The sequence below is a fragment of the Vitis vinifera genome, chromosome 9 (genome assembly GCF_030704535.1).
Source record: "Vitis vinifera cultivar Pinot Noir 40024 chromosome 9, ASM3070453v1".
NCBI lineage: Eukaryota > Viridiplantae > Streptophyta > Magnoliopsida > Vitales > Vitaceae > Vitis > Vitis vinifera.
In genome coordinates this window covers 21,610,579-21,682,667 of record NC_081813.1, presented here as the reverse complement: position 1 = coordinate 21,682,667, position 72,089 = coordinate 21,610,579, and the positions used below count along the sequence as shown (strand labels likewise).

At 31.9% G+C, this 72,089-nt stretch overlaps 6 protein-coding genes and 1 pseudogene across 6 annotated transcripts; 3 read left to right on the top strand and 4 right to left on the bottom strand.

The window, feature by feature from the left end:
• Positions 1–491: 491 nt before the first annotated feature.
• Positions 492–7,305, bottom strand: LOC100267011 (receptor-like protein EIX2). The gene is made up of 3 exons (XM_059739600.1): positions 6,123–7,305; positions 4,451–4,621; positions 492–1,555 (listed from the first exon to the last, which is right to left on the bottom strand). Exons 1-3 carry the CDS (start codon positions 7,147–7,149, stop codon positions 492–494), a joined length of 2,262 nt encoding a protein of 753 aa, XP_059595583.1. The 5' UTR covers positions 7,150–7,305.
• Positions 11,877–13,820, bottom strand: LOC100250265 (60S ribosomal protein L7-3-like; annotated as a pseudogene).
• On the top strand, positions 15,026–16,734 carry LOC132254295 (uncharacterized). Its single transcript, XM_059739599.1, has 3 exons — positions 15,026–15,168; positions 15,801–16,510; positions 16,637–16,734. Exons 2-3 carry the CDS (start codon positions 15,802–15,804, stop codon positions 16,732–16,734), a joined length of 807 nt encoding a protein of 268 aa, XP_059595582.1. The 5' UTR covers positions 15,026–15,168; position 15,801.
• Positions 16,735–17,028: 294 nt separating this feature from the next.
• Positions 17,029–18,473, top strand: LOC104880428 (uncharacterized). The gene is made up of 3 exons (XM_010657009.3): positions 17,029–17,625; positions 17,731–18,058; positions 18,148–18,473. The coding sequence occupies exons 1-3, from the start codon at positions 17,158–17,160 to the stop codon at positions 18,306–18,308; spliced, it is 957 nt and encodes a 318-aa protein (XP_010655311.1). The 5' UTR covers positions 17,029–17,157; the 3' UTR covers positions 18,309–18,473.
• Positions 18,474–40,588: 22,115 nt separating this feature from the next.
• Positions 40,589–43,178, top strand: LOC104880446 (uncharacterized). Its single transcript, XM_059739598.1, has 4 exons — positions 40,589–40,979; positions 41,076–41,567; positions 42,352–42,399; positions 43,024–43,178. The coding sequence occupies exons 1-4, from the start codon at positions 40,589–40,591 to the stop codon at positions 43,176–43,178; spliced, it is 1,086 nt and encodes a 361-aa protein (XP_059595581.1).
• Positions 43,179–44,875: 1,697 nt separating this feature from the next.
• LOC132254333 (large ribosomal subunit protein uL30x) lies at positions 44,876–46,814 on the bottom strand. Its single transcript, XM_059739755.1, has 5 exons — positions 46,719–46,814; positions 46,570–46,627; positions 45,598–45,677; positions 45,398–45,500; positions 44,876–45,315 (listed from the first exon to the last, which is right to left on the bottom strand). Exons 1-5 carry the CDS (start codon positions 46,811–46,813, stop codon positions 45,100–45,102), a joined length of 552 nt encoding a protein of 183 aa, XP_059595738.1. The 5' UTR covers position 46,814; the 3' UTR covers positions 44,876–45,099.
• Positions 46,815–50,445: 3,631 nt separating this feature from the next.
• Positions 50,446–52,803, bottom strand: LOC132254294 (probable leucine-rich repeat receptor-like protein kinase At1g35710). Its single transcript, XM_059739597.1, has one exon. The coding sequence runs from the start codon at positions 52,801–52,803 to the stop codon at positions 50,446–50,448; it is 2,358 nt and encodes a 785-aa protein (XP_059595580.1).
• Positions 52,804–72,089: the final 19,286 nt, after the last annotated feature.

The window sequence follows — 72,089 nt, the reverse complement described above, 5'->3', positions numbered from 1 at the left end:
TAAATAAAGGCCATTGTGTGAATTTTACCTATTCTTGGTTAATTAATTTGTTTTTATTTATATATTTGTGTTGTGTTGGTGGCACAGGGGTATCTAGAAATCATCTACGATCTATATTGCTTTAGAACTTGAATAGGGTATAATAGATGTATTTGCTTTCAGTGAAACTTCAGAAACAACTGTTTTTTCACTTCTCTTTGGTTATGTTCATACAGAATTTCACAATATTTGGTTGTACAAGGAGTTTAATGATTGATAAGGAGCTGGGAAATATGATAAGCAAGACTTCTGAATGTAAAATGAATAAGAGGTGTCAAGTTCTTTTCTAAGCCTTCTGCCAATGCCAAAACACTGCAGATTATAAACAAAGGATATGTTCTGAAGTTAAAATAAATTAAAAGCTAAGTCTTTTTTTCTATTGCAACTGTGATGAAATTCACTTCCAAAGCTTACAATGATACATAAAACATAGAAAGATCTACAAACAAAAGTTATCGCCTTCTAGGATGATTTTTGGCATAGGTTGCTCTTCCTCTCAACAACCATCTGACAATCTCATCCACAAAATTAAAATAGGCCTCACACCAAGATTTCCTTGTTGCCAAAACAAAAAATGGAACTAGGATGCCCATGGCAAATCCCAAGCCAACGCTCAAGTAAAACCATTGATCAATATAGCCACCATCATTTTTGTCACTAACAACACTTTGCCTTTTATTTGGATCTTCATTCTGGCATTTTGTGGCCAATGGAGCTCCACATAGATCAGGGTTTCCCACAAAGGCCAGCTCGGTGAAGGTTGTCATTTGCCCTATAAAGGGGATCTTACCATAGAAATTGTTATTTGATAGATTCAAATAACTCAAGAATGATAATGAGGCCATGCTTGAAGGAATGGTGCTGGAAAGCTTATTGCTTGACAAATCAAGAGATGACAATTGTCGCAACATTGAAATGTTTTCAGGAATTTGGCCAGTGATGTGATTCCTCGACAAGTTCAAAACCACCAAACCAAACAATTTTGTTATTTCTTGGGGAAACTCTCCACTTAAATTATTGTCGGATAGGTCAATGCCTACAACAAGAGAAAGAGTCTTGGTATATTCAAGACTTTGGCCTTTGGTAATCACAACCAATCGTTCTTCATACAAGGAGGAGTTGACATTCACATTTATCTGATATATATTCAATTGCTCTTGAGCCATGGCTTTAAGCTCAACCAAAGTGATTGGAATTTCACCTATCAGATTGTTTTGTGCAAGGTCTAAGACATGCAGGGAGCTTAAATTTGAAAGTTGGGAGGGAAGTCTTCCACAAAACTTATTCGACCTCAAGTTGAGTATTACCAGATTTACGAAAGCAGCTCCAATCCATGCAGGAACCTCACCCAACAATTTGTTGTAACTAAGATCAAGAACTTCCAAGCCTGTTAAATTTTGGAAAGATGAGGGGAGCTCTCCTGAAAGCTCATTGTGGTTCAAGTGCAGTGATTCGAGCGATTGTAATTGGCCCAACGACTTTGGTATTATCCCAGACAAATTGTTGTTTCCAAGGTCTAAAACAAAAAGGCCAGAGCAATTATTTATGGTAGAAGGAATGCTTCCAGTCAAATTATTCCTTGAAAAATCAATGACTTGAAGAGAGGTAATGTGTCCTATGGAATCAGGGATGTTCCCTGTTATTTGATTACCCGAAAGAGAAAGGAACTGCAAGTTGGGTAGGAATTCACCTATGTTTGATGGGATGGCCCCTGTTATTTGATTACTTGAAAGAGAAAGATAAGACAAGTTTGGCATGGATTTTCCTATGTTTAGAGGGATGAATCCTGTTATTTGATTATCTGAAAGCAAAAGGTAATACAAGCCTAACATGGATTCACCTCTACTCGGTGGAAAAAAGCCTGAAAATTTATTATGGGAGAGATATAGAAAAGAGACCCCTATGATTGAAAAAGGAATAGGTCCTTCAAAGAGGTTGGAACTGAAATCAATCTCTAATTGACCAGAAAAATTTAATGAATTTGGTAGCTGACCTTGTAAGTGATTGTCAGAAAGATTTAACCATTGCAGATTTAAAGAAATATTCCAAAACCAGTTTGGAATGGGACTTGAAATGCTGCAATTTGAGAAACCAAGATTCAGGAGCTTCTTTTGAGACTGAAGCCAAGCCGGAAATGAAGGACCCAAGCGGCATGATCCCATATCAAGATCATTCACCTGGAAAGGGGGAACCTAATTGGGACTAACATTCAAATGGAAAGAATTGGAGTCCATGCATAGATACCACAACTTACTCAGCTTCCAAAAATGTTGTTCAGAGAGACTTCCACTCAAATGATTGGAAGAAACATCCAACTCTTGCAGTTGAGAGAGTTGTCTAATACTATCTGGGAGACTTCCACTCAAATGATTGGAAGAAACATCCAAGTCTTGCAATTGAGAGAGTTGTCCAATACTATCTGGGAGACTTCCACTCAAATGATTGGAAGACACATACAAACATTGCAGTTGAGAAAGTTGTCCAATACTATATGGGAGACTTCCACTCATATGATTGGAAGAAACACCCAAGCCTTGCAGTTGAGAAAGTTGTCCAATACTATCTGGGAGACTTCCATTCAACTCATTCCGTGAAAGATACAAATACTCCAGGTGTTGCAATGTCCATAAAGAAGTAGGGATGGGACCTTCAAATTTGTTACTGGATAAATAGAGCGCCCTGAGATTTTTAAGCTCACCCAACCAGTTCGGCAATTTTCCCATCAATTGATTGTAGTACAAGGATAATTCCGTCAAATTAGGCAAAGGACTTTTAGAACTACAGGTTTCAAGTCCTTCAATAATCTCAGGTAAACTTCCATTCAAGAGATTAAAACTCAAATCCAGATATTTTAAGTTGCAAAAGTTTCCAATGGAGCTTGGAATTGAACCTGCAATGACCAAGAATAAAAATATGTATTAATTAAAATTATGTAACAAACAAATAATAAAAATAGTAAATAACAAAACAAATTAATTCATGAACAATTAGTTTAAAGAAAAAGTAAGAAAAAATATTAGATATTTTTTAGGTACTTTTTTTTATCTTTTCTGATAACCATGAAATAAAGTAATTGATTTCACTGTTATAAGACTAGTAGGATTAATCATCGACATTAATTGTTTCTTTAAGGTTGTGTTTGGATAAGCTTCATATGTTTTATTTGTAAACATAGCAATTCATAGAAACTCTAATATAAATAGTAAACTTTACCATAAAAAAAATAATAATAATGATATTCAAAAATTGTTTTAGAAAACATACATATTAGAAATTTTTTACTACCTTAAATTTTTTTAAAATTTCAATAACAATATTTAAGAACATGAAATGCCATATCATATTCACTTAATGTTCAATTTTATGGTTTCAATTACTAGTCTCAACCATGAAATGTCATATCTCAGTATATAAATTACAATAATTTGATATAATAGATGAATTAGTGAGAGAAAATAGAAATTGAAAATATGTAGGAGATGATTGAAGGGTATTTGATGATAAATATTCTTAACAAACATACATTGTCAAAATAGGAATTTAATTCTTTTTGGAGATACAAAGAAAGTAAATTTTTAAATTTTAATACAATGTGATTTTTTTAATTTATTAGTTACAAGCTTTTCAAATATAAGTGAATAGTAAATTATAATTATTTAAATTTTATAGGAACAGGAAGTACTTTAAATAAACATAAAAATTTAGAATAAAATTGTAATAGAATAGTTTAAAAGAAGGTATACCATGAGAGTAAAAAATGGAAAACATTTAATAACTAAAATTAGTAAAATATTAAAACATAAGTGACAAAGCACATCATATATCAATTCAACCATCATATAAATATTCAATATAGTACGTGCTCAAATTATTATCATTAGGAGTAAAATAGATTGAAGAAATGAGAGTTATGTCAAAATGAAATGAAAACATTCAAAAAATAATTAATATAACAAATGTATAATTATTGACAATATTAAATAATAAATCATTCATCAACTAATTTAAAGTAAAAAAGGAAGTTAAGAATTCAAAATAATAATAATAATATTCCTATAAGATACAATTTTTTTTTAATAATTATGTAGACAAACACTTTTTTTAATTACTTACCTTTACACAAAAAATTGTTAAATAACATTGATACTTCATAAGCATAAATTGTTAAACTACGTATTTTTTCTTAGAAAAATAAATAAATTTCCTTATAAGAAATTTAAAATTCAAAATAATATTTATTTTCATAAGAAGAATTTTGTTTCCAACAAGTGAATCAAATATACTGATTATTGGATATCTGTATATTGATACATATTCAACACTTATATACACAATTTTGAACTATGTTTAACTATGCATTAACATATCAACAAAGAAATATCAATTTTTCTAATAACACAAAGAAGCTTACCCTGTAATTCATTCTCAGCCAAATTTAGAACTTCTAAATTAGGCAAAGGACTTTTAGAACTACAGGTTTCAAGTCCTTTGATAATCTCAGGTAAACTTCCATTCAAGAGATTAACACTCAAATCCAAATATTTTAAGTTGCAAAAGTTTCCAATGGAGCTGGGAATTGAACCTGCAATGACCAATAATAAAAATATGTATTAATTAAAATTATGTAACAAACAAATAATAAAAATAGTAAATAAAAAAACAAATTAGTTTAAAGAAAAAATAAGAAAAAATATTAGATTTTTTTTTAGGTACTTTTTTTTATCTTTTCTGATAACCATGAAATAAAGTAATTGATTTCACTGTTATAAGACTAGTAGGATTAATCATTGACATTAATTGTTTCTTTAAGGTTGTGCTTGGATAAGCTTCATATGTTTTATTTCTAGACATAGAAATTCATAGAAACTCTAATATAAATAGTAAACTACCATAAATAAAAAAAAATAATGATATTCAAAAATTGTTTTAAAAAACATACATATTAGAAATTTTTTACTACCTTAAATTTTTTAAAATTTCAATAACAATATTTAAGAACATGAAATGCCATATCATATTCACTTAATGTTCAATTTTATGGTTTCAATTACTAGTCTCAACCATGAAATGTCATATCTCAGTATATAAATTACAATAATTTGATGTAATAGATGAATTAGTGAGAGAAAATAGAAATTGAAAATATGTAGGAAATGATTGAAGGGTGTTTGATGATAAAGATTCTTAACAAACATAAATTGTCAAAATAGGAATTTAATTCTTTTTGGAGATACAAAGAAAGTAAATTTTTAAATTTTAATACAATGTGATTTTTTTAATTTATTAGTTACAAGCTTTTCAAATATAAGTGAATTGTAAATTATAATTATTTAAATTTTATAGGAACAGGAAGTACTTTAAATAAACATAACAATTTAGAATAAAATTGTAATGGAATAGTTTAAAAGAAGGCATACCATGAGAGTAAAAAATGGAAAACATTTAATAACTAAATTTAGTAAAATATTAAAACATAAGTGACAAAGCACATCATATATCAATTCAACCATCATATAAATATTCAATTTAGTACATGCTCAAATTATTATCCTCAGGAGCAAAACAAATTGAAAAAATGAGAGTTATGTCAAAATGAAATGAAAACATTCAAAAAATAATTAATATAACAAATGTATAATTATTGGCAATAATAAATAATAAATCATTCATCAACTAATTTAAAGTAAAAAATGAAGTTAAGGATTAAAAAAAAAAACCATACTCCTATAAGACACAATTTTTTTTAATAGTCATGTAGACAAACACTTTTTATAATTACTTGCCTTTACACAAAAAATTGTCAAATAACATTGATACTTCATAAGCATAAATTGTTAAACTATATACTTTTTCTTAGATAAAAAAGAAACTAAATTTCCTTCTAAGAATTTAAAATTCAAAATAATTTTTTTTTAATTAGATGAATTTTGTTTCCAACAAGTGAACCAAATATACTGATTATTTGATATTTGTATATTGACACATATTCAACACTTATATACACAATTGTGAAATATACTTAACTATACATTAACATATCAACAAAGAAATATCAATTTTTCTAATAACACAAAGAAGCTTACCATGTAATTCATTCTGAGCCAAATTTAGAACTTCTATCTTTTTCCAACTCTTCCTCAATAGTTGAGAGATACTACCCCTAAGATTGACATTTAAAGATAGATCTAAGTATTGCAAATTGGGTAGCTCACCAAGACCAAGTGGAATTCTCCCATGCAGTTGATTGTCACTTATATCAATGGATACAAGGTTGCTGACATTTAAAAGCCATTCAGGAAACTTGGAATTGAAGTAGTTGGAGTTGATAGCTATAACAGCAAGTGAAGTAAGATTAACAAAGGTTGGAGATGGAAATGAGCTAGAGAGGCTACAACCACCTAGATGCAACTCAGTTAAACTTGGAAGCTTGTTTGCCACCTCAACCCATCGACTTCCTACCAATGAAAGGTTAACATAATTCATACCAAGATACTTCAAGGAAACAAGGTCAGTCATCCATTCAATATTTTCAACAAATAAATTATTAAAATATTCAGAATGAATATCATAAAGATACTCAAAATCAATATCGTCAAGATACTCAGAAGAAAGATAGAGATATTGCAAGCTAGAAAGATTCCTTAAATTTGAAGGAATTGATCCACTAAACCCAGCACTCGATAAGTTTAGATATATTAAATTCTCCAGAGACCCAAAGAATTGAGGAATTGGCATGGCTTTGAATGAGTTGAAACTCAAATCTAGATATTTCAAAGACTTGAGTTTTATCAATGAAGGACTAATTTCTCCACTCAAGTTCATAGAGCTCCAGTTCTCATATACATTCTCACGAGGATAAGGGTTATGAAGATCAATTGAAATGACAAATCCTGTGCTATTTTCGCAACTAATTCCTTTCCAGTAGCAATAATTGCTTCCTTTCCATGATGAAAGCCGATTGTTGGGATCTTTGAGACCACTTTTGAAGTCAATAAGAGCCTTTTGTTCATATTGAACATTGTTGTCGACATGGGTATGACCATTACATGCAAGTTCTGTTATGAAATAGAGAATAGCTAAAATGAAACCAAGAATTGAAATTTTCTCCATGTAAATATGTAATTCTCTAGTAAGGAGCACCTGTAAAAATTGAATTCCAATATGTAGTCAGCATTTTCTTGAATTGAATTAAAATTTTATTTCCAACATAAAAATGAAAACATTGGCAAAATCTAAAAGACAATTGCACAACATGAAGAACTTATTTTAAACAACACATTTAACAAACGGCACTAGTCTAAAAAGATCTACTAATAACATATGTAAATATATATTAAGAAAAACAATTATAATCATCTCAAATATCAACCTACTTTGACTAGCGAGAACCGAAATCACTTAGAGTTAGAAGGATTAGATAGAAAAGCATATTAAAAATAAGTTATCAATATTAGTTCCTTACCTGAAACTTCTTTCTTTGCTTCCCTTGCATTTTCAATTCAACAAAATATATAGAAGGTGGTTTAAAGCAATGACAATGATAGCCTCACTTCTTTTTGTTTTTAGTATTATTTGAGTTGTATCATATTAAATTCTAATTGAGTGGAAAATGACTTGAGTCTTTGCCTCACCACAAAAACCAAGTGCTGAAGACCTTGACTTGGACAAAAAGGAAAAAAAATTAAAATAAAATAAAAAAAGGTGTGGATAGAAAGACCATGACTTGGCACTAAATCAAGGTCAATAAGATTAAGATAAACATGAAAATTCATTTATGAATTAAAAAAAATTATGCTAATTCTAAACGCTAAAAAATCTTAATCGGAGGAAACAAAAAATGTAAATCAAGGTATTAGGAATAAGTTAAGAGCTGAGATCATTTAGCATACAAAAATAGTATTAAATCCATAAGGTTGTTTGGTGGTGTAATTTAGAAATTTATAGCATTATTTGGCCTTTTTGTTTGAAAACAATTTTTAAAACCAAAGTTAAATAGAGAACAATTTCCAAAAAACAAATAAAAATTTTGTTCACTTGTTTTTAAAAGCAAAAGAAAAACATAAAGAAATCAAAATAATTTAAAAAATCATAAAAACAAATAAAGTAAACACGATCTCTTTCTTTTTTCATTTTCTCTTCACCAACCATACCAAAAATCATCAAATATGATCTTTTTCTTAATAACACATTCTTTTTTTTATTTTCTTTAACTTATCTAAAAAAATTTATCAAGCAAATAGATTCCAAATCAAGTAATATTAAAATATAGGATTTATTCGTTTTCAAAAATAATTTGAAACTCAAAATCTATCCAATTAATACTAAACAGTCATCAAACTCAAAGCTAATCCAATTGATATTTTAAAAAATTCATGAAAGAAAAATTATTATGAATAATAATAATAACAATAATAAAGTCCATAAAAAATGTTATCCACACAAGATAAATAATAATAATAATAATAAGTTATATAAAAAAAAAATCTTATCTTTTTCACGACCCATCAATTTTGTATGAATTGTAGATCACATTGTTTGATCATGACCGATGATAAAGGAAATTTATTCTCTATGCAGTGTTGACCACGTTATCAAGTCAAAAAGCTAAACCGTCTTCAAGTAAAACATCCTCTAAAATTTTAAAAATAATAATAAAATAAAAGACCTTGACTACGTCCTTTTTCTTATTCAGATCATTCTACATCTTAAAAATAAGGAAATAATCAACGGCCAAAAAATGAATTGATTATTACGTGTTCAAGTAAAACATCCTCTAAATTGATTATTACGTGTTCAAGGAAATAACTTCATTTGCCTAGATTTAATCATGGACAATGAATAACCATTTAAAGCAAATAATAACAGCCCATTTTTTTCTCGATCATGATCCACAATAAAGAATATTTATTTTTCATGAAGTGTAGACCACGTGGTAAAGTTTGTCAAGTTAAATAGATAATAAATAACTATTTAAAATCAAATTAAGATAGTTTGTATCTTTTTCATGACACATCAATTTTGTATGAAGTGTAAACCACGTTGTTTGATCATAACCGATGATAAAAGAACTTTATTCTATATGCAAGTATTAGTCACGTTATCAAGTCAAAAAGTTAATACGTGTTCAAGTAAAACATCCTCTAAATTTATCTTTATTTTTTAAAAGTTTGCATCTTTTTCATGACCCATCAATTTTGTTTGAATTGTAGACCATGTTGTTTGATCATGACCGATGATAAATGAACTTTATTTTCTATCTAGTATTGACCACAATAGATAATAAATAACTATTTAAAATCAAATTAAGATAGTCTATATTTTTTTCATGACACATCAATTTTGTATGAAGTATAAACCACGTTGTTTGATCATGACCAATGATAAATGAACTTTATTTTCTATCTAGTGTTGACCACAATAGATAATAAATAACTATTTAAAATCAAATTAAGATAGTTTGTATTTTTTTCATGACACATCAATTTTGTATGAAGTGTAAACCATGTTGTTTGATCATAACCGATGATAAAAAGAACTTTATTTTATATGCAGTATTAACCACATTATCAAGTCAAAAAGTTAATCCATGATTAAGTAAAACATCCTCTAAAATTAAAAAAAAATCTTATCTTTTTCACGACCCATCAATTTTATATGAATTGTAGATCACGTTGTTTGATCATGACCGATGATAAAGGAAGTTTATTTTCTATGCAATGTTGATCACGTTATCAAGTCAAAAAGTTAAACTGTGTTCAAGTAAAACATCCTCTAAAATTTTAAAAATAATAATAAAATAAAATAAAAGACCTTGACTACGTCCTTTTTCTTATTCAGATCATTCTACATCTTAATAATAAGAAAATAATCAACTGGTCAAGAAATGAATTGATTATTACCTTTACCAAAATGTCTTACCCTACATTATAACTTTTTTAAAAATAATATTAAAAGAAAATTGTCAAATAACACCATAACAAAAGGAACATCGATTTTAGTTCACACGACTATTTTTGTTTAAATAGAATTAAAATAAAAATAGTGAAATATATTAATAATAAAGGAAAATTAATTCCATATAGAAGAAGATATAGCATCCTTTGGTTAATCATTATATCAAGACAATTTTGCACCTAATCTACTATTATTCTTTTCTTTTTCATCTATGGTCTAAACATGTCTAACACTCGTTTAAAATCTCAATCGATATTGATGAAAAAACATCATTCAATTTCTAAGCTCATATTCCAAATAAAAATTAAATTTTTTAATTGGTATATTCATATACATACTTGAAAATAAGACTCAATTTAAAGAATTAAGGCTAAATTTAAAAAAAAATAAAAATAATAAAACATCTAAAATCTTTAAAGATTTGAGGCAAAAAAACTGTTCACCCGATAACTGTCATCTTCTCTTTGTCCTATACAATATCATTACTTAGCCAATTTAGGCACTAAAGTTGTTCTTTTTTTCATTTTTAAAGAGATACACACATATATCCCGGACGGTGGTAGAAACAAGTATTAAGTTAGAGAAAAATCATTTCATATTTGAATTCTCAACAAAATTTAATTTCTAAAGATAATTATAAAAATCGTTTTCAAAATTTATTTTTTATAACCTATTTTTGAAAATATTGTCAAACCACCATTTAATGTTCATGTTTGCCATGGCTCGTATTCAATGATGGGGATTCTTTGTGTTTCTTTGTGTTGTTGGTGCATTGGAAGAAAAAGGAGGTTCCATATGTTCCCTTTTTGGGTTAGGAATATGTAATAAGAATGTCTCCATGGCGAGCTTTTCTTGTCTGTCTCGTCCATACTCATTCTAAGATTACTCATTTTTCTTTACTATTAGATTTTATTTTATTTTATTTTTTCGTGATTAGTATTGGAAATATATTTTATGCTTTCTATTTTTAAAAATAGACAATTAATACATTTTCTTTTTTCTCTTTCTAAAACTAGAAAATAGTTAATATATTTTTATTTTAAAAAATTAAAATTTTTATATATGTGTGATAGTCAAACAAGTTTAGACCAAAAATCTTTACATACAACATGCATTTGAAACTTGAACATGATTTAAACATAACATCAGAAAAAAAATTTAAAGACTATTGTATTGTTTGTTTTTTAACATAATGTCGAGACTTTATATGATTTTCTTTTAACTTTTTTTTCACTTATTATGCATTTTTAAAAATTTTTTGACTAAATAAATAAAAAAGTTAAAATATTTGGCTTTTTAATACATACTAAAAATAACTATTAAAACAAACCAAATAGGATCTCAGCATGGCCTCACCCTATTAATACTTACCACTTTACAAAAATAAAATAATAAAAAAAATCAACTTAATACTATTATATTGTATTAAGAGTGAAATTGAGTTCTACTTAAAGTTACGTAGAAAAAACAAAAACCATCTAAATTGAAACAAACCTTTAATCGTGTCAATCTAATACTAAACATTGTGTTTTTAGACATCCAAACATATCATATGAAGATGAATTCAAGTGTTCACATAGAGGTTTTCCAACAAATTTGCTCCAAAAACCATAATAAAGAGGTTGATTTGACACATACAATGAATAACCTTACTAGAAAAAAAAGGTTTACAAACTCAATTGAAGCACCATATATTGTAAGGTAAATTTATAATTTATCCTACACACAAACATGCAAATACATATATATATATATATAGATATACATTTGATTGTTAAAGGTAGATTTCATTCTAAGAGGGTCATATGGAAAATGTTGTTAAGTGGCATACATAAATTTAACTAGCATATATAAATTTGACCTTGCAACACAAAAATTTGAATGTAAGCAACTATAATAGAAAATCACTCGTTGATCAATTCCATGGATGCTGATAAAATTCCAAGAGGTAATAAAGTTATCTACTATCAAAGTCTAAAAACAAATATCAAATTAAATTTCTCAACACTTTGTTCATATTTATGACCCGAAAAAGAATTCTCCAACTTTATCATTGCTAATAAGAAGCAAAAGATATCAAACTTCCAATAAGAAAAGGCCAAAAGTACCGCAAGCTGTCTAGTTCATTCTTCTAATGAGCTCATTGATGTAATTTTCACAGTTTCCAGCATCTCCTCCTTCAACGTAGTGATTCCTCTTCTTCTCCAAACCACCCAATGGTGCCTTCAGTTTAAATGGCCATAGGAAGTTGTTGGCCTCCTTAAAATGAGGTCCAACAGTCATGATCTCATGAATAAGATCTTCCATGCAAATAATACCAAACTTCCCCAAAGCCTATCATCACAAAAGCAGGTTAGCAACAAGATAAAGCAAACAATCGCTCATAGAAAACCAAGATACAGAATGACATAAAAACCTGTTCCACAATGGAGTTGTCGGTCAAGGCAGTTCTCTGCTTGTTCAACTTTCCATACCCCCTCTTGTAAATCAATTCTCGCACACTCTTCAAATTGGGGTACCTAAAATATTTGCAATATAAATACATTAGAAATGAATAATATACAAGTTTAGACTTTTTATAGGATTTTAAGAAAAACAAAAGAGTGAGATACTTACCCATAAGTCACATAAGGCTCAACCCTGTGCAACATGTTCATTGTTGCTTTGTTCACTTTAAGAAACACCCCATTGAATATCTGTATTCAAAGAAGTGAATGAGAAGATCTTATGTCATCAAAGAACACTCCATTTTTCTAATGGGATAGCTTGCTTAGATTAGTAAGCTCATGATAAGAGACATTATATCCTCCTTGATGATGCATAACTAATCCATTTGACATAAAACTAACAATGTTCAATCACAAAGGAAGCAGTTTGTTAGATGAACTAATCATCCACCATCAAAATAGCATCAAGAATACAAGTTTGGGATATTTGATCCTCGATACATTTAATTCAGCTTCTTGAGTACTATAGTTAGGCATTGATTTTCAACGTTTCAATCTAGATTATTTGCTCACTAGACAATTTATTTTGGTTAATGAAAATTGTAGTTTGTCTTTGCCATTTGAGTGTCAAGCGTGTTTTATGGACATGATATGAATGCTAATGGGCCACAGTTCCATAACCTATCTCAGAAGCAATATGGTACAGTATCACGCATTGTACCTGGGCATAGCTAGCTGGTAAATACTGCCACTACTGTCAGAGTCTACTATCAAAAGCGTAGAAAAAATACGGATAATACCAATTTCTATCTGCCCAAAGTTTTGATCACAGCAGCAGTGCTAAGGTATATGCATCAGATTCTGAGGTGAAACAAATATACATACATACATACATATATATATATGATCTGATACAGTAAGAAAACAATTCTGATTAACAATGCAAGAACTAGCAATACTACTCCTAAAAAGGGCACCCTGGTGTTCAACCCCAATTCCCTACCCCACTATATCCTTTGAAGAGGAATATCTATATAAGATATGAGAAGAAACTTAACGCTGTCAAGCACAAAGCATGGTATTAGATTTATAACAGCCATATATTTCTCATTTCCAGATGCAATGGTTTGACATCTAACCTGTCTCAAACACAAGAGCTGCAAAATCTTTCTCGTCTTCGGGTGCATAGCATTGATACTGAAAGTTCCAGAGTGGACAGGAATGAGAACCAGAATATTAATATGAAAGTAAAGGTATCAATGGAAATAACTATAGTCCAAGTGCATACCCACGGATACGAATAATAAATAGAAGTTTAACCTCTGGATCAACGTAAAATCCACCCTTCAGCTTAGCCTCATGCTTCAATTGAGTCGGCTCCATTTGCTGCATGAAAAATGTGTCATCTATTAGTTAAAACTACCCACATCTTCATGAGTAAAACAGAAAAACAAATACATGAGACAAAACTACGAGTACCTGCTCCTCATACTCCTTTGCATACTGCTTAGCTCTACTGTAAATCAGTTTCCAATTCTCAGCATTCTTCTTCTTTTTCGCCTCAACCTCTTGCTTCTTGCCAATATCCATTCCTCGCTCCTCTTCTGTTTCTTCAGCACAGACTCTGGTATCACTGGTCCTCCCTTGGCTTCCTCTTCACCCATCTCTGTACCAAGCCAAAAACCAATCAAATGACAAATTCTATATTCATCACAAACCTTTTATAATTAATAAGCACTACAAAGACAACAAAAGCTCAAAAGAGATATGAATACATCAAAAAGAGAAGGACCAATGTTTTAAATGGCTAAAGATGATCTTGAGGCATTTTGTCTAAACAAGGTGAGACTTAAGCCTCATGGAAAATGAGGTGTAAGCCTCAACTTAAACAAATAAATAATAAAAATTATCAAAAAAAAAATTAAAATATATACTCATAAAGTCACAAGAAAGTTAAATAATACAAAACACAAATTTCATAATGATTTGTTTATAGGTAAACAAATTTTATAATGATAAAACTAATTATTTTTCATTTGTAATAGTTCTAATTTAATTCTTTTTTTCTCATTAAATTTAGCTTTGTCTCATGATTTTATCAAAAATAATTTTCACCATTGCTATTACTAGCACTAATAGGACCCTCCAAGGACCATTATTATATTCAATTGCTATATTATCCTCCCCATTAGTGTTAATATCCACTCATCTTTCTTCTTCTTTATCCACCAATTGTAGTGGTATCTTTTTGATCAATCAATAATTGGATTAGATTATATATGAGATCAGCCATTAAAAACATCAATTCCCTTATTCTTCTCAATCACTCTTTTTCCTTTCAATTTAAAAGATTGGTTAATTTCACCAGTGTTTTTAAAGGCGTTGGTGGGGCGCGCCTTGAGGCGAGGCGCAGCAAAAACGCGTCGAGGCGTTAAAAATAAAGCGAAACACCTGAAAGGCGTACACTTTTCTGGTGAGGCGTGATTGAGGCGCACTTTGATCGTGCCTTTCACCCTTTTCCGGTGAGGCGTACGCTTCGTCGGATCTGATGTGGCAATGAACAGAGATTTAAAAAAAAACCCTAAGTAATCCCTAAAACCCCAGTCCCGACTGAAAACAAACCCAAAACAAAACCCTACCTCTTCCAGTCAAGCGGCGACGGAGTGCTCACCCTCGGCGGCGACCAATCGCAGCGATCTTCTCCGGCGGCAATCCCTCTCATCTCCAGGTATGTTGCGAACTCCCTCTTCCATGGTTTCTCCCTCTTCGTTTCTCTCTCTGCAATCCACACGGGCGTCGGCTCTTCATCCAAATTTTTTTTTTTTTTTATTAAATCAGATGTGCTGTATATCTATTTAAGTTTTAAACCCTTTTTTCTCTCTCTCACAGCATTTAAATTCTCTCACTCACAGCCCACACTTCCGATCCACGATTTTCTCTCTCTCCCAATAGGTTTTTCATCTTTTTTTTTTTTTTTTTTTTTTAAATTATCAAATCAGATGTGCCTTTTGTTAATAAGATTTTATTTTGAAGTTTTTTATATGTTTGCTTATAGTATCAATAAACAAATATAATTAAAATTATATAAAAGATAATTATTTGTGAATTTTGAATTTTTTATTTCTGATTTAATTTTAATTCTCACCTCAATTTTCTTTATTTCATTATTAAATTCCAATTAAAATTTATGTGTATAATTTTTAAACTCCTTTAAAAAAAATTGGTTTTTTTTTTTAATTTAAACCAATTAAATTTTATATTTCATTTTTAAATTTCTTTCAATTGTGCTTTGTTATTATTTTTTAGTCAATTATATTGTTATATGGAAATTTGAATATTATTATTGGTGATTTTTTTTAGAATGAGTTCCTCCGATTCGAAAAATTCAAGAAAGGATTTTGTGTGGAAGTATGTGATTGAAGTTTCTGGAGAGCAATATTTAAGATGTAAATTTTGCAATCAAAGATGTATGGGAGGGGTGAATAGACTAAAGCATCACTTAGCCGGAACTCATCATGGTATGAAACCATGCAACAAAGTTAGTGAAGATGCTAGATTGGAATGTAAAGAGGCATTGGCTAATTTTAAGGATAAAAAAACGAAGAGAAATGAATTGCTCCAAGAAATTGGTATGGGTCCAACTTCAATGCATGAAAGTGCCTTATCTAAAACAATAGGGACATTAGGGAGTGGGAGTGGGAGTGTAAGTGGGAGTGGGGAACCTATTCCTAGGGGACCCATGGATAAATTTACCACTTCACAACCTAGACAAAGTACGTTGAATTCAAAGTGGAAGCAAGAAGAAAGGAAGGAAGTGTGTAGAAAAATTGGTAGGTTTATGTATTCAAAAGGTCTCCCATTCAACACTGTGAATGATCCTTATTGGTTTCCTATGATAGATGTTGTTGCAAACTTTGGGCCCGGGTTTAAGCCTTCATCTATGCACGAATTGAGGACATGGATTCTTAAAGAAGAGGTGAATGACCTAAGTATCATTATGGAAGATCACAAAAAAGCTTGGAAACAATATGGATGTTCAATTATGTCAGATGGTTGGACAAATGGAAAAAGTATGTGTCTTATTAATTTTTTGGTGAATAGTCCTGCTGGCACTTGGTTTATGAAATCAATTGATGCTTCTGATACAATAAAAAATGGGGAATTGATGTTCAAATATCTTGATGAGGTGGTTGAAGAAATTGGAGAGGAGAATGTTGTGCAAGTCATCACTGATAATGCCTTTAATTATGTGAATGCTGGAATGAGGCTTATGGAAAAAAGGAGTAGATTGTAGTGGACTCCTTGTGCTGCTCATTGCATTGATTTGATGTTGGAGGATATTGGAAAGCTAAATGTTCATGCTACTACACTTTCTCGAGCTAGGCAAGTTGTGAAGTTTATATATGGGCATACTTGAGTTCTTAGCTTGATGAGAACATTTACAAAAAATCATGAACTTATTCGTCCAGCAATTACACGGTTTGCTACTGCATTTCTTACTCTCCAAAGTCTTTATAAGCAAAAGCAAGCTCTTATAGCAATGTTCTCCTCAGAAAAATAGTGTTCAAGCACATGGGCTAAAAAGGTAGAAGGTGTAAAAACTCGAAGTATAGTGTTGTTTGATCCAAATTTTTGGCCTCATGTTGCTTTTTGCATAAAGACCACTGTTCCATTAGTTAGTGTCTTGAGAGAGGTTGATTCAGAGGAAAGACCGGCCATGGGTTATATTTATGAGTTGATGGATTCAGCTAAGGAGAAGATTGCATTTAATTGTCGGGGCATGGAGAGAAAATATGGCCCAATTTGGAGAAAAATTGATGCAAGATGGACTCCGCAACTTCATCGACCTTTACATGCAGCAGGCTATTATCTTAATCCTCAATTGCGGTATGGAGATAAGTTCTCTAATGTTGATGAGGTGAGGAAGGGATTATTTGAATGCATGGATAGGATGTTGGATTATCAAGAACGTTTAAAAGCTGACATTCAGTTGGACTCATATGACCAAGCAATGGATGAATTTGGGAGTCGTATTGCAATTGATTCTCGAACATTAAGAAGTCCTACAAGTTGGTGGATGCGTTTTGGGGGTTCAACACCGGAGTTGCAAAAGTTTGCTATTCGAGTCCTTAGCCTTACTTGTAGTGCTTCGGGATGTGAAAGAAATTGGAGCACATTTGAATCGGTAATACTTCTATTTTTATAAATTTTTATACATATATTTTTATTTCAATGTTAGAGAACTTTATTTCATTTTAACACATAAAATTGTTTCTTTTATTATTTGTAGATCCATACAAAAAAAAGAAATAGACTTGAACATCAAAGGTTGAATGCTCTAGTATATGTAAGGTACAACACTAGATTGAGAGAGCGAAGTCTACAAAGGAAACAAAATGTTGATCCAATCTTGGTAGAGGAGATTGATTCCGATGATGAATGGATTGCGGAGAAAGAAGATCCCCTCCTCCCCCTTGATCTTTGTTGGCTTCAAGATAATGAATTATTCAATGTTGATGCCATTAGAGTTGTGTCATCCAACTCCCAAGAGACGCAAGCATCATCGGATCATATGGTTTCTTCACATTCCTACAAAAGGAAACATAATGAAGTACCAAGTAAGTACTCAAAAATTGAAATCATAAATTTGATTAAATTTAATAAAAAAAACTTTTAATATTTACACATAATTAATACTTTATGTTAGGTACAAGTGGAGGCAAAGGCAAGGAAAAGGAATTGAATTTGACACCAATTGATGAAGATGAAGATTTAGATGAAATGGGGATACATGATAGTGGACATTTTCCTACTATTGATACATTGGATGAGGATGATGATGACCTTGGAGAGGAGGATTTAAGTTGAAACAATTTACTCTAGTTGTTATTTCATGACTTAGTTATGGATTTTTTGTAAAAGTTTAGAACTACTATTATGGTTGACTCTATTTTCTATTTCATGACTTAGTTTTGGCTTTTTGTTAAAGTTTGAAACTATTAGTATAGTTGAATCTATAATCTATTTTATGAATTTGTTATGGTTTTTTGTGAAAGTAGGGAACTAGTATGTTTTTTTTTATGATTCTAATGAATTATTTTCATGTTTTTATTTATCCTATTTTATTTTATATATTTTAAAATATTAATTAATTATATAATGTAAGGCTCAAAAAGCTTACGCCTCAACGCCTCGAGGCTTATGCCTCGCCTTACGCTTTCGCCTTTAAAAACTTTGAATTTCACTCACCTCCCTTAAGATTTTAGCTAAATACAGTTAGTCCCCACTAGTTGGAAAATTTGTCAAATACCTCCCTTATTTTGAATTAGAGGGGAGGTGAGTTAAAACAACAAATGAAAAAGGGAAGGGAGGCATTTGATGAAATTTCAAGCCAACGAGGACTAGGTGTATATAGCCAAAACCTCAAGAGAGGTCAATGAAATTAACCCTTTAAAAGATTAATTAGAAATCATCTAAGCCCTTATTTTGTAAAAGGCTTAACCAAGTAGGGACCCAATACAAAACTCATAAAATCTCTATCAAAAGTTCACAAAAGCATAGATTATAGACCCATTAAAACTCATTGAAAATTGAGACTTAAGCCTCGTATAAAATATATAACAAAAGCTCATAAAAGCTGAAGATCCTTTGGATATTGGAGGCTTAGATAGGGTGAGGCCTAAGCCTCAATTACCCTATTTAAGGCTATATCCCCAAGGCTAATTTGTAGAGCCTTGATTTGAGGCTAGCCTCAAGGTGTAAGCCTCAACAGCCTTTTAAAACATTGAGTAGAACACAAATTGGCCGCTGCAAATATGTACAAAAATTTTGAAAATTAATAATAAACTAGATTTATTTGAGATCAAAGAAAGTTAAAAACCAAACTATTCTAATTCGATTATCTCTCTTTTTCAGTTCATTTTTTTTCAATACCAGAACATACTGAAATATAATATTTAGGGCTCCTTTTTCTTTCCCCCACTTTCTCAACAACCAAAGGAACTATACCAATTAAAGATTATCAGAAGTAATTTAGTCTGAAACCCTAGATTTCCCTATAACCAGCATTTACATAGAAAAAGAAAACGGGAATCCTTAAAAAGCCATTTTCGGCTTAACTTGATATAAACATCTGGTTTAACTTAGGAGAGCTCACATTTTCTGGAAAAACAGAAAATTGAATATTCAAACTTTTGTCAGGCACCAAACATACATGAAGAAATCACTGACTGGAAAGCAAAACAAAGAAACGCATTACCCTAGATTCACCAGAAGAAAAATCAAAGTCGATATTTCAGTGAGATGTAGAATGTGTAAAAATCAGATGGACAACATTAATAAGCAATTTTTTGCTGATATACGCAAAGTCTAAACTACAAGCCCATGTTTGGCTGCCAAGAAAGTACAGTATAATAAAGGAAGTGAGATTGAAATTTCTCGGTCACATTTGTATTCTTCTGGAACCAAACCAGAACATAAAACAATACAAGATCCAAGATTTTGTCCCTTTTTTCAGGGGCAAACAAATGAACAATCACTTATAGGTAAACTCCAACTACAAAACCATGTTTGGATGCCAGGAAAGTCGAGAGAAAAAAAAGAGAAGGAAACTGAGATACTGAAATCTCTCGGTTTAAATGAGCATTTTCATTCGTTTAGGAACCAAACCAGAACAGCATAAAACATAACAAGATCAAAAGTCTTTCAACTGCTGTTCTATTTTCTCGGGAATCAAACAAGAAACAGTCACTTCCACCAACTTCATTCGAGTAGGAACCAAAACAAACCCACAAAAACCGTAATAAGATCCAAAATTAAGCATTTCCTTCCATATTTTCTAAGGAACCAAACGGAAAATAGCTTCTACTCACCGAGAGTGGCCGCTGTGATCAGTGGAGAAGATAGGAGTCTTGAGAATCAGAAGCAGTCTGAAAAGAAGGAGAGTGAAAAACTAGGGTTTCGTAGGGTTTGATTGTGGCTTTGTATTCAGTCATCCAACGGCTCACATTTCTTTTCAGGGAGAGATTAGATCCTGGCCGCACGATCTAGGGGTTGGATATACAAATGTGTTCGTCGGAGATCAAATGGGCCGGGTCCCGTATCCGAGTCCGGATCCATTATCTTGTGTATGGATCTGGGTATTGTTCGGCCCAAATCTCAAACCCGCGCAACTTAATCAATTTGAATAATCAACTCATATCAGTTTAGTCCAACTTAATAAAAAACTATCAATTTTCAACCCGATGCGAGGTTGGGTGGATTTCCAATTTAATCAATTTCACCTTATTTGAGATTATAACATGATTAGATTAATGTAAAAGTCTAGCATCCATAACCAATCAATCGGTAAAAGAACTCTCAAACAACTCCAAGAGCTTGTCTTGCAAAATTTTTCAAAAAGAGTTGTTAACTCACATTTGAAAAGCAATTTTTTTTAGTTAGACGGTTGGTGACAATGCTTTTATTTGAAATATATTTTTATTTTTTAAGAGTGCGTTTTACAATAATTATGAAAAGTATTTTTTAGCCTTTTTAACACTTAAAAATTTTTACTTTTTAAGTATTAGGTATGGTAGAAACACTTTTTCGAATATTGTGTTTGTTTTCCTGTTACTATTTTCAATTTGCATTCATGTGTTTGTTTCTCTAATAATCTTTAATTTGAATATTGTGTTTGTTATTTATTCTTTTTGGAATCTTTGTCATGGATTTGGAGTAGTCATTAGAAACTAATCTGTAAATCAGATAAATGTTCGGATATTATGTGAGGCTTGCTACTATGTCATTATATATCTACAAAGTTTATTTTTATTTCTTAAATTATTTTGTCCATTCTCTTAAATTATTCAGTTCACGAGTCTGAACCTTAATTGGTAATCTAAATTCTGATGTTGCCAAGTCCACAATGAGATTCACTCTCAAGAGTGGGAAGCTTTCCCTCTCAAGAATATAAACATTTCTAAATTATAAACACCTATGATGGGTGTTACCAATTAAGTTAAGAGGCTATTGGTAACAATCAATCGGTAGAAACACTTTTTCAAAACACTGCAAAACACACTCTAAATGTTTTTAGGAAAATTACATTTTAAGTGTTTTTTCAAAACATATTATAAGTTCCTAAAATTTATCAAATACTTTTTTTTTATTTTTAAAAAACACCTTTTAAACTAAAAGTATTTTTTTTAGAGTGCATTTGGCAATATTTATCTTTGAACTATTTTTAATAAAAGCTTTTTTTTTTCTAAAAGTTTAGTTATCAAGTATTTCTTTAAGAAACACTATAATGATTTTTCAATGGTGTAGAAATGTTTTTTAAATTTTATTAAAACATTTAATTTAAAAAAAAAAACACTTCATAAACTAAAAGTACTTTTTAAAAATGTTTCCGAGATGTTTTATATCTTTTGTTTCTCAAAAATACCCTTACCAATTTCTCTTTTTTCAAAAATACCCCTCAATCCATCCTTTATGTATGTGTTTGTAACATATTCTATACTTAAAGCAAGCCCAAGTCTTAAATAAAAAATATATAAATAAATAAATCAACTTACTAGTTCATTCCAAGCATATAATTAAATTGGTTAGAAATTTATGTATTTTAAAATTATTTAATATTTATATGATTTATTGATTTTAAATCTATTTTTATTTTTCTTTTATTTTTATTTTCTTCCACTTTTCCTCTTTATTTTTTTCCCTCACATCTTTTCTCAAATTTTTTGGAACCAAACATTAACTTAAGGAATTTGAAACAAAAGAAGCTTTAGACTTCATGAAAACATAATTATTTTAAAAGGAGAATTTATAAATACAAGTGGTAGCAATTTTACTAATTAAAAATGTCATAAAATAAATTTATCAAAAAAATCCAAATAATTTTTTAAAAGAATTAAAATTCATCATTTTTATTAATAAACTATAAGAATAAATAAACTTCAAAACTTAAAAATAGAAAATATTAGTTTCTACTAAAAAATCCATCATTATATGGATATCAAATATAAAAATAAAATAAATAGAAAAGAAATGAAAATATTAGAATGTGTTTTTATATTTTTTTATGAGTTTTAATCAATTTTAATTTCATTGATATCTTTTATTTAATATTTTAATATTTTCATAATTTATGAAATTTTAATTTATACACTTCTCTTAGTAAAAAATAAAATAATATAAACAAAAATTAATCCGCACCCAAGCCCAAGGCCCGGCCCCGTGTTGATGGTCAGGGTCACCCATCCCATCGTCACCCGAAGTCCAAGCCTCCCATTTTAAAGCACTGGATAAAGAAGGTGTACTAAAATATTTCAAGTAAATTCCAAGGACCTTTCCGTAAATTCGAAAAACTCCTTCCTGGAACCAAACTCTAGAAATCGGTGGCTTTCTTCCTCCTCCTAATCTCTGCGCATTCCGAATTTGATCCGCTTGAAGCCATGGTAAGCAAGTCCAACCTCCTCTTATTTTCACCTTTACAGTAAATCATCGAATAGACAATAAAACTCTATTTTCAATCCATGCAAAATGCTAAAAATAGGGTTTAAAAATTTAGATCGTTAGATAAGGGTATAAATAAATGAGATTGATATACAAAGTATAATACCTAAAATATATATGTAACATTTTTTGTTAGTACCACTTTTCGGTATGTATTGATTTTTTATTTTCTACCATTATTTATTTTCTACCATTTTGTATATCTTTAGAAAACACCATTTAAAATTATGGGAAGATTCAAGCTTGAAGCCTCTTTTCATACCATAAAGAAATTTCCTTTAAATATTTTAAGAGAAAAGATTTTAGACTTCAGAAAGCTATTCTCAAGTTTTTAAAAAGTTTCATGCATTAAATAATTGCAATTCTAAAAAACATTTAAAAAAAATCAATGGAAATTATGGATGAACCAAGTTTTACAAAAAATAAGAATGAGAATGAGAAATGAAATGGAATTTTCTTTTTTCATTTTTATTGCCATTATTCCAAACAGGCCCTCAAATAATCCATAAGATGTCTCCATCTTATATAATTCAATACTTAATCTATTGCAAGAACTAGAAAAAATAGATAAGGCCTTAAAATACATTTTGACAGTGATTTCAGAAAGCATTTTTAACTTTTCTAATACTTGAAAGAAAAAAACTTTCAAGTATTAGAAAACATGGGAGCGTTTCTGAAAATCACTACGACTCTTATATTAATCTAAACAAAAGATAACTACCACTTGAAAATGGTGTCGAAATTGGTTCCACAAATTAAATCCAAATAGATTACTAAAAAAATATTTAAAAAATTAATATTTAAATTGTCTTAATTACATTTTTTTTTATTTTTAATGTCATTTAAAAAAATTAAGCTAATATTTACATTGTCTTTAATTACACTTTTTATTATTTTTAATATTAGCATTCATGATTGGATTTTATGATGTTGATTTTAACAATCAAGTTTAAATGTTACAAATATAATATTCTTCTTTTAAAAAGAAAAAGAAAAAAAAAAACAAACTCTAGAAGTCAATTTTTTGTGACAGATCAATCCACTAGCAATTTTCTCTCTTTTTCCCACGTAACAAGACAAAGTTTCATTTGTTCTATTTTTGTTTTATGTGGAAATTAAGAGAGAAAAACCAACTTTATTCTCACGTCTATTTCAAACTTATCAAATCAAGCATATTCTTTACGTTACATTCACACAACAAAATAATTTAAATGCTCTTGATAAAAAAGAAACTAAATTTCCTTCTAAGAAATTTACAATTAAAAATAATTTTTTTTTAATAAGAAGAATTTTGTTTCCAACGAGTGAACCAAATATAGTGATTATTCGATATTAGTATATTGATATATATTCAACACTTATATACACAATTATGAACTATATTTAACTATGCATTAACACATCAACAAAGAAATATCATTTTTTCTAATAACACACAGAAGCTTACCATGTAATTCATTTTGAGCCAAATTTAGAACTTCTATCTTTTTCCAACTCTTCCTCAACAGTTGAAAGATACTGCCCCTGAGATTGAAATTCCAAGATAGATCTAAGTATTGCAAATTGGGTAGCTCACCAAGACCAAGTGGAATTCTCCCATGTAATTGATTGTAACTTATATCAATGGATACAAGGTTGCTGACATTTAAAAGTCATTCAGGAAACTTGGAATTGAATTCGTTGACGTTGATGGCTATAACAGCAAGTGAAGTAAAATTAACAAAGCTTGGAGATGGAATTGAGCCAAAAAGGTTATAACTATCTAGATGCAACTCAATTAAAATTAGAAGCTTGTTTAGCACCTCAACCCATTAACTTCCTACCAATGAAAGGTTAACATATTATGCACCAAGATACTTCAAGGAAACAAGACTGATCATCCACTCAATATTTTCAACAAATAAATCATTAGAATATCCAAAATTCATATAGATAGGATACTCAAAAGAAAGATCGAGATATTGCAAGTTAGAAAGATTCCCTAAATTTGAAGGAATTGCTCCATTGAACCCAACACTCGATAAGTTTAGATATATTAAATTCTTCAAAGACCCAAACATGGAGAAACACACCACAACATGGAGAATTGCAACTTGGACAAACACACAGTAATTTAGTCTCTGTTCCTCTTATTGAGCCTAAGAAGATGGCCATGCAAGCTATGAGATCATCCATAATCACCTTCTTCTTAGATGCATTCCATAGCACAAGATTTCTCTCATCCAATAAGACACAGAAATTGTATTCTTCCTTTAATCTGATAACCCCATCTAATGGAGCTATTTGGCCAGAATTCTAATACACAACTCAACCACAATATAATACCCAACTTTTTGGCCCTGTATTTGTTATGTCATCATGAGGTTGCATCAAGGACCAAAACTGCCTACAACTTCTGCAATTCATGTAGGATTCAGGGCCCCATATTGTATGCAGAATTATCGGGGTATTGTATGTTCGTCCGTAATATTCTCTAGGAAATCAACAATAACATCGAAAATTTTTCTAAAATCATCAACAACAAATTGAATACCCTAAATATGGTTACATTGTTCCACCACAGTCTCGATGGCAACTACCCAGGAGTTTAGATATGTCTTCAAGTTGAACGGTGGCTACGGGTATGTTGGGGTCATCTTGGGTAATGATGAGAGCCCGGATGAGAGAGGTTAGCCAACCATGGCCCAACCACGAGCTGCTTTTAGTTGAATTATGCTTATCGTCTGAAGAGCATGCTATGGAGAGAAAGGAAAGTGAGGATCATGGAAGGAGTATGATAGGTTTGAAATTGAAGGTAGGGGGTGTGAGGAGTGATTGTTGAATATGGTGATGGGAGACAAACTGATGGTTTAGGCTACTAGAGTTAGGGAATTGGCTTGGGCTCACATGCACAGTGAACTGACTTTTTATGTCATGTATAGACCATTAGATAAGTAATTCACCAAGAATTTCGCAATTCCACTTTCAATATATTCAAAAGTTGAAATGGATCCTTTTGGGTGAAAAGCAGTAACAATTCCAGCAGTCAATAGATCTTCATACTTTTTTTGTTCTAGTATTGAACCCAAATCTGGGATTGCCATTGGAGAGCTCTTTTTCACTGACCATCCTGTTTTGATTTCAACAGACCCATTCGGTGATTGAGCCTCCTTCTCAACCAACCATGTATGTGTTGGTTTTGAAACCGGATAAATAAAAGAAAAAATGGAAGCCAAAAAAATTTTCTCAAAATTTTTTCTCAATGATTAATACTTGTATTAATTTAATGAAATAACAAATATAGGTAAATTAGAATTGTACCTTGCGATTAGGCTGATAAATTTGAACTTCACCAAAAAGATCTTAGAATTCTAAATCCTCTAAAGCACCATGGATCTTTCTCTAACGTTCTCCAAATTATGATGAACTCAAAACGAGTGGGCGTTTTTTTCATCCTTGGGTTTTTCTCACACAACTTAATATATATTGAAAACTTGTATTCTCATCCCATCATCCGAGAAACATTGAGAAAAAAAAAACTTTTTAATACCACGAAGAAAAAAATAACTGACATATTTTGAATTTTGAAAAACATGGGAGAGAATATCTCTCCCCATGATCCCCACTTAAAAAGTGTTTCTTTGAATTTTGAAAAACATAGGAGAGAATATCTCTCCCCATGATCCCCACTCAAAAGGTGTTTCTTAGGGAATACAAGTAAGTGTGGTCTTCACCACATTGTATCAAAAAATATTTTAAATAATCAAATTATAAAATAAATAAATCAAATCAAGATTGTGTGAAATTAATTTAGAATTCAAAATTCCAAACTAATAAAATCAACCCAACATAAAAAAAATGTTCATATAATTTTAATGGAGCCGTTGAGAGGAACTATGGACATTATAATTTTAAGCTCCAATAATTTTGACAATTAATTAACAACTTAATTAAAAAATCAAAATTATTAATTCCAAAATTACTCCACTAAAAATTTGGAATTGCACTCTTAAATTTATAAAATTAAATATATTCAAAGGATTTGAATTGCCCATTGATATAGTCACTACATATGAGTCAATCCTCCATAAACGGTTCATAATTAAAGCTAGGTTTTTCCGTTAACCTCTTTAATTATATCTTTCTCCTTAAGTGCCATTGGTTCTCTAATGAATAATATATTTATGGTCTAATCATAAATTGAGTGTTCTTATCATTCAAGGCCCGAACCAATACTTATGGGAACCGTCCATCTGACTTCTTAACGAATGAATGGATTTCATCTTGTATATTAATATTCCCGGCTATTTATTTTATTATACTTCCAATACACCAAGAATTTGACACTATGTATTTGTGTCATTACCCGGTATGTCAAAAAATACAATAGAATAAATAGGAGTCTATTAATCACTCAGAATTAAGATCAATGCATATATGACCATCATTGATTAATATTGAATGCTCTATATTATAAAGGAATTTATCAGAGATTCATAATTAATCGTGTTCCAGTCCTATATAATCAAATTATATAAAGCGCTTTCATTCCAATAATCTCATTATTAACAATCCGGATAAGATCATTTCATTTAGAATGTAATGAACCGCGCTAGTAATTTTAAATTAAAGATCCCAACTTTAATTTTTAATTACGAACATATTAGATTATTTTACTTTAAATATTATCCTCTTGTATATAACACTTATATACAATATTTAAAGTTACAATTAAATAATCTAGGGTTTTCGATATTTATAAAGCATCTATAACATGCATGCAACAATAATATTGAAATAATTCCTTAAAAAAATATTAATAATCAGCAAAATAAAAAACATCTCATTTGTTTATGGGCACATATCCCAACAGCATGTGTACAAGTTGTTAACAATCTGTGGACCCCGCATTTCAGCTCAATGCGTTTCCCACTCGATGGCGAGCTCGATTTTTAATTTGAAAAATTGATCTTTATTGATTAAGAAAAATTGACTTGGAGTCGCCACTTATTTTTGTTTTATTTTTAAAGGGTAAACAAAATAAGAAAGAAAAACCCTATGTGTGACTCCTTATTTTGGAAAAAGTGATCTGCGAAAAACCGGATCGGGTTCGGGGGTCAGGTTACTTATTGGGAAGGTACGGTAAAGACCGTAGCACCCCTCTAAGTCCCTAAAGTCGGGTCTCTACTAATGAGATGAAGCTGATATGACAATCAATGAGAAAATCAATGAATACTCGAATCAATCATGCACATATGAGAAGCAAAGCATGTATAAAGAATGAGCAAAATATGAATAGATGCATACCTGGGTGGCAATCACGAATGCGCTATCATGAAACATGGTTAGTGAACAACGAACAGATATAATTAAGCGCATATCAAGGAACAGAGTAAATCAATCATGCATGACAAATAAATCAATCAATCAATCGATTAGTCATGAAGTCAAGTATGTGGGGCCCCCACCAAAGCCCGTTTATTTTTGCATGAATTAATTCCATAAATTCCATTAGTCGGAATTACGGAATTAAATCCTTGCTTATTTCAAAACCTTGTAAGGATAGAGAAAATGTGAAAGTTGCTTGCCATGAAGAAAAATGGCAGCAAAATTTTATATAAAAATGAGATTCTTGGGTGATCCTAAAAATTCTAAGGATGAAAGAGGGAAAAATTGGAATTATTTGAAAAATCAGAATTTGAGAAAGATTTTTACAAAATGAGATTTGAGAAATCGTTTTCAAGATCAAGGGATGATGAACTGGGTTGATAGCTCATGGCATAAGAAAAGGAAAGAGAAGAAGAAGAAGAAAAGAAAAAGGTTGCATGCCAAAGGTGGCCATGCAACTGGAAGCACGCAGTGGTGAGCTTAGGGAGGAATGATGCTGGCAGAGATGTGGGCTCCATCTCTTGAATCTGATCTATCATCTTCTCTCCTTTGTCCATGTTACTACCACTGTCACCAAACCATAGGCCTTCTGATCACATGATGACTCCACTGTAGACTATTTGATGCATTCTCGTATAAGCTCTTAAACACCTGCTGAGCTACAGTCAATGCAGCCTCGTCTCGGCACACACATTTGAGTATTATTTCGGGAATCTGAGTGATAAACCCCTGAATCTCAGCATCCCCTGAGTCCTTGGTTAGCAAAGCTTCCAACTCCTGTGCAGCAATTTGGTACTTATCCAATGCATCTCCAGTATTCAACAAGGGTTTAGAGATACACTCCACGGATGTTCCGTGGTAGAAGCAGCAGGCAATGATAGTGCAGCAGCTCCCAATCCTTTTCCAACATTAGAGGCCTCCACTGGATGAACTTTAGGGGTAGGAGCCACTGGTATTCTGAAGTACCTCAAGGAAGAATACTCTTTTTCAGACTTTTTAGCTTTTTCTATTCCCATCTGCTTCAGCCATTTCTGCCTCTGTTGGCCACGTCTGTTCTCCTTGACTATTCCAATGCACGAAGACAAATCTCCATGAGGTGTTTTCAACACTGTTGTCTTCAGTTCATTCTCGGCCATCAGAGCCGAGATCGAAGCTTGATCAGACGGCTCCTCTTCTGTCAACTTATGGATGATCTGCTTCAGCGGTTCCAAGTCGTCGGATTGGACTACGGCGAGTAGAGATTGATTGGAGATGAAGCGCAGCGACATTAAATCCATTGCAGCATCAACGTCAGGAGCAAAGCTGCCATTAAAACGAGGGTGAAGCTGAGTTTGAGAACCGACGTCGTCTAACTTCAAATTCAGTGCCTGCACCACTCTTGCTGGTAGAAGAGCAGTTGAACATCCAGACTTCTTGCTCATTCCAGGAGGATTGCCCACTCGACGAGGCAAGAACACATCATCGTAAGCTAGAAACCAAGAATCCTTTCCATGGAAGATTCCGACGAGGGCGAAGGTGCCCTCAGTCATGAGATCGTTCTTGAAGCAAGCTGACCAGAAAGTGGCATTCACCATCCCATCTCGCTTGAGGGTGGAGTTCGTAGGTACATCAAACTGGAGGTCTCCGAATTTTGCACCAGGAGGGGTCCCGTCCAGCACCACTGGTGGTAGAAGACTGTTGTTTGCTCTTCATCAACATGCCATACATTGATGGAAACTCGTCAACATCTAGAAGCTGCTAAATATCATCATACAGAACGGATAGAGACACCATGTCAGCAGATGAAAGGCTAATTAGTTGCTGTCATTGGGGGAAGTCCCATATGCCCAGGCAATTCAGGCTGCTGCTGTTGAAGCTTTGGCTGCTGAGGTGAATGAGAAAATCGAACACTTGTCTGGCTGTTACAAAGCGCACCTTCAAGCTTTAAAACGTATATGGCTCTTGCCAATGGCTTACCGAGAGTTTGATGTGCATCAATTACCCGGGCAGACGGACAACATACTCTTTTCCTTCCTCAGATTTCGAATGAACTAGATCAGGGCGCAATTTCTTCTACCACGGGTGAGACTTGATCTGGACTGTTTCTAATGCTTGTACCCAATACTGAGATCACTACCTTGGGGTTATCAACTGACTGCTACAATGCGTATAAGGCTTGTATCAAACCCTCATTCACCACATGAAAACATCCATGACTGCACTTTGGCACTTTCTGGACCAAGCCATCCCCAAAACAGTTAAGCATTGATCATTGGGCAGCACGCCATATTTAGCACTAATCCTCTTTGCTTCTGAACACTTGTCACGACATCCATGACTACTCCAGTGTTGCTCATGTTGCCAGAAGTAATGATTAGCTCACTATTCCTAGAGTTGTTTATTTCATCAAATTTGAGATTATCCATTGTGCCAATAGAAAACTCATTCCCATTATTTTCAACGCCCCATATTTATTCCTTATAAGATGGAGTAAGAGCACCACTTTCAGAACCTTTTTCCTGCAAGGGTTTTGTGCAAGCAATAAACCCAATTGGTGTTATTTTTAAAGCATGTTTGATCCTTCCACGATGAAACAAAAGAACAGCTTCCAGAACTTGTTCCCCACTCAACACAGGTCACAGCATCCTCATTAGGCTGAGGGTGATTGCTACCAAAGCCAAATATTAATTCATTATTCTCAGAGTTGTCTGCTTCAACTCTAGGCCTGCCAGTGCCATTTCTAGCACAGTTTCTGTCTCAATATCATTGTGGGGAATTCCGTTATCCTCCGGACTAGTGCAATCATATTTCAGGGATTGTGAGAAGCCAGTATCTAATTTTGGGTCTTTGTTGGATGGATCTATGGTAATCCCTGTATCTGAATTCCTTGGATCAAGATAAACCAATTGATGAACAGCATCCAAAACACCTTCACTTGTATTTTCATCATTATCACTGCGAGAGAACTCAGGTTTTGATGGAACAGACTCCCCTTCAAGCGAGCAGGAGGTTTTGGATAATAAGGAGGGGATTGAAGTGCCCCAAAGAGGCCTTGCATGTGACTGTTCTTGGCGAAAATGAAGCTGTTGTTCTGAGGGGGATGCATTCTCATGCTTCATCTGTGATATGAGCTCCAATAAATCATTTGACCGTCCTCTATATGCATTCTGACCAATCTTTGCTTGAATGATCTGTTCTAAAGATGGATCCAGTAGCCTTGAAGCAATTCATGGAGAAGGCTTTTCCTCAACAAAACCTGATCAAGCATGTTGTCGCCCCTAAGGTCCATCTTTGACTGCCCGAAACCCGGATCAGACATGTGATGATGCCACAACTATTCAAGAAGCAATTGTTGAATATGAGACTATTGTAGCTGCTGCTGCTGCTGCAATTTCATTTGGTGGTGATGAAGGTGCTATTGACGAAACCGATGTCGTTGATGAAGCTCAAACTCTCGCTGCTGTTGTAACTTAAGCTCCAAAAGATGTTCCATATCTTATGCTGGATGATGGACTGACTGTTGGAGAACAGGGTTCTTGCTCTGACTAAAAGAAAAACCAGGAAATTACTCCACACCTGACCCAATGACATGAGGTGTGGGATGAGGAGATGGATGGTTCTGTGGTTGAAGTTGTTCCTTTTGCAACTTTTGTGATATCAGGTGCTCTGCCAAGTCATAGCTACTGAATTCTTGCTCCATAAGATCAATGTCGGGCACCTATGACACCTCATGTGGGAGCCTCTGATCTCAGACATTAACAGACCAAAGAGATACAACTTATCATCATTATCCATAGGCACGCCAGTTTCTGCATATTCACTTGCAAAAGATTGGGCGGCTGCTCAAATCAGGAAATGAGCCATGAACGTTAGCAGAGAGCTTCCTTCCAGCTGTTCTCATCATCGAGTTACCATGATCTTCACTGATGAACACCTCTCCTTACAGTCACCATAAGGCTTGGCTCAAGCTGCATAGTCAGTCCTGGATTCTCCTCCTCTCTCGCAGCCCATGCATTGAACAAGACTCAAGAACAAAAGGCGACCACCACAGAGAAGAAACAATAGAAATAGAGCATAAAAAAACTAAAACATCCTCAAATGAGGCGTCACTTCACAGATCATCAGTGAGCCTTCTGGTTAAGTGAGATAAACACATCAAATACAACTATGGGCATGATTCTCGGGATATTTCACAGTAGAAGCAAGGCATATTAAGATTAACAACATCAAGCATGGGTTCAAGATTATAATCAACAAGCAACAAGTGGCCTTCATCATCCACCCCAAGCAAACCAACAAATATCCAGATATCAACAAGAAATGCAGAGGGATAGTAAGGATCCAAAATAAAACAATGTACCTGATGCATTCATACCTGAGAGTGCCCTTCTCTTGCAAGGTTCTGTTCAGCTTCAAAACACCTCAAAACCTCTGTCAAAAAGCCATGAAAAACCTCCCTTTGCAGCTTGCTCTCTCATACCTGCAGAATCCTTGCACGCCTCCCTCAAGCAACCTTCTCTCCAAGCTATCTCTACAAGCTACCTCTCAGAAAAACCACCGGAATCTCACCCTTTCTCACCCTCTGGCTTCCCTTCTCTCTCCAGCCCAAAGGATCTCCCTCTACCCCAAAATAACCAAACAAAAGCTCCCTCCAAAAAGATCTCTGCAGTCCCCTCTAAAAGCAACCACCCCTCCTCTGCCGGAGACGCTCCTCTCTTTCCTGCAGCTGGCCTGCTACCCCATAACGGCTTGCAGATCCCCAGCATATCCTCCTATTCGTGTTGCTTTCCCATTCGTCCATCAACTCCACTAAGCTGATTCCATAGCAACCAACTAGGAGGCAGCACTTGGCTTTGTAGGAGCCCTCCAGCTGGCAAGTGAGCTGCACAAAATGAGAGAAAAAAATGTGCCCCTAATGGGGGTCTACACAATCCTACGAAAACAACACCATTTGGCTTTAATGGCTTTACTGGCTTCATCTGCATGTCTGTACATTAGGAAATCCTAGGGCATCTACAATACTGATTTCCTCACTCTGGCTCACAACTAGCTCTATGTCATCATCAAGAGCATCTTTCTCCAAAAGGGCCAATTTATGATTCTCGGACTAATTTAATGCATGATTCTGAATAATATGACCTGACCCATTATCATGATCATCAACATCATTACCGATTTCCTCTTATAGGACACAAAGACACAGGACTAACCCACTTCATTTCCAACACCTAAAAGGGTAATAATCAACTTATGCTCACTTCCTTCTTATGGTGCAGTTTGCAATAGTGAGCCCAAAGCCTAAGGAACCTAAGCCATATATTTACCATTCTCTAGTAACCCATGTTCAACCGGTGCCAATTCACTTTTCCCATCAAACAACAATCACATCATAGTTACTAAGCCTACTATCTTCTTCCAAATTTGGGTCTCGAGCTTCAACTGCATTCAGAAGCCCTTCTCTAGCATAGTCAACTGGTGATGTACATACTGATATGCACCCTTAAACACACACAGGAATAGAAAAAGACAACCAAGAAAATAGAGTACGAAATGATAAAACCAGAATGAACTAGTGAAAGTCACGTTTCATGTTTTGATCCACGGGCTTAGATGTAAGCGAGTGAACCAGAATGCATCCCATGGAAATGAAAACAACAGCAAGACTTCCATGTGATGTACAGTGAAGCTAAAACAGAGTTGTGTTGCTCTCAAATCACCCCAAAGAAAATAAAGGAGATAACAACAATAAACCCATAAACCAAACAGGAATCATAAAACTAAACACCTAGTCAAGCAATCCATAGAAAATATCGAGAAAATAGAAAAAGACTATATAACAATGAAGAAAAACAAAGGATCCATAGCAGTCATACCTGAGGATGTTCTTCATAAGCAATGTTGGCCCCTTTCAGCAAGTTTTCTCTTCCTCTAACTCAAGCAAGACCAGTCGGTTCCCTTCTTCTCCCTTCCTAGCTCTTCTTTGTAAAACTCTTTCTCTGTTGGTTCTCTCACAACTTTCATTCCTTCCCCAAGACTCCTCTCAAAAATCTCGCTAAAACCAGCTCATCCCTCAACCTTGAATATCCCCCTCTAGTAAAAATTTCTTTGTAGTCTTTCCCCAACTCCACTCTACTTTGCCCATTTTCTCATTTTCTCTATGTACTTTCTCACAGTCCCCGCTTCTCTGTTGGTTTTCTCTTTCTTCTCTTATCGTCCAAGCCTCTCTGCACCTCTTCCCTCCCTCACAACTCGCTGCTCCCACTTTCTGTTGCTCCCTTTATTTTTCTTGCCCTTGCTCAAGACACCCCCAAAAGGAAAGCATATCCCCTTTGATACATGTCAAATAACTCTCCTCAACACCCAAAACAATAAGGTATGCATTTTATAATCTTTTAACCCAAAAATACTAATTTATATGTTTTTTATTATGCATTGATTCATTATATTATTTATTGAAATAATTATTATCCATTTATTTTATATTTATTTTTTATAATTTAATATTTTTTTAACTAGATAAAAATTTAAGTGAATTTAAAAAATTTATAACTATAATTTTTCAAATATTAGTATTCATTTTTAACAAAAAAGAATTTAAATGTTTGCCTAAAAATTAATAATTCGAGAAACTTTGATAAAAGATAAAAATAAATGTATTTAACAAAAAATAGAGTATAATTTTGTTTAAAAAAATGTATTAAAAAATTAATTTTAATTTTGTGCTTTCACAAAATCCCAAAAAAAATTAATACACAAGAAACTCTTATTTATATAAAATTATTTTAATTGTTTTTTTTTTAAAAAAATTACACATGGTAAACTAAAAGAATATTTAGTAAATTAAAAATAGTATTAAATTATTAAACAAAATTTTAAGTCCTAATTAATTTTAAAAATAGTATTAATTTATATTTAAATATTAAATATAATCTCATCAAGTCCTAATTAATATAACCTCTATATTATTTCAGCGCAATCGCTTTGCTTTTCAAAATTATTGCCAATAATATTAGAAGATTAAAGATTTATTATCCACAATTGTAAATTATGAAGACATTGAAAAGTTATTTTAAATCCAAATATGGCATAATAGGGTCATTAATATAATTGCTTCCAATTCATTTTCTTACACATACTTTATATATGTCTTGCAATTTAAGTAATCCCTTTTGACTTCGACGGAAAATGATATTAAAAAATAATATCATCCAACCCACTTGATTCCTTAAAGTTCCCCTCTAATGAGAAACATAGACATGCAATAACCTTATTATAATAAATTAGTTTCTTTTTTCTTTTTTTTTTCTTATACAAATATCTAATAACTTAATTTAAAATTAAATCATAATAATCCATTTTTTCTTATTGGGTTGGGTATCATGTGGGTGGGCTTCGATTGGGTGTGGGTGGGCTTCGATTGGGTGTGGGTGAGGGGAGGAAGATGAGAGGGTTGACTTATGATATGTGTCACGAGAATAAATCAATTTATTAAAATATTAATATTTATCTTTTATAAATTTTGCTAAAATATTATCATCTTTTTTTTAAAAAAATATACATAATTTATATTTTTTGTTATGTATGTGGTTTATTGAAATATTTATTTTCTATTTATTTCTTATAATTTAATATTCTTTTTTAAAGTACATAAATATTTGTGTGAAGTTGTAAAATGTTATAATTCATAGCTAAAATATTAGAAAAATAAAATAAAATAAAATAAAATTTCAAAGGCCCCAAAGTTGTCAGAAAATGGTCCCCTTAGGGAGGCAAAAAAGGCTTCATAAAAATTATATATGTTAAAAAAGGGTGGCCCAAAATTGGCCCAGAAATTAGGTCCAGAGATGGGACCCATAAGAGAGCCCAAAAGGCTAGCTGGTGGGGAATACAAAACTAAAAAAATAAATAAAAAGGGCCAAACTGGCCCAGCCCAGGAAAAGAGTTGAATTATTTTTACTTTATTTGTAATAATAAAATTATTATTTTTAATTTATTTTCATATTTTATTAAAAACTATTTATTTTTAATTCAGTTATAATAATAAAGTTATTTTTTTTATTTGTAATAAGAAACGAATTAAATTTAATTTATATTATACAAATTAAATTTACAAAATCAAAATAAAAAATTATTTTTAAAAACAACTTATATAAACCAGTTTTTTGTTTTTTAGTATTAGAAAAGTATTTTTAAAAATAGTTTATAGAAATTCATTTATTTGTTGGAATCATTTTTTATTTCATTCTCATTCTAAACATGATAATGAATGAGATGTTCATTCGCACTCCTTATTTTGCATATGAATATATTTCACATATGAATATATTTCAATGAATCTATAAATTTTATTTTACTAATATTTTAATAAATCTATAATTTTTAAAACTTAACAAATAAATACAATTTTATTGATTTATTAAAATATTAATATCTATTTTTATTAAAAGATTACTATTTTCTTAACAAAAACGTAACGGAATCATCAGATGGACTCCATGTTGCATGTTCCTACTCATCTATATAAGTCCACGAACAAAACCCATATTGAGCTTTTTCAACCTCCTCTTATTCAACATAGGTTTCTTTAATCTATATATATTAAAGACTAGAGTATTGTTTATTTTTTTGAATTAATGCCAAGACTTTAGATGATTTATTTTTAACTTATTACATTTAAAAAAATTAAATAAAAAATACCAAAATATTTGACTTTATAATACATGCCAAAAATAACAATTGAAACAACCCAAATGCAATCTCAACATAACCCTTACCCTATTAATACTTTACATTTAACAAAAATAAAATAATAAAAAAAATCAACTTAATAGTATTATTTTAATACTATTAAGTTGTATTAGAATGAAACTAAGTTCTATTTAGATTTAAGTGAAAAAACAACCTAAATTGAAACAAACTTTTTATCGTTTCAATCTAACACTAAACATCATTTTTCTTTTAGGCATCCAAACATATCATATGAAAATGAAGGCAAGTGTATATATGGAGTTTTTCCGGCAAGTATGCTCCAAAAACCCTAATAAAGAGATTGATTTGACATTTACAAGTAACTTACTGAAAAAAAAAGTGGGAAGGGGGACGATTGGGGGGGAACATACAAATACATATATTTAATTGGTGAAGATAGATTTCAATGTAAGATGGTCATATGGAAAATGTTGTGAAGTTGCATACATAAATTTAAATGACATATATAAATTTAACCTTGCAATACAAAAATTTGAATATAACCAACTATAATAGAAAATCACTCATTTATCATTTCCATGGATGCTGATAAAATTCTAAGATGTAATAAAGTTATCTACTATCAAAGTCTAAAAACAAATATCAAATTCAATTTCCCAACACTTTGTTCATATTCATGACTTGAAAAAGAATTCTTAACTTTATCATTGCTAGTTAGAAGCAAAAGATATCAAACTTCCAATAATACAAGGCCAAAAGTACCACAAGATGTCTAGTTCATTCTTCTAATGAGGTCATTGATGTAATTTTCACGGTTTCCAGCGTTTCCTCCTTCAACATAGTGATTCCTCTTCTTCTTCAAACCACCCAAAGGTGCCTTCAGCTTCTATGGCCATAGGAAGTTGCTGGCCCCCTTAAAATGAGGTCCAACAGTCATGATCTCGTGAATGAGATCTTCCATGCAGATAATCCCAAACTTCCCCAAAGCCTACCATCACTCTCGTAGGTTAGCAACAAGATGTAGCAAATCATTGCTCATAGAAAACCAAGATGTAGCAAATCACTCTCGTAGGGTACATACCCGTAAGACCTGTGCAACATGTTCATTGTTGATTTGTTCGCTTTAAGAAACACCTCATTAAATATCTGCATTTTTCTAATGGAATAACTTGGTTGGATTAGTAATTTCATGATAAAAGATGTTATATCCTTATTGATGATCCATAACTAATTCATCTTAGGAAGCCTAATAATATTGAGAATACAAATTTGGGATATTTGATCCTTGATACATTCAATTCATCTTCTTGAGTAGTATAGGTAGATATTGATTTTCAAGGTTTTAATATAGATTATTTTGAATATCAAGGGTATTTCATGGATAAGATAGATGTATAACAACCAATTATTTCCCATTTCCTGATGCAAGGGTTTGACATCTAACCTATCTCAAAGGCAAGAGTTGCAAAATCTTCTTGTTTTGGGTGCATAGCATTGATAGTGAAAGTTACAGCGTGAACAAGAATGCCAACCAGATATATATAGTATAGGCATGGAGGAAAATATCGCGAAATATCGGCGAAATATCGCCGATATATCTTGTATCGGACGGCGGCGACACGGCATATGGAGGAGAAAAATCGAAGGAGGAAATTTCGCCAAAAATCACCAATTAATCGGCGATATATCGCCGAATCTCGATAAATCAGCGATTTTGTCATAAAATCGCCTGTGGCCGCGGGAAATCGCCGATAAATCGGCGATATTTCGGCGATTTTTTGCCGATGTTTCGCTCCTCTCTCCAGCGCGATCTGACGGCTTAGATTTCCCCCGCGTTGATCCAATGGCCCAGATGCGATTCCAACGTTAATAATGTGATCCAACGGCCAGATTTGAATTTCAACGGTAAATTGGTGTTCCAACGGCTATTTTGGCCCAAATTTCTTCTATAAATTGCCATTTTTCCATCAATTTCACCCATTGTTGCTTTCATTCTTCATTTGCTCTCTCATTACTCCAATTTGAAGGTATGTTTATTTTAAATTGTAATTAATTTTGTTTACAATTATAATTAATATGGATGATTTAATGTTATTTTTATATTCAATAGTAATTAATTTGTATATTTTTATTGAATTGACTTAGGTTAATTTGATTATTTAATTATAAATTGATATGTTTATTTTAGATGATTATTTGTGATTTAGTTTCACATTTAATTAATTTAATTAACATGCTAAATTATTTAATTAATTTAATTAACATGAACTACTATATATGGAATATTAAATATGTTCAATTTTTATATTATGATGATTTAGTTTTATATCCAATTATGATTAATTTTTAATTTAGTAAATTTTTCATAAAATTAGATTTAGATTCAAAAAATTAACTTAGCTAAATTATTTAATTAGTTTAATTAACATGAACTAGTATATTTTGAATATGAAATATGTTCATTTTTATGATTATTGGGATTTTTTTTCATATGCAATTATGATTAGTTTTTAATTTAGTAAATTTATCATAGAATTAGATCTAGATTCAAAAAATTAACTTAGCTAAATTATTTAATTAGTTTAATTAACATGAACTACTATATATGGAATATTAAATATGTTCAATTTTTATGATTATCATGATTTAGTTTCATATCCAATTATGATTAATTTTTAATTTAGTAAATTTATCATAGAATTAGATCTAGATTTAAAAAATTAACTTAGCTAAATTATTTAATTAGTTTAATTAACATGAACTACTATATATGGAATATTAAATATGTTTAATTTTTATGATTATCATGATTTAGTTTCATATCCAATTATGATTAATTTTTAAGTTAGTAAATTTATCATAGAATTAGATCTAGATTTATAAAATTAACTTAGCTAAATTATTTAATTAGTTTAATTAACATGAACTACTATATATGGAATATTAAATATGTTCAATTTTTATGATTATCATGATTTAGTTTCATATCCAATTATGATTAATTTTTAATTTAGTAAATTTTTCATAGAATTAGATTTAGATTCAAAAAATTAACTTAGCTAAATTATTTAATTAGTTTAATTAAATATATGGAATATCAACTATGTTCATTCTTTATCATTATTTTGTACATTTCTCATATATTTAAATTTAAATATTGACTTGATTTTTGTTTACATTGAAATCACATTCAAGTGTATTTTTATTGCAATAGATTTAGCATGGCTAGTGAAGGTGGTTCTGCCCTGCCAGGGTGAGATCCGGCTTGGAAGTATTGTTTACCGATTGAGGGTAACCGAAATGGAACAATTTGTAATTTCTGTGGGTTGGTGATGAAAAGTGGAGGCATCACGCGATTCAAGTTTCATTTAATGCAAAAAGACCCGCATAACAACACCAAAAAGTGTCCGAGAGTGCCGCCCGAAGTGAAAGAAGAGATACGATTCCTAGTGCATGACAAAACAAAAGCAAAAGCAAAGAAAAATGCAGATATTGAAGAAATTCGTGCTCAATTACGTGGCACAATGGGGACTCATCATACACATTTGGTAGACGAAGATGATGATGATGAAGATGTTGAGAATGAAGATGTGTATATGTATCCGGCAGATATGCACCCAGATGAGCGGGATGCATATCGATCTGCAGTTCGTGCCTCGAAAGCATCAGAATGGGAACGTGAACAATATGAGAATATTGTAGGAAGCAAACGCAAAACAGGGGAGTCTTCACAGTCTCCTGGATTACCGTCGATAATGCGAAAATCACATAGTATGCGACATTCGCAACAATCACCCCCTATTGCCCCTTCACTTTACAAGTCTTCTGTAGCAAAACAAAAAAATATCAAAGATATATTCAAGGGTGGTGCAATTAAAGAAACGATAAGACGCTTAATTAGCAAATTCTTCATTTATGAGAGCGTCGCACCCGCAAAAGCAAAGTCTCATCACTTCAAGAATATGATTATTGGTGCACAACAAGCTGGTAATTACTAATTTTTTAAATGTTATATTGTGTTATACTTTTAGTAAGTATAGTCTTTTGTGACATGTTTTACATTTTTTTTTATATGAAGTGCAGGAATGGGAATCGAACCTCCATCTCCATTTGACATAAAGAACAAGTACTTGGAAATGGAGTACAGAGAAATGGAAGCTTATGTGAACCAACAAAGAGAAAAATGGAAGACATATGGGTGCACAATAATGTCAGATGGATGGACAGGGCCCACGAAATTAAGTATTATTAATTTCATGGTTTATTCTAAAGGGAGCACGGTCTTCCTTAAGTCAGTTGATGCATCGAACTATATCAAAGACCACAAGTATATATACGACCTATTGAAGACTGTTATCAAAGAAGTCGGTAAAGAAAATGTGGTCCAAATTGTCACAGATAATGGGTCGGCGTTCATGAAAGCAGGGAAACAATTGATGAAGAAGTATAACTTATACTGGACTCCGTGTGCGGCGCACTGCATCGACTTAATCTTTGAAGACATTGGTAAAAGACCCAGTGTTATCGAGGTGATAAACAATGCTCGCAAGATAACTAACTTCATTTACAATTATGGTTGGTTACTAGCACAAATGAGACTGTATTGTGGTGGAGACATTGTTCGACCAGGAGCTACAAGGTTTGCTACCAATTATATTGCTCTTGAGAGTCTTCTTAAAAAAAGGGTCGATTTGAAAAAATTGTTTATGAGTGATGATTGGGCACAACACAAGCTGAGTAGAACAAAACATGGACGAGAGTTGGAGCAATTATTGTTTAACCATGCGTATTGGGACAGAATGACAAATATAGTTTCATTATATGAGCCATTATACGTGGTGCTTCGACTTATGGATTCTGAAGTTGTTCCCATAATGCCATTTGTGTATGAGCTTATGCACGTGATGAAAACGAACCTTACGCGTCAAGGAGCTGGAGATTGGATGTTCAAAATAATACAAGATCGTTGGGAGAAAACACTAAAACATCCACTTCATGCAGCAGGTACTTAAGTACTATATATCTTTATAAGTTTTTACTCTGTATTTAATTTTGTTTAAAAAAATACTAACTCTACTTAATTTTATTGTAGCATACTTCTTGAATCCAAGATTTCAATATAGGCGTAGAGTTGGTAGTGATTCGGAACTACTTCAAGCGGTCCATGATGTTTTTGCAAAATTAGATCCAACTACTGAATCACTTGGTCAATTTGGAAATGAGGTAAATAAAAAACTGTTATTTGTCTATAAAACAATAATTTCATTCATCAATTTATTTGAACGTTTACTAACAAATATGATATTAACAAATTAAATGTTGAATACATAGCTTGTGCTTTTTCGAGATGCAAAAAAAGGATTCGGTGATCGAGCGGCAATTGCAGCAAGGTCAACCATGGTGCCCGGTGAGTCTTTGTAGGAAAAAATTGATTATCATTATTGTAAATTCACCACATAAGTATTTATATGATTATCAAATTGGTTGCAGTTGAATGGTGGTTTATGTATGGGAATCAAACACCTACATTGAGAAAGTTAGCCATCAAAGTTCTCTCACAAACTGCGTCATCTACTGCCTGTGAGAGAAATTGGAGCACGTTTGCTCTCATCCACACAAAGCAACGAAATCGTTTGGCTTACTCTCGATTGGAGCAATTAGTTTTTTGTTACTATAATATGAGGCTAAAGTTACGCGATATGGAGGCAGAAAATGATCGAGTTGCTGAAAAAGATTATCTTGATCTTCTTGACATTTCAGCCGAGGTGGGTGAAGAAGAAGATAATCAGTTGTTCCAATGGGTGAGACCTATACACTTGGATGACGAAGTTGGAAATCCCGATCCACGAATTGCTGCTCATGCTCGAGAATTTGGAGTTAATGTTGAACGTGTGTTGTCTGAAGAAGTTCACTCTGAAAGTTTTAGCAAAGATACTGATGATTCCCACCAAGAGATTGACTCCACAAGTGCTGGCCATAGTAGTAGACCTAGTGTTGCAGGTACTTCTGCTTCTGGTTACGATGGTTCAAGAGGTGGAACTGATGATGGAGGTGATAATGTGGGAGGAGATATTAATGAACGTCAACATAGTCAATATCCAGTCAGCCAATTCACCTGTGAAAATACTTTCACACACTGCACACAGGATGAAGACCATGGCTCTAGAAGAGCTGGTCCAGGCATAGGAGCTATTGGGAAGCCATATAGCGGAAGAGAACGAATGATGGAACCATATAATGAGGAGTTACTTTCAGGGAGTTTTGAATCTATGAGTATAGGAACTCAATTTAGTGACTCCTCGAATGAGGCTAATGTCTACCCTCCTCATGTGATGAGTTATGGTCAACCTTCAAGTTCAACAGATGAAGAGTATGGTATGTCGCGTTATTCACCTTCTAGACAAATGTCTTACCAAGTTCCATATCAGATGGAAGGAGGATTGGGCATTAACACATGGGTGAACTTTGAGTATCCTATCCATGTAGAGGCAGTGGGCAAGACTCAAGAGATATATGCATGGCATGTTAGAATTTTTAACCAATATTATCGAGGTTCATTGAGTTGGTACCAATATTGTCTCCAACAGCAAGACGGCGTTCCTTCATCTATCAATCCCATTGAACCACATCGATCCTCATTTTGGTATTAAAGGGACATTGTAATGTAATGTGTACGAATTATTGCTATTTAATGAAATGAAGTATTTTATGTGACTTTATAATGAGAACAATTACAAAATTAACATTTCTTATAGATCGACATGATATAATTACATTTAATATCGCAAATTATATCATATTTATATCAATTTTTTCTACAAAACAACTTTAAAATGTCTATTATACTTCTAATTATATTATTATGAAGTTTTCTTTACATTTCCATGAGTTTTTAACAATTTTAAGCCTACCGATTTTTTTTTCCAAAATATCCGCCGATATATCTCCGATATATCCGATATATCCGTAAAATCGAAGTACCGATATATCCGTGATTACCGATATTTTCTTCCATGAGTATAGGTACATACCCATGGGATATGAATAATAAATAAAAGTTTAAGCCTTATTTGGTAACTATTTTCGTAAACAGTTTTAAAAAATAGTTTTTGAGAATAATTTTTTAAAATTATTCTCTAATGTTTTATAAAATAAAAGTTTATTTAGAAATCTGAAATATTTTTAACATATTTTTAATATTATTAAATATGTTTTTAAAAATAATTTTTATATTTAGTGTTTTATTTTTAATCATTCTATATAATTATTTTTTAAAGATAGTCCTAAAAAAAGATAAAACAACCAAAAAAATACTATTTAAAAGAGATGTAGAGTAAGAAAGAGGTGGGGCAAGACCTTGTGGTATGTTGCATTTGACTCTGCAGTAATTATTTTGCCTATTCTTTCAGTCTAATTCGACTAAACTATTGCTTATAATATTTAGAAGCCACTTAAAATAATCAAGTAAGCCTACTATTGATTTTACAAGGAACAAAGAATATGGGCAATAAAATAAGATGATATAAGATGATGAATTAGTATCCTAAATTTCTGTCACATTCCAACAAATTTGCTCCAAAAACCATAATAAAGAGGTTGATTTGACACATACAATGAATAACCTTACTAGAAAAAAAAGGTTTACAAACTCAATTGAAGCACCATATATTGTAAGGGTAATTTTATAATTTATCCTACACACAAACATGCAAATACATATATATATATATATATATATATATATATAGATATACATTTGATTGTTAAAGATAGATTTCATTCTCAGAGGGTCATATGGAAAATGTTGTTAAGTGGCATAAATAAATTTAAATGGCATATATAAATTTGACCTTGCAACACAAAAATTTGAATGTAAGCAACTATAATAGAAAATCACTCATTGATCAATTCCATGGATGCTGATAAAATTCCAAGAGGTAATAAAGTTATCTACTATCAAAGTCTAAAAACAAATATCAAATTAAATTTCTCAACACTTTGTTCATATTTATGACCCGAAAAAGAATTCTCCAACTTTATCATTGCTAATAAGAAACAAAAGATATCAAACTTCCAATAAGAAAAGGCCAAAAGTACCGCAAGCTGTCTAGTTCATTCTTCTAATGAGCTCATTGATGTAATTTTCACGGTTTCCAGCATCTCCTCCTTCAACATAGTGATTCCTCTTCTTCTTCAAACCACCCAATGGTGCCTTCAGTTTAAATGGCCATAGGAAGTTGTTGGCCTCCTTAAAATGAGGTCCAACAGTCATGATCTCATGAATAAGATCTTCCATGCAAATAATACCAAACTTCCCCAAAGCCTATCATCACAAAAGCAGGTTAGCAACAAGATAAAGCAAACAATCGCTCATAGAAAACCAAGATACAGAATGACATAAAAACCTGTTCCACAATGGAGTTGTCGGTCAAGGCAGTTCTCTGCTTGTTCAACTTTCCATACCCCCTCTTGTAAATCAATTCTCGCACACTCTTCAAATTGGGGTACCTAAAATATTTGCAATATAAATACATTAGAAATGAATAATATACAAGTTTAGACTTTTTATAGGATTTTAAGAAAAACAAAAGAGTGAGATACTTACCCATAAGTCACATAAGGCTCAACCCTGTGCAACATGTTCATTGTTGCTTTGTTCACTTTAAGAAACACCCCATTGAACATCTGTATTCAAAGAAGTGAATGAGAAGATCTTATGTCATCAAAGAACACTCCATTTTTCTAATGGGATAGCTTGCTTAGACTAGTAAGCTCATGATAAGAGACATTATATCCTCCTTGATGATGCATAACTAATCCATTTGACATAAAACTAACAATGTTCAATCACAAAGGAAGCAGTTTGTTAGATGAACTAATCATTCACCATCAAAATAGCATCAAGAATACAAGTTTGGGATATTTGATCCTCGATACATTTAATTCAGCTTCTTGAGTACTATAGTTAGGCATTGATTTTCAACGTTTCAATCTAGATTATTTGCTCTCACTAGACAATTTATTTTGGTTAATGAAAATTGTAGTTTGTCTTTGCCATTTGAGTGTCAAGCGTGTTTTATGGACATGATATGAATGCTAATGGGCCACAGTTCCATAACCTATCTCAGAAGCAATATGGTACAGTATCACGCATTGTACCTGGGCATAGCTAGCTGGTAAATACTGCCACTACTGTCAGAGTCTACTATCAAAAGCGTAGAAAAAATACGGATAATACCAATTTCTATCTGCCCAAAGTTTTGATCACAGCAGCAGTGCTAAGGTATATGCATCAGATTCTGAGGTGAAACAAATATACATACATACATACATATATATATATGATCTGATACAGTAAGAAAACAATTCTGATTAACAATGCAAGAACTAGCAATACTACTCCTAAAAAGGGCACCCTGGTGTTCAACCCCAATTCCCTACCCCACTATATCCTTTGAAGAGGAATATCTATATAAGATATGAGAAGAAACTTAACGCTGTCAAGCACAAAGCATGGTATTAGATTTATAACAGCCATATATTTCTCATTTCCAGATGCAATGGTTTGACATCTAACCTGTCTCAAATGCAAGAGCTGCAAAATCTTTCTCGTCTTCGGGTGCATAGCATTGATACTGAAAGTTCCAGAGTGGACAGGAATGAGAACCAGAATATTAATATGAAAGTAAAGGTATCAATGGAAATAACTATAGTCCAAGTGCATACCCACGGATACGAATAATAAATAGAAGTTTAACCTCTGGATCAACGTAAAATCCACCCTTCAGCTTAGCCTCATGCTTCAATTGAATCGGCTCCATTTGCTGCATGAAATCTGAAATATTTTTAACATATTTTTAATATTGTTAAATATGTTTTTAAAAATAATTTTTATATTTAGTGTTTTATTTTTAATCATTCTATATAATTATTTTTTAAAGATAGTCCTAAAAAAAGAGAAAACAACTAAAAAAATATTATTTAAAAGAGATGTAGAGTAAGAAAGAGGTGGGGCAAGACCTTGTGGTATGTTGCATTTGACTCTGCAGTAATTATTTTGCCTATTCTTTCAGTCTAATTCGACTAAACTATTGCTTATAATATTTAGAAGCCACTTAAAATAACCAAGTAAGCCTACTATTGATTTTACAAGGAACAAAGAATATGGGCAATAAAATAAGATGATATAAGATGATGAATTAGTATCCTAAATTTCTGTCACATTCCTCAATTTTTGGGTCAATCATTTTGAGGTTCTATGGTTCTATCGTGCCATTACCTCTAGCACAACACATGTATTAAGTGAAGGGGAGGTTAATGGCATGTAACGAGCTCCTCTCCATTTCTCCAAGAGTCTTCACAATTCCAAACTTTCTCGTCCCAGTTCACCATGCCCACTTCCATCTAGGAATCTTATGTTAAATGTTTCATCCTATAATGCTTCACATCTCACTCTCATTGTAGAATAAGGGTATGCTATTATTCATTTAATTGATATTTTTTTCTTTCAATTGAGTATTTGTTTTAAAGTAAATAAAAGCTTGTGTGAATTTTTAAAATATTATAATTTATTCTTAAAATTTTTCAAATATTAATATTCATTTTTAATGAAAAATATAGTTCAAGTGTATATCTAAAAATTAATAATTTCACAAAATTTTAATAAAAGATAAAAAATTGAAAAACACAAAATAAATAAATATATTTATCAACATGATGTGCTTGTAAAATATTAGAAATGATGTTTTTTTTAATATTTTTTAAAATTAATTTTCTAGGTCGAAAAAAGTCTTCCATTATTATTTTTAAAATAATACAGTAATGTTAAATTAATTTATCTTCAAATGAAATTAAAAAATTAAATATTAAAATTAAAATTCAACAAAAATAACTTTCACTTGTTATTAGAAAACTCATATATTTTTATTTTCATTTTAGAATAACAATTTTTTTTATCCTTTAAAATTATAAAAGTATTTGAAACCATCACAAAGCATTATTATTATTATTATTTTTTTTTGAAAGAAATAGAAAACAATTTTTACCATTCATAAGAAATTTAAAAATCTAACTAGGTTGCCAATATTATAAACTAGAATAAGTTGCTAAAAAATATGTTAAAAATCAATTTTAAAAGTATTTTATTAAAAGCTATCATTTAAAAATATTTAAAATATACATATTTTTTCCTTTTTATTTTTGAAAAAAAATAGGAGAGTAATTGAACCTCATTTATATTTTAATAAATTCAAATTGCCAAGCACCACAACATCTTTGGACATCCGAGAAATACAAAACCACAAGAACCTCCTCTGCACTTATCCAAAAGTCCTCACAATTCCAAACTTTCTTATCTTAATTGACCATACCCACTTCCATTTTCGCTTTTTCTCTGGGAATTTGTTTTCAAATTTTTAATTGTCTCATCTCACTCTCATTGTAGAATTAGGGTTTGTGTAGGGTCGCTTTTTATGGTCCAAATTGATAACCAAACAATTTACCCAGAAATGTGTTTTAGCATATGAGATTGGTAGTTACTTCACGTTGTTGCTCACCTAGAAAGTGACTACGAATGTTGCATGACAAATGGAAAAACTTATAATAATAAAAACCTTACAATCATTCTAAAGGGTGATATCTTTTCAAACATTCAAGTCCACAAAAAAATGTTGTCCACACGATATGAAAATAAATAAGTTTAATATTCTCAAATTATTACAAATCAAACAGTGCTAACTTAGCCAATAATATTATAAGATTAAAGATTTATTATCCACAACTGTAAATTATGAAAACATTGAAAAGCTATTTTAAATCCAAATATGTCAAAGTAGGGTCATTAATATAATTGCTTCCAATTCATTTTCTTATACACACATAATAGATTAAACATTATATCTGTTTTACAATTTAAGTAATCACTTTTGACTTAATTTAATATATTAGTTTCTTCCTTTTGTTTTTCTTATACAAATATCTAACAACTTAATTTGCCTAGATTTAATCATGAACAATGATTAATCATTTAAAATTAAATCATAATAATCCATTTTTTTCTTGATTATAATCCAAAATAAAGAATATTTATTTTGAATAAAGTGTAGACCACGTTGTAAAGTTTGTCAAGCCAAATAGTCATATGGATAATAAATAATCATTTTAAAATTATATTAGAATAGTTTGTATTCTTTTATGACCTGTCAATTTTGTATGAAGTGTAGACTACGTTGTTTGATTATGATAAATGATAATAGAACTTTACATATGACTATTGTCCAGCCCAGGAAAATGGGCCAAAATTAGGCCCAACCCATTTTTATTGGGTTGGATATCATGTGGGGTGGGCTTCGGTTGGGTGTGGGTGAGGGGAGGAAGAGGGGAGGGTTGGCTTATGACATGGTGCCATGTGGTAGCTCCAATTGAGGAGCAAAAGCCCGCTTTTAAGCCCATTAATGTTGTGTTTAAGATCACTCCACACCCTAAAAATAAGGTTAACAACTTCTTATATTAATGTATCTTTTATAACTTTCACTAAAATATTATCATCTTTTTTTTTAAAAAAATATACATAATTTATATTTTTTGTTATGTATGAAATTTATCGTGACGTGGTTTATTGAAATATTTATTATCCAATTATTTTTATTTATTTCTTATAATTTAATATTATTTTTTAAAGTAGATAAATATTTGTGTGAATTTATAAAATATTATAATTCATAGCTAAAATATTAGAAAAATAAATAAATAAAATAAAATTTTCAAAGGCCCCAAAGTTGCCAGAAAATGGTCCCTTTAAGGTGGGAAAAAAGGCTTCAGAAAAATTATATATGTTAAAAAATGGAGGCCCAAAATTGGCCCAGAAATTAGGCCCAGAGATGGGACCATAGGAGAGCCCAAAAGGCTGGCTAGTGAGGAATACAAAAATAATCATCTACCTAGAGAACACTTGATAGTCTCAAGTGAAAGAAGTCTAATTTTTCTTTACTCTTAGAGTGACTTCAGAACTGAAAAAACTATTCCCTCTAGAAAAGTTTTTTCTGTTCTTTATGAAGAGGATCGAGATGAGGCTCTACAATCTATATTGCTTTAGAACTTTTCTAGAAAAGTATAATAAGATGTATTTGCTTCCATTGAAAATTCAATGATTGATAAGGAGCTGGGAAATATGATAAGCAAGACTTCTGAATGTAGAATGAATAAGAGGTGTCAAGTTCTTTTCTAGGCCTTTCGACAATGCCAAAACACTGCAGATTATTCATGATAAATGATAGGTTCTGAAGTTAAAGATTTTTTTTTTTTAAAGTAGCAGTTAAACAGCCTATAACCTTTTCAATGTGAAGTTAAAATAAAGTAAAAGCTAAGTCTTTTCTTCTATTGCAACTGTGATGAAATTCACTTCCAAAGCTTATAATGATACATAAAGCATAGAAAGATCTACAAACAAAATTTATCACCTTCTAGGATGATTTTTGGCATAGGTTGCTCTTCCTCTCAACAACCATCTGACAATCTCATCCACAAAATCAAAATAGGCCTCACACCAAGATTTCCTTGTTGCCAAAACAAAAAATGGAACTAGGATGCCCATGGCAAATCCCAAGCCAATGCTCAAGTAAAACCATTGATCAACATAGCCACCATCATTTTTGTCACTAACAACACTTTGCCTTTTATTTGGATCTTCATCCTGGCATTTTGTGGCCAGTGGAGCTCCACATAGATTAGGGTTTCCCACAAAGGCCAGCTCGGGGAAGGTTGTCATTTGCCCTATAAAGGGGATCTCACCATAGAAATTGTTATTTGATAGATTCAAATAACTCAAGAATGATAATGAGGCCATGCTTGAAGGAATGGTGTCGGAAAGCTTATTGCTTGACAAATCAAGAGATGACAATTGTCGCAACATTGAAATGCTTTCAGGAATTTGGCCAGTGATGTGATTCCTCGACAAGTTCAAAAACACCAAACCAAACAATTTTGTTATTTCTTGGGGGAACTCTCCACTTAAATTATTGTCGGATAGGTCAATGCCTACAACAAGAGAAAGAGTCCTGGTATATTCAAGACTTTGGGCTTTGGCAATCACAACCAATCGTTCTTCATACAAGGAGCTGGTATACGAGGAGTTGGCATTCACACTTAACTGATATATATTCATTTGCTCTTGAGCCATGGCTTTAAGCTCAACCAAAGTGATTGGAATTTCACCCATCAGATTGTTTTGTGCAAGGTCTAAGACATGCAGGGAGCTTAAATTTGAAAGTCGAGAAGGAAGTCTTCCAGAAAACATATTCGACCTCAAGTTGAGAATTACAAGATTTACGAAAGCAACTCCAATCCAAGTAGGAACCTGACCCGATAATCTGTTGTAACTGAGATCAAGGACATCCAAACCTGTTAAATTTTGCCAAGATGAGGGGAACTCTCCTGAAAGCTTGTTGTGGTTCAAGTGCAGTGATTGAAGCAATTGTAACTGACCCAACGACTTTGGTAGCATCCCAAACAAATTGTTGTTTCCAAGGTCTAGAACAAAAAGCCCAGAGCAATTATTTATGGTAGAAGGAATGCTTCCAGTCAAATTATTCCTTGAAAAATCAATGACTTCAAGATTGGTGATGCGTCTTATGGAATCTGGGATGGTCCCTGTTATTCGATTACCCGAGAGAGAAAGGAAAACCAAGTTGGGTAAGGATTCGCCTATGTTTGATGGGATGACCCCTGTTATTTGATTACTTGAAAGAGAAAGATAAGACAAGTTTGGTATGGATTTTCCTATGTTTAGAGGGATGAATCCTGTTATTTGATTATCTGAAAGCAGAAGGGCATGCAAGCCTAACATGGATTCACCTCTGCTCGGTGAAAAAAAGCCAGAAAATTTATTATGGGAGAGATCTAGAAAAGGGACCCCTTTGATTGAAAAAGGAATAGGTCCTTCAAAGAGGTTGGAACTGAAATCGATGTAAGCACCACCGCCAATAGAAAAATTTAATGAATTTGGTAGTTGACCTTGTAATTGATTGTGAGAAAGATTCAACTGTTGCAGATTAAAAGAAATATTCCAAAACCAGTTTGGAATGGGACTTGAAATGCTGTCATTTGAGAAATCAAGATACTCGAGGTTCTTTTGAGATTGAAGCCAAGTCGGAAATGAAGGACCCAAGTGGCATGAACCCATATCAAGTTCATTCACCTGGAAAGGGGGAACCCAATTGGGACTAACATTCAAATGGAAAGAATTGGAACCCATCTGTAAATACTCCAACTTACTCAGCTTCAAAAAATGTTGTTCAGAGAGACTTCCACTCAAATGATTGGAAGAAACATCCAAGTCTTGCAGTTGAGAAAGTTGTCCAATACTATTTGGGAGACTTCCACTCAAATGATTGGAAGAAACATTCAAGTCTTGCAGTTGAGAAAGTTGTCCAATACTATCTGGGAGACTTCCACTCAAATGATTGGAAGAAACATCCAAGTCTTGCAGTTGAGAAAGTTGTCCAATACTATCCGGGAGACTTCCACTCAAATGATTGGAAGAAACATCCAAGTCTTGCAGTTGAGAAAGTTGTCCAATACTATCCAGGAGACTTCCACTCAAATGATTGAAAGAAACATCCAAGTATTGCAGTTGAGAAAGTCGTCCAATATTATCTGGGAGACTTCCATTCAACTCATTCTCCAGAAGAGACAGAAACTCCAAATGTTGCAATGTCCCTAAAGAAGCAGGGATGAGACCTTCAAATTTGTTATTGGATAAATCGAGTGCCTTGAGATTTTTAAGCTCACCCAACCAATTCGGCAATTTTCCCATCAATTGATTGTCATACAAGGATAATTCCGTCAAATTAGGCAAAGGACTTTTAGAACTGCAGGTTTCAAGTCCTTTGATAATCTTAGGTAAACTTCCATTCAAGAGATTAAAACTCAAATCCAGATATTTTAAGTTGCAAAAGTTTCCAATGGAGCTTGGAATTGAACCTGCAATGACCAAGAATAAAAATATATACTAATTAAAATTATGTAACAAACAAATAATAAAAATAGTAAATAACAAAACAAATTAATTCATGAACAATTACTTTAAAGAAAAAGTAATAAAAAATATTGGATTTTTTTTTAGGTACTTTTTTTTTCTTTTATGATAACCATGAAATAAAGTAATTGATTTCACTGTTATAAGACTAGTATGATTAATCATTGACATTAATTGTTTCTTTAACAATAAACTTAAATAATTTGAACAAAGTGATAGTTCAATGAGAAAATATAGAAAATGAAAATATAAACCAAAAGATTGAGAAAGTAATTACATTTTTTTTTTTAATAAATCCAAGTTACCAAAAATATAATTTGTATTTTAGCAATGCAAAAAAAAAAAAGTTTTTCTAAACAATTATTTTAGTTCCAAGTGGTTATTCTATTTATTTACAAACTCCTAGAAAATTTGAATAGAAAATTATTCCTATCTACAAAGATATAATATTTTGAAAGTAGAACGTACCATTAAAGAACAAAGCTAGAGAAAAGTAGGAGTTCAACCTAGTATAATATTTTGATATAATAGATGAATTAGTGAGAGAAAATAGAAATTGAAAATATGTAGGAGATGATTGAAGGGTGTTTGATGATAAAGACTCTTAACAAACATAAATTGTCAAAATAGGAATTTAATTCTTTTTAGAGATACAAAGAAAACAAATTTTTAAATTTTAATACAATGTGATTTTTTTAATTTATTAGTTACAAGCTTTTCAAATATAAGTGAATAGTAAATTATAATTATTTAAATTTTATAGGAACATGAAGTACTTTAAATAAACATAACAATTTAGAATAAAATTGTAATAGAATAGTTTAAAAGAAGGTATACCATGAGAGTAAAAAATGGAAAACATTTAATAACAAAATTTAGTAAAATATTAAAACATAAGTGACAAAGCACATCATATATCAATTCAACCATCTTATAAATATTCCATTTAGTACATGCTCAAATTATTATATCCTCAGGAGCAAAACTAAAGAAAAAATGAGAGTTATATCAAAATGAAACGAAAACATTAAAAAAATAATTAATATAACAAATGTATAATTATTGACAATAATAAATAATAAATCATTCATCAACTAATTTAAAGTAAAAACGGAAGTTAAGGATTAAAAAAAAAAAATCATATTCCTATAAGATACAATTTTTTTTTAATAGTTATGTAGACAAACACTTCATATAATCACTTACCTTTACACAAAAAAATTGTTAAATAACATTGATACTTCATAAGCATAAATTGTTAAACTAGATACTTTTTCGTAGATAAAAAAAAGAAACTAAATTTCCTTCTAAGAAATTTAAAATTCAAAATAATATATTTTTTAACTAAGAAGAATTTTTTTTCTAACAAGTGAATCAAATATAGTGATTATTTGATATTTGTATATTGATACATATTCAACACTTATATACACAATTGTGAACTATACTTAACTATACATTAACATATCAACAAAGAAATGTCAATTTTTCTAATAACACAAAGAAGCTTACCATAAAATTCATTATGAGCCAAATTTAGAACTTCTATCTTTTTCCAACTCTTCCTCAACAGTTGAGAGATATTGCCCCTGAGATTCAAATTCCCAGATAGATCTAAGTAATGAAAATTGGGTAGCCCACCAAGACCAAGTGGAATTTTCCCATGTAATAGATTCTGACTTATATCAATGGATACAAGGTTGCTAACATTTAAAAGCCATTCAGGAAACTTGGAATCAAATTGGTTGTTGTTGATATCTATAACAACAAGTGAAGTAAAATTAGCAAAGCTTGGAGATGGAAATGAGCCAAAGAGGCTACAACCACCTAGATGCAACTCAGTTAAACTTGGAAGCTTGTTTGCCACCTCAACCCACCGACTTCCTACCAATGAAAGGTTAACATAATTCATACCAAGATACTTCAAGGAAACAAGGCCAGTCATCCATTCAATATTTTCAACAAATAAATCATTACTATATTCAAAATCAATATCATCAAGATACTCAGAAGAAAGATCGAGATATTGCAAGCCATAAAGATTCCTTAAATTTGAAGGAATTGATCCACTAAACCCAGCACTCGATAAGTTTAGATATATTAAATTCTTCAGAGACCCAAAGAATTGAGGAACTGGCATGGCTTTGAATGAGTTGAAACTCAAATCTAGATATTTCAAAGACTTGAGTTTTATCAACAAAGGACTAATTTCTCCACTTAAGGTCATAGAGCTCCAGTTCTCATATACATTCTCACGAGGATAAGGGTTATGAAGATCAATTGAAATGACAAATCCTGTGCCATTTTCGCAACTAATTCCTTTCCAGGAGCAATAATTGCTTCCTTTCCATGATGAAAGCCGATTGTTGGGATCTTTGAGACCGCTTTTGAAGTCAATAAGCGCCTTTTGTTCAGATTGAACATTGTTGCCAATATGGGTATGACCACTACATGCAAGTTCTGTTGTTATGAAATAGAGAATGGATAAACTGAAACCAAGAATTGAAATTCTCTCCATGTAAATATTCAGTTCTCTAGTAGAGAACACCTGTAAAAATTGAATTCCAATATGTGGTCAGCATTTGCTTGAATTGAATTAAAATTTATTTCCAACATAAAAATGAAAAAATTGACAAAACTTAAAAGACAATTGCATCAACATGAAAAACTTATTTAAACAACACATTTAACAAACATCACCAGTCTAAAAAGATCTACTAATAGCATATGTAAATATATACTAAGAAAAACAGTTATGATCATCTCATAGATCAACCTTACTTTGATTGTCGAAAACCGAAATCACCTGTAAGAGAGTTAAGAGGATTATATAGAAAAGCATATTAAAAATAATTTATCAATATTAGTGGAGTTGAACCTTACTTGAAACATCTTTCTCGTTTCCCTTGCTTTTATAGAAGGTGGTTTAAAGTAATGACAATGATAGCCTCACTTTTTTTCTTTTTTAGTATTATATGAGTTGTATCATATTAAATTCTAATTGAGTGGAAAATGACCTCAGTCCTTGTGTCACCATAGAAACCAAGTGTCTTGATTGAAGAACTTGACTTAGACCAAAAAAAAAAAGTGTGGATAGAAAAGCCATAACTTGGCACTAAGTCAAGGTCAATAAGATTAAGATAAACATGAAAATTCATTTAAGAATTAAAAAAACTATACTCATTCTAGACGCAAAAAAAATCTTAATTGGAAGAAACAAAAAATGTAAATCAAGTTATCAAGAATAAATAAAGAGCTTAGGTCATTTAGCATACAAAAATACTATTAAATCTATAAGATTGTTTGGTGGTGTAATTTAAAAATTTATAGCATTATTTGGCCTTTTGTTTGAAAACAATTTTTAAAATGAAAGTTAAATAGAGAACAATTTCCGAAAAACAAATAAAAATTATTTTCACTTGTTTTTAAAAGCAAAAGAAAACATAAAAGAAATAAAAAAATAATTTTTCATTTTCTCTTTCTTTTTTCATTTTCTCTTCACCAATCAATACCAAAAAAATCATCAAATATGATATTTCTCTTAATTACACATAATTTTTTTATTTCCTTTAACTTATCTAATTTTTTTTTAAGCAAATAGATTCCAACTCAAGTAATATTAATATATAGGATTTATTCATTTTTAAAAATAATTTGAAACTCAAAATCAATCCAATTAATACTAAACAGTCATCAAACTCAAAGCTAATCCAATTAATATTAAAAAAAATTCATGAACCAAAATTTATTATGAATAACTTTTCTAGTTTCTTCATTACACGACTATATTTTTATGAATTTTTTAACTAGGAAAATAAAATGTAAATCTAGCTAGACCTAATGCTCCAATCCTTTATTGAATCTAATAATTTTTAAAAATAATTTCAAACTCACGTACTCAGTTAATAACATAAATTTATAGACAAAATTGGTATATAATGACTCTATTGTTTATTTTTTGTGTAAGACTATAATTTTCTTTTTTTTTTACTAGATAAATAGACTTCAAATCAAGCAATACTTACTTGGTTTGGATTTTTTTTTAAAAGTTTATTACTTTCAGGAAAGAATTTGGGACTCAAAAAGCAACTTAATCACCACAAGAAATTCATGGACTTTAGTTTAAAATAACTCTTGTTTCTTCTATGCATATAACTATAATTTTACAAATTTGCACAATAGATAAATGGACTTCAAATGAAGTAAGACTTGTGTTCAATTTGTTAGTGAGTATAATATTTTTTATAAATAATTTGAAACTTTAAAATTGACTAGTGAGTACCAAAAAATAATAGATGAAAACCGGTTCAAAATGAGTTGTACTAGAAAATAATTGACCAAAGTTGGCCTAAAATAAATTTTGATTCCCTTATTTCTCCTTTGCATATAGCTATATTTTTCAAAATTTCTTAATAAACAAATAGATTCTAAATCAAGTAATATTTTAAACTTAAATACTCCTCTAACTCCAAGGGTTGTGTTTACAATGTGATATGTTTATAGCAAAACCTTAAGAAAATGATTTTTTTTAATTAAAGTTCTTTTGCATACGAAATAACATTATTTTTTCATAATATTAAAATATAAAAATGTATATTAACAATTATATGCTTGATTAAAAATGTGCTTATAGATTAGCTCATTAGTTTTATCGTACAATGTAAAAGGAGTGCTATTGAAGAGAAAAGATTATTATTAGTTTTTCAGTTTATAAAAATAGTCTTTAAAAAAAAATTTATTTAAGGTTTAAGGATAGATTCTACTTTTGAATCTTGTTTTGCCAAACATTTTATAATCATTAACGAGTTTTACATTATATTAAATGAAGAATAGCAAGAATTGAAAATCTTCTCATCTAATACTCAAAACTTAAATTTTTCAAAAACCATTATTCCAATCACGAGATGTTGAAATCTTGTAAATAGATACTGATACAAAATTTCAGTGAAACTTTATTCATATAGGATAGTTACTAGAATTGAGCTATGGAGTAGACAATGAGTTAGATGCAACTTAGTTAAAATTGGAAGCTGGTTTAGTTCCTCGACCCATTGACTTCCAATCAATGAAAGGTCAATAGAAGTGGAAATGGAGAAAAAAAAAATGTGGCAATGGGGTATTCAGATGTGGAATATAATTAAATTTTCGAAGACCTTGACTATATGCTAATAGGTTTAAGAAGAAAAATAATCGAAATTGATTTACAAGTTAAAAAATACATTTGTTTTAGACTTTAAAAGACCTTGACTAGGAGGGGAAAAAAAAGTGTGAGTGATGTATTCAGGTTTGAAATATAATTAACTTTATATATATAGTCTTAAATTTTAGAAGACCTAGACCTGAAGTGGAAAAAAATGGCAATAGGGCATATAGTTTTAAACTTTGGAAGACCTAGACTTGGAGGGAAAAAAAAGTGGCAATGTAGTATTCAAATGTGGAATATAATTAAATTTTCAAAGACCTTGACTCTGTGCCAATAGATTTAAGAAGAAAAGTAATCTAAATTGATTTACTAGTTACAAAATACATTTGTTTTAAACTTTAGAAGACCTTGACTAGGAGGACAAAAAATGTGAGTGGGGTATTAAAGCTTGAAATATAATTTAACTTTATATATATAGTCTTAAATTTTGGAAGACCTAGACTTGAAGTGGAAAAAAAATGGCAATGAGGCATATAGTTTTAAACTTTGAAAGACCTAGACTTAGACGAAAAAAAATGGCAATGAGGTATATAGTTTTAAACTTTGGAAGACCTAGACTTGGAGGGAAAAAAAGTGGCAATGTAGCATTCAGATGTGGAATATAATTAAATTTTCCAAGACCTTGACTTCGTGCTAATAGATTTAAGAAGAAGAGTAATCTAAATTGATTTACTAGTTAAAAAATACATTTGTTTTAAACTTTAGAAGACCTTGACTAGGAGGACAAAAAATGTGTGAGTGGGGTATTAAAGCTTGAAATATAATTTAACTTTATATATATAGTCTTAAATTTTGGAAGACCTAGACCTAAAGAGGAAAAAAAAGGCAATAGGGCATATAGTTTTAAACTTTGGAAGACCTAGACTTGGTTGAAAAAAATGGCAATGATGTATATAGTTTTAAACTTTGGAAGACCTAGACTTGAAGGGGAAAAAAGTGGCAATGTAGTATTAAGATGTGGAATATAATTAAATTTTCAAAGACCTTGACTTCGTGCCAATAGATTTAAGAAGAAAAGTAATCTAAATTGATTTACTAGTTAAAAAATACATTTGTTTTAAACTTTAGAAGACCTTGACTAGGAGGACAAAAAAATGTGTGAGTGGGGTATTAAAGCATGAAATATAATTTAACTTTATATATATAGTCTTAAATTTTGGAAGACTTGACCTGAAGTGGAAAAAAATGGCAATGGGGCATATAGTTTTAAACTTTGGAAGACCTAGACTTTAGACGAAAAAAAATGGCAATGAGGTATATAGTTTTAAACTTTGGAAGACCTAGACTTAAAGGGGAAAAAAATGGCAATGTAGTATTAAGATGTGGAATATAATTAAATTTTCAAAGATCTTGACTTCGTGCCAATAGATTTAAGAAGAAAAGTAATCTAAATTGATTTACAATTTAAAAAGTACATTTGTTTTAAACTTTAGAAGACCTTGATTAGGAGAAAAGAAAAAGGCATGAGTGGGGTATCCATATATATATATAATCAAAATTCATTTCCATGTTAGAAAACTACATTTGTTTTAAAACTTTGGGAGACCTTGGCTTAGGACATTCAACATACCAAAATAGTATTGAAAATTATACAACTCATTATGGTATAAAAGAAAGTTCTATAATGATTAGGCTATTAATTTTATCTTACAAAAAATAAATAAGGAGAATTATCGAAAAAACAACATCAATTACTTTTTGTCCCTTAAAAAACTATTTTATTGCACAAACTATTTCGTATGAGACTTAAAAACAATTAACTACTTTACATCAAGCATAATCGTGGATTGTAAGTATAATTTTCTTTGATCTAACTTTTTTTAATGTCCATAGGTATTTGGTGACCATTAAAAGAGTTTTATATAATATATATACTTATAATTAAACCACTACAAAGTTAAAAGGCATTCTAAATACTCTTTTAGCTCCAAGCTTGGAATATGATATGTTTACACCAAGAAAAAAGAAACCTTTGAGAAAGTTATTTTTTGAATTTAAGTTCTTTTACATATTAAATAAAAATATTCTTTGCCTAAATATTAAAATAAATAAGTTGTATATGTTTTAAATAAAATATTAGATGAAATTTAAAGAAACTTTGATAGACCTTATTTGGCTCATAGTTCCTTTTTTTTTTTTTTTTTTAAATAACAAGTATATGCTTAATTTGAAGAATAAAAATTTGCTTATATATTAACTCATTGATTTTCTTGAAAAATAAAAGGAGTATTATAAAAAGAGAAAAGAACATTATTAGTTTTGCTATTTAGAAAAGTCTCAATCCCATATGATTGTTTTTCTTGCAAATAGATAAAATGGTGGAAATATAAGAATATATTCTACTTGGATCTTATTTTGCCAAGCTTTTTATAATTATTAAAGAGTTTTTACATAATAATAAATGAAGAATAGCTAAAGTAAAATATAAAAAAATAGAAAATCTTCTCGGCTAATACTCAAAACTTAAAAATTTCAAAACTTTTATTTTAGTCATAAGATGCTAAAATCTAATAAGTAGAAGCTATCAAGGAATTTCAATAAAAATCTATTTATGCAGAATAGTTAAAAGAAGGTTGACAAATTTTTTTTTTTACTTCACTTAGTTAAATAAGTCATGGAAATTTATTGGCCACTTAGAAAATGATAAAAACATTTACTATTTTTTTTTTCATTTACAAAAAACTAGTTTATTTTTCTAAAAAGTGTAAAATGTCTTATCAAAAAATTAATAAGGACAATAAATTTCTATAGAAGTCAAAAAATTTATGTAATATTGATCTATGTCTTCTCTCATTGTGAATGACCCATGGAAAAAGTTATAATCTGTTATTGAATGTAACCATTATTAGGTCCAAAACATATAACATCATAAAGCAACTAAGTTAACAACCATCCCATTATTCATAATATAAAAAAACTTTATAACCTTATTGAAGTAGTGATATCTTTTCAAATATTTGAATCTATGGAAAATGTGGCCTACTTAAGTAATAATAGTAGATAAGTTTAATGTTCTCAAATTATTATAAATGAGATAAGACTAACTTGAATAATAATATTATAAAATTAAAGATTTATTATATATAATTATAAAAAAAAATTATAAATTGAAGGACACATAATTCAATTACTACATCTAATCTTGATTAATTCGTAAAAGCAAACATCAAAATAAAGAAAGTTAATTCAAATCTACATGTGCCGAAGTAGCATCATTACGATTATTTAATTGCATCCCATTTGTTCTCTTATACATGCATAATAAATTATATATATATATATATATATATATGTTTGAAAACTTAAGAAATCATTTTTAACTTTAAAGGAAAATAGTATTAGAAAATAATTTGATCCAATCCACAAACTTAATTTTTGATGTCCAAGTAATCAAAAACATGCACATAATCATATCGCCTTATGCTGTAAAAGATTAGTTTCTTCCAAATTTTTATTATTATACAAATTTTAAATTACATAAAAATGGAGAATAAATAACCATTTAAAAATAAAATCATAATAGTCCATATTTTTCTTGATCATGATCCACAATAAAGAATATTTATTTTGTATGAAGTGTAGACCACTTTGTAAAAGTTTTGTCATGTCACAAGGTCATATTGATAATAAGCCCATGATAAAGAATATTTATTTTATATAAAGTGTAGACCACTTGGTAAAAGTTTTGTCATGTCACAAGGTCATATTGATAATAAGCCCATGATAAAGAATATTTATTTTATATAAAGTGTAGACCATGTTGTTAAGTTTTGTCAAGTCAAAAAGTCTCATGATGTTTAAGTAAAATTTCTAAGGATGAATTTATACGAAATCTAAAAGACCTTAAACTTGAAATCATATCAGTCTTTATTTTGTTTGATCATGACCAATACTAAAGGAACTTTATCCTCTATATAGTATTAACTATGTTAACAAGTCAAAAAAACTAAACCATGTTCAAGTAAAACATTCCCCAAAATTTAAAACAAAAATGAAAAAAAAAATACCTTGACTTGGTTATTTAATTTTCTGATTAAGATGATTTTTCTTTTTATAATATTGGATAAAACAAGTTTCTACTTAGTCATCAAAACAATATTTTTATATCATAATACAAATCCATCATATTAATAATACACTAATTTAAATTAAAAGAAAATTGTTAAATAACACCATTGTTACGACGGTGGAAGCTTTGATGCAAACATCGTTAATGAAGAACACAAAGATAAAATAATCAACACAAATGGTACACGAGGTTTTAACGTGGTTCGGTCAACCATGCCTACATCCACGGATGAGAGAGAATCATTCCACTATACAATAGAGAACATTACAAAGGACAAAACCATAACCCTACCATAAGCCTTCTCGCTCCACCGGGTACCTTCTGTTCTTCCTCACATCTCTATCCACCTCGTATAATTTTTATGAGCTCATCTCCATCTCATAACTTTTTCCCCTCATGACCTAGAATATTTATAGACATATTTCCAACAACCTTCCTTATTTTATAAAGAAGTTCAATATTACAATATATATCAACCTAGAAATATTCTATATAATATTCTTTACAAAAAAAGAATTTATACTGATTAGGAATTTGTGACACTTCCTAATAATCTCCACCTTGGACCAAATTCCATGAAGTCGATCTTCAAACTCTCCATGAGACAAGCTTTTGTATCGTATCACCATGAGAGAGCAATCGACTCCACCTTTAACTGAAAATTCCTTTTGTTTTCATCTTGTGTGCTCTGTGATCTTTTACTTTTCTTAATTAAGCATAACCTTTATTTTCTCAAACCATTTGAAAATTTTGTCCACAAAATCAAAATGGGTATCACACCAAGATTTCTTTGTTGCTAAGACAAGATATGGAACTAAAATGTCCATCACAAATCCCAAGCCAACGCTAAATTAAAACCATTGATCAATATAGTCACTACCATTTTTGTCTTCAATAACACTTTGCTTTTTATTTGGATCTTCATCTTGACATTTTGTGATCAGTGGAGCTCCTCAAAGATTAAGCTTCCCAACAAAGGCTGACTAAGTGAAAGTTGTCATTTGCCCTATAAAAGGGATCTTACAAGAAAAATTAATATTTAACAAATTCAAATGACCCAAGAATGTTAATGAGAGCATGATTGAAGGAATGGTTCTGAAAAGCTTATTACTTGACAGATCAAGAGAGGATAATTGACGCAATAATGAAATGCTTTCAGGAATTTGGCCAGTGATGTGATTCTTGGACAAGTTTAGTGTAACGCCCAAGTATTTTCTTTTAAGGGTAATTTAGGAAATTGTTATTAATAATTAAATTAGTTAATTAATTAATTTAATAAAAAGGAAGAGGGGTAAAAATGTAATTTTATTAATAAATACCCTAGGTATAAATTAGAAATTTTATTCTTTCCGTTCTTTTCTGAATAGAGTTCCTGTTTGTAGAATTCCAGAGAACGTAAGGTTGGAGTCGGATTTCAGGGTTGAAGAATAGATCTCTATAGGTAAGATTCTAACCCCTAGTTTAATATTTTAGATTCATTGGTTAATTTCAAATACATTAGATATCTTTTGAAAAACCCAAATCTAGATTAGGGTTAGTTTATTTTATTTTTAATTCGTTTTAATATCAAAATAATAAAAAAATTAAGATTTTGATTTTATTGTTGGAATTTGGGAGATCTTAAGTTTTATTAGATGAAAAAAAAAATTCCTTGGAAGGTTTCGATTTTAGGCTAGGGTTAATTTTATAAAAAAAAAAAGTAAATAAATATATTGTTATTTGTGGTTGAAGAGATTAGAAAATGTTAAAAAAGAAAAAAGAAAAAAAAAAGAAAGTGAGAATGCGTGTGCACAGTATTGGATGGAAGGAAAAAAAAATGGGTGTGTGCCCGGATGGAAGGAGGCTTATTATATATATATAATGATTCATTATTATGATGAAGGCAATGAAAAAAAAAAACCTTGCTTTGTTTTATTGGTTTGATGTACCGAGACAAGTGGGTAATAGTTTGGGTGGCTTTTGAATTGGTTAATTAAAAAAATAATAATAATATTTAGTTTTAGATTAATAAATAAGATAATAGTAATAATGGTCTTTTTTATAATAAATAAAATGAGAGATTTAGCAATATATATATATAGAATTTTATAATGAAATAAAATTGTAATTTAATTAAATTAATAATGTGTTATTAGAAACAAATTGGGAATTTATTAATTTTATTTAAATAAGGAATAGATTAGTTAAATGATAGATAAATAGTAATAATTATTTCTCTTATGTTATATTAGGAGAAGGGTAGATTTTTCCAAAATTATTTTTCTCCCAAGCTTTCAAGGACTTCTTTTGAGGTAAGGGGAATTAATGCAGTTATTATTATTATTATTATTTTAGAAACAAATTTTTTATATACATCATTTGGAAACATTTTGAGTTATTATTCATTTTTGTTGTAAACTATAGACATAATGCAATTCACTCACAATATGAGAATGAGTCTTATTCAATTCAAAACAAGCTATGGGCTTATATAAGCCTTACAAAAGAGATTAAAAAGGAAACAAATAGCCCACGTAAGAACGTGGTAAATGGCTAAGGAAATAGTCAAATCCTACCAACATGTCCCAAAAAAAATAGGAACTATTAACAGAATGAAATTCTAACAACTTTGACTACTTTAACTGAATATCCCAACAATTCCTCCCCTAAACTGATTGCAATAATGCATTCAGTTGACTCTTGGTACCACACTCACACCCAGTAACTCACGCAACTTTAAAAACACATCCAACTTGAGTGGTTTTGTCATAATGTCTGCAACTTGTTCTTGTGTGCCACAGTGCTTTAACTCAACAACTTCCTCTCTAGTCAAATCACGCAAGAAATGAAACCTTACATCAATGTGCTTGCTGCGTCCATGCATTACTGGATTTTTGGACAGCTTTATAGTAGAATTATTGTCACATAACACAGTAGTGCACTTTCCTTGAGAATGACCAAGCTTCTCCAGTACTCTCCTCATCCATACTCCTTGACAAGCACAAGAAGCAGCTGCCACAAACTCTGCTTCAGTAGTAGACAAAGTAACCACAGGCTGCTTTTTAGAAGACCATGCCACAGCTCCTTCACTGAGCAAAAACACATAGCCAGAAGTATTTTTCCTATCATCCACATCCCCTGCATAGTCACTGTCTGCATATGCCATTAGTTCACCATTACCCTCCTTCTGATAAAAAACTCTCAAATCTACAGTACCTTTCAAGTACCTTAACACCCTTTTCGCAGCTTGCAGATGCATCTCAGTTGGACTTGCCATGAACCTGCTAATAAGACACACCACATACATCAAATCTGGTCTTGTAGCAGTCAGATACATAAGACTTCCAACTAATTGTTTGTACTTAGTAGCATCCACCTTAACTCCGCCTTCATTCTTCGTTAATCTATCTCCAGGAACAATGGGATTCTTCACACTATTACTTTTCTCCATCCCAAACCTCTCCAACACTTCTTTTGCATACTTCCTCTGACTAATATAAATACCCTCAGAATTTTGTAAAACCTCCATACCCAGAAAATACTTCATCTTTCCCAAATCAGTCATATCAAATTCAAGTTTCATAGAATTCTTGAATTTAACAAACATACTCTCATCATTACCAGTAAAAATTAGATCATCAACATATAAGCTAACAATCAAAATTTTACCTCCATCTCCTGTTTTGATGAACAATGTGTGATCACAACTGCATCTCTCAAACCCTTCCTTGATAAAGTATGCTTCAATTTGACTATACCATGCACGAGGAGCTTGTTTAAGCCCATACAATGCCTTCTTTAGTTTGTACACCTTATGCTCTTCACCTTTCTTCTCATAGCCCTGTGGTTGCTCGATAAACACTGCTTCATTTAGCTCACCATGTAAGAAAGCACTTTTGACATCAAGCTGGTACACACTCCAACCATTTCGAGCTGCTAAAGCAATCACCATTCTAATTGTATCCCACCTAGCCACAGGAGCAAACACCTCAGTATAGTCTATGCCATGTTGTTGTGCATACCCTTTTGCCACCAGTCGAGCTTTACACTTGTCAACCTTGCCATTTTCATTGAGTTTGGTTTTGAAAACCCACTTTACTCCAATCTTCTTCACTCCTTCAGGCAAGTCCGTCAGCTCCCAAGTCCCATTCCTTTCTATTGCTTCTATTTCCAAGTCCACTGCAGCTCTCCACTTGGAACTTTGAACAGCTTCTTCAAAAGTAGTTGGATCTGCAGTTGAGGTAAATAGGACCAAGTTGTGCTCAACATCGCCTTCTGAAAATTCTCCCCCACTCACATAATCTTCCATCCAGAATGGTACTCTTCTGTTCCTCCCTTGTTGTGAGCTTGGTGAGCTTTCTCCAGATACTCCTGAATTTTCACCAAGTGACTCACTCCAAGAACCAAGTGACTCACTCGAAGACAAGTTATCCTCTCTTTCTCTTCCCTCTATTGCCACCCCCTCTTCAACGTCATCTTCACCTTGTTCATCTTCACTCCCTTCTTCATTGCTATCTCCCCATTCAAGCACATCAAGTCTTATTTCTTCATTACTCCTCCCCCAATTCCAACACTTATCTTCTTCTAAAACAACATCTCTGCTTACAACTATCTTCTTGGACACTGGATCATAAAGTCTATATGCTTTAGACTCTTCACTCACCCCTAGCAACACACATTGAAAGTTCTTATCATCTAGCTTCTTTCTCTTGTTATCTGGCACATGAACATGGCCAATGCATCCAAAAACCCGAAAATAATCAACATTAGGTTTAACACCACTCCAAGCCTCTTCAGGGGTCACGCCTTTTACTGCCAATGTAGGACTTCTATTGAGCACATGAGTTGTCCAGTTCACTGCTTCTGGCTAGAAATTCTTTGGGACTTGCTTCTCCGATAACATGCTTCTAACCATGTTCATGATTGTCCTGTTCTTGCGCTCAGCTACTCCGTTTTGTTGAGGAGTATAGGCTGCAGTGAGTTGCCTACTAATACCATTAGTTTTGCAGAAGACATTGAATTCGAGAGATGTGAACTCTCCACCCCTATCTGTGCGCAAACAACAAATAAAAGCTCCTGTCTCTTTCTCAACAAGATTTTTGTAATTCTTGAAGGTAGTAAAAGCTTCAGACTTCTCCGTAAGAAAATATATCCATACCTTACGACTATAATCATCAATAAAGCTAATAAGGTACCTCTTTTTACTGTTGGAGACAGGTTTGATGGGTCCACAAATGTCAGCATGTACCAACTATAGCCTCTGTGATGCTCTCCACAAGCTCCTCTTTGGAATTGCGTCCCTGTGTTGCTTTCCCACCATGCAATCAGTGCATACTTTGGATGATGCTTTCAGCTGTGGTAACCCTCTCACCATCTCCTTATACTGCAATGTTCTGAGACCCTTAAAGCTTAGGTGCCCATATCTACAATGCCAGAGGTGTGTATTGTCTTCAAGAGTTATTTGAAAACAAGTGGGAGCTTTTGGCATAACTCTTGCGGGCAGTATGAACATCCTATTTGTAGACATTGATGTTTGCATAATGAGCCCTTTCTCAGGATGATAGACTCTGCATTCTCCATGTTGGATCAGAATAGCCACTCCTTTCCCTTGCAATTGTCCAACACTTAGCAAATTGTTTCTCAACTCAGGAATATAGAAAACATCTGTAATTGCCTGAGTAACTCCAGCAACTTGCATTCTAATGTTCCCCTTTCCCAATACAGTCATCTTGGAATTTTTCCCGAGCTTTACAGATTGCCGGAATTCCTCATCAAGATCCGAGAACCACAGCTTATTTCCACACATATCATTGTTGCACCCCGAGTCAAGAAACCAAACATCTTCTTTCCTTGATTGGTTAAGCTCCACATACGACATCAATAGCATCTCCTCTTTCTCATCAAGTTCTGCATAATGTGCTCCCTTCTCCCATTTAGGACACTCATATTGAAAGTGCCCTAATTGATGACACTTGTAGCACTCAACTATAGCTTTGTTGAATGCTTGCCTGCCCCTTCCTCTGTCTCTTCCTCAAAAAGCTCCACGACCACGACCTTCTCTTCCAGCAAATTTATCATTATAGGTCACCTTCTGTGGACCCGCATTTTTCACGTGCGTCCCCACTCGATCGGCGAGACTCGCTTTTTATTAGTGAAAAATTAGTTTTTGAAAAAAAGTTGGAGTCGCCAATTTGTGGACCCGTATTTTTCACTTGCACCCCCACTCGATCGGCGAGACTCGCTTTTTATTTATTTGTGAAAAATTAATTTTTGGAAAAAGTTGGAGCCGCCACTTATTTTATTTTTATTTTAAAGGGAAAATAAAACAAGAAAGAAAAACCCTAAAATGTGACTCCATAATTTTTGGAAAAAGCATGTCTTTGAAAACCCAAGTCTCGGTCCGGGGATCAAGTTACCTATTGGGAAGGTACCTTTAGGAGGTAGCACCCCTCTAAGCCCTAAAAAGGTCTCTACTAACTAAGTTGAGGGAAGTGTGGCCATTAATCAGTTAATTATAGGTACCTAAGTAGGCTAGGGTGATTTCGAAAAAAATTGCATATTAAACGAGATAAGATCACAATGAAGAAGAGTTAGGGTGCGTACCTGAACCACTTCCTAGGCGCTATCATAAAACATCAATGGTTAGTTTAGACAATATATCACCTAACATGCATTTTATCATAGATAATCGCACAATGAAGCTTATATATTAAAGCACCCAAGGATTATATTGAACATGGATATGATCTTCAATAGCATACATCTCTATAGAATTTTTGAAAGTGAGTGAGGAAGAGAGCGTACCTGGGTAGCAAGCTAAACGCCTTTATGGAAAACAAGGTTAGCCAAATAATAGATTCAAAATAATCTCATATATATCACAAAGAGAAATCACAATATCAAACAAAAAGTGTTGAAGAAAACATCATGGATGTCGGGCCCCCACCAAAGCCCTGATTGATTTTGCATGAGTTGATTCCATAAATTCCATGACTTGGAATTATGGAGTTTGTTCATGCTTGAGAAAATCGAGAAAATCATGAAAATAGTTGAAAATAAAATAAAATAGTGAAAGTGCATGCCCGGAGGAAAATGGCAGCAAATAGCATGTTAAAATTGGGATTTTACACCTAGATGCTCCTAAGATGGATTTTTCAAAGCTGGGAATGTTTAGCTGAACAATGGTTCAAAAATTCAATTTAAAACAGTAAGTTCCCAATCACAGAAGTAAATAGAGGAGAGGGTGTGTGTAGCAAAGTAGCCATGATGAACTGGAGCTTGGGAGTACAACTAAGTTTGCATTGCTGGTGATTGCAGGTGCTGCTGTTATTCTCTTTAAATTCCCCTTTTTTACTCTCTTGCATGCTTTTAAGTACCTTACATCACTGCATTCTCAGGCCTTTTCTGATTCCTTGAAATCCCCCTACATTCAGATTTACTTCCAAGAGTTTTGGCATTAATTCCCCAATTGGTTTCAGCTTTGGAGGGTGATCATAGGTCCTGGTTGAAAATGAAGGCGATTTCCTTTTCCTCAAGCCTTTCTGTACCTTCATATTCATCTGTTGGCAGCCTGACTTCCTCCTCAAGTTTATGGTGCAGGGAGTTGTCTATTCACATCAACACATTGATCTGCTTGAAGTTGCCCACTTTCTTTGACAAAACTCCATTTTCCGTGTCTCAAACTATGGTTCAGTTTCTTTATTTCTTCTACCCCAGAACAAAACTTGCAAATCAGAATTCTCCAGCTGTAATTTTATATTAGAATTCTTTAATTACCCCGCTTTATTTTCTGAACCGTGTTTGGACATCACCACCTGTTTCGATTTTTGGAGACCAATTCCAGATCTAAAGGTAGAGCTTTCTATTCCTCTTGCAACTGAGAGTGCAAATTCTGTAGATTCTAGGCAGTCATCTCAGCTTGGACAGATAGCAGATGTTTATCCCTAACATGGATTTAAAGTTGCACTCTCCTTACTTCTATCTCCAAGTATGAGGGCAGCATTCTTGTAATCCCCTTCTGAGTACAAATTCCCATTCCCAATGACATTAAAGTTAACAGCAGTAGCCTTCATTTTCACAAAATCTGTTTCAACTTGAACATTCATTCTCTCATTGTTATATTAAAAAAAAGAAAATTATGTTCCAAAATTCTTCGTGGACTCCTTTTCCAAAGTCTGAATGGGCGGTAGGATCACTATGCACAAATCTCAAATTACTATACTCCCCATTCTCTGATTGATCACCCTTTCTTTTGTAGTAATCTCATCAGGAACTGATTTTTCCAAAGCTATAATTCACGGTATTCTGGCCCAGCTTTTAGTCCAAGAGACATAGCTCTTTGATGGTCGAACTTCCCTTTAATCTCAGGCAATTCACGAACATAAGTTATGGAAATATCACCAGGCTGAGCCATAGCACCAACTACGCTGTCTTGTCAAACTGAATATGGTAAAATCAATTCCCAAAAGATGCCTCTTCTCTCTTCTATGCCTATTTTAGGTGGCACAGAGCAGAGGAAGGAGATATGATGGTTTGAATTTTGACTGATTCAACCCATTGTGTTTTTGGAACCCTATTAGAGGAATTGGAGGTTATCATGTCTTGTCCTTCTTTCAGATTCAAGGACGCAATCTTTACTGCCAGCACCAGAAGCAACAGCAGCAGCCACAACTACAGGTTCTGCTTGAACTGTTTCAGGTATTGCATCATCGGAGATTAAAAGATCTGTTGGAACTACACAATTTTGATTATTGGATGGGGTATCATCTTCACCATTAGCACCACTAACATTGTCACGGATCTGCTGATGAGCTAGTGCAGAACCAGAATTTTCCAAAGGCTGATTTGAGACTCCCATCTGGTGAGGAGCTCGAAGATAATCAACATGGTTAGTAACTTCCCGATGAGGATGCACATAAGGCTGCAAATGAGCTATGGTTGCTGGAATATTCATTCGGCATTGCTACTGAACTTGACTTCTGAACCCACACTTACTTCTCATGAGTTTCTAGACATGCTGAATAATCTTCATAACATCATCCTATCTGTCTACTTTGTTCGATTGAGTGATGGAGAAGCACCGAGGTGGCCATACATGTGAAGAAGAGAACTAACAGCAAGTTAATCTTAAACTTGACCAGAAGAGGGATGGCCATATGGTTGTCAACGTGCAGGTTCAGAAGGATGACTAAATCGTGGAGGAATTAGTCGTTTACATGTGGCATCTACTAGGTGGGAGGTATTGTCATAACCTGTACAGGATCGTGCTCTATTGCTTACAGCAGCATCGTCGATTCTCACCTTCCTGTAGAGAAGCACATAAGCAGTAGCAGATTTGACATTCTCCTCAGTTAGCTGATATGTGGCCACCATTAAAGTTGTAACACTTGTCCTCATTTAGAAGCTTCATATGTGTAGTGCAGTGTTTGCTTCCTATGCCACTATATCTGGCAGCCACTAATTCATCCTGATAATCTTCTTGCAGTTTTGCACGTGGAGCAGTAACAACAATTGATATGGTGGCAATGGATGTAGCAACAGAAACAATTCTAATTTTATTACCACCAGGAAATCCGTAGATTACACTATGAAGCACAACAGGAAGGCTTCCCTTGTAGCGGACCTTTAGATCAATTAGTTCAATTGTTCCATTTTCTGGCCACGATGATGGAGGGCGAGAATTCTCAATGATCAGTGGAGCTTCTCCTGGGATTTTGGCAGTATTGGTGAATCCTTTCAATGAGAATAATTTTGTTTTCAAGTTCGCAGAAACTAAGTATCCACCGTGGTAGTCGGGCATTCAAATTAAGGCCA

Bases quoted from the DNA above. Each gene is read 5' to 3' on its own strand.
- LOC132254295 (XM_059739599.1), top strand. From the start codon at position 15,802: ATGAGTTCCTCCGATTCGAAAAATTCAAGAAAGGATTTTGTGTGGAAG. The intron at 16,511-16,636 runs GTATGTGTCTTA...AGGTGGTTGAAG, and splicing joins TGGTTGGACAAATGGAAAAA to AAATTGGAGAGGAGAATGTT.
- LOC104880428 (XM_010657009.3), top strand. From the start codon at position 17,158: ATGGGTTATATTTATGAGTTGATGGATTCAGCTAAGGAGAAGATTGCA. The intron at 17,626-17,730 runs GTAATACTTCTA...TATTATTTGTAG, and splicing joins ATTGGAGCACATTTGAATCG to ATCCATACAAAAAAAAGAAA. The intron at 18,059-18,147 runs GTAAGTACTCAA...ACTTTATGTTAG, and splicing joins GAAACATAATGAAGTACCAA to GTACAAGTGGAGGCAAAGGC.
- LOC132254333 (XM_059739755.1), bottom strand. From the start codon at position 46,813: ATGGAGCCGATTCAATTGAAGCATGAGGCTAAGCTGAAGGGTGGATTT. The intron at 46,628-46,718 runs GTATGCACTTGG...TGGAACTTTCAG, and splicing joins TTTATTATTCGTATCCGTGG to TATCAATGCTATGCACCCGA. The intron at 45,316-45,397 runs GTTTTTATGTCA...TTGTGATGATAG, and splicing joins ACAACTCCATTGTGGAACAG to GCTTTGGGGAAGTTTGGTAT.
- LOC104880446 (XM_059739598.1), top strand. From the start codon at position 40,589: ATGTATCCGGCAGATATGCACCCAGATGAGCGGGATGCATATCGATCT. The intron at 40,980-41,075 runs GTAATTACTAAT...TATGAAGTGCAG, and splicing joins TATTGGTGCACAACAAGCTG to GAATGGGAATCGAACCTCCA. The intron at 42,400-43,023 runs GTGAGTCTTTGT...CGATGGTTCAAG, and splicing joins AAGGTCAACCATGGTGCCCG to AGGTGGAACTGATGATGGAG.
- LOC100267011 (XM_059739600.1), bottom strand. From the start codon at position 7,149: ATGGAGAAAATTTCAATTCTTGGTTTCATTTTAGCTATTCTCTATTTC. The intron at 4,622-6,122 runs GTAAGCTTCTTT...TGGTCATTGCAG, and splicing joins GGCTCAGAATGAATTACATG to GTTCAATTCCCAGCTCCATT. The intron at 1,556-4,450 runs GTAAGCTTCTTT...TTTTTGTTTTAG, and splicing joins GGCTGAGAATGAATTACAGG to ACCTTGGAAACAACAATTTG.
- LOC132254294 (XM_059739597.1), bottom strand. From the start codon at position 52,803: ATGGGAAAATTGCCGAATTGGTTGGGTGAGCTTAAAAATCTCAAGGCA.